A 60,948-nucleotide genomic window follows, 5' to 3' on the forward strand; every position below is an offset into this window, starting at 1 on the left:
AGAAGACCCCCAGCACCAGCGGCCTGAGCTCCGTGGAGAAGACCCCCAGCACCAGCGGCCTGAGCTCTGTGGAGAAGACCCCCAGCACCAGCGGCCTGAGCTCCGTGGAGAAGACCCCCAGCACCAGCGGCCTCCGTGGGATCTCTTCAGGTCCCTGCCCGGCCAAGAAGAAACTGCTATCATCCAGCGACACGGGAGAGTCGTGTTCCGAGGACGAGGGCCCCTCCACCTCTAAGAGGAGCCGTCTGGCCCTGCTGGCCCCGGGGTTAGGGCTGGCCTCCTGCAGGGGCACCGATGCCAAGGCTGCCCCCTTCTGGAACCACCTGCTGCCCAATGCACGGGACCCAAACCACACCAAGGTGAGGAGCACAGACTAGCAAAAGCAGGCACATACAAACACCAGAGGAGGCTGGTGGGAGGAGCTATAGGGGCACAGGCTCATTGTAATGGCTGTTATGGAATAAATGGAACGGTATCAAACACATCAAACCACATGCCTGACTCTGTTCCATTTATTCTATCCAGCCATTACAATGAGTTAGTTTTCCTATAGCTCCTCCCACCAGCCTCCTCTAACACAGGCACGTATATACACACACCCAAAGGCACACACACTAGAGTTGAATGGTTGGAACCCGGTTACCGAGAATTACTGAGATTTACTGCCCAAAACCTCTCCCGTTTCCCGGGATAAATAACTGAGAGAAAAAATAAAAGAAGTAAATTATAATAAATGAATTATATGAACAGCATGGCTTAACATTGAACTGTTAAATTATATAAATTATATATGTGTAAATCTGGCTTCTCTACGGCCTCTGCATGATGAATCATCGCTCAGGGTGGGGACAGACCATTTTTATTTATTTCTTTATTTCACCTTCATTTAACCAGGTAGGCCAGTTGAGAACACCTTTATTTAACCAGGTAGGCCAGTTGAGAACACCTTTATTTAACCAGGTAGGCCAGTTGAGAATAAGTTCTCATTTACAACTGAGACCTGGCCAAGATAAAGCAAAGCAGTGCGACAAAAACAACACAGAGTTACACATAAACAAACGTACAGTCAATAAACACAATAGAAAAAGATATGTACAGTGTGTGCAAATATAGAAGAGTAGGGAGGTAAGGCAATAAATAGGCCATAGAGGTGAAATAATTACAATTTAGTATTAACACTGGAGTGATAGATGTGCAGATGATGATGTGCAAGTAGAGATACTGGGGAGCAAAAGAGCAAGAGGGTAAGTAATAATATGGGGATGAGGTAGTCGGGTGGGCTATTTACGGATTGGCTGTGTATAGGTACAGTGATCAGTAAGCTGCTCTGACAGCTGATGCTTAAAGTTAGAGAGGGAGATATAAGACTCCAGCTTCAGAGATATTTGCAATTTGTTCCAGTCATTGGCAGCAGAGAACTGGAAGGAAAGGTGGCCAAATGAAGTGTTGGCTTTGGGGATGACCAGTGAAATATACCTGCTGGAGCGTGTTGCAATTTTTTTTATTTTACCTTTATTTAACTTGGCAAGTCAGTTAAGAACAAATTCTTATTTTCAAACAATGACGGCCTAGGAGCAGTGGGTTACTGTCTTGTTCAGAGGCAGAATGACAGATTTTTACCTTGTCAGTTCAGGGATTCAATCTTGCAACCTTTCGGTTACTAGTCCAACGCTCTAACCACTAGGCTACCTGCCACTATGGTGACCAGTGAGCTGAGATAAGGCGGGGCTTTACCTAGCTAAGACTTATAGATGACCTGGAGCCAGTAGGTTTGGCGACGGATATGTAGTGAGGGCCAGCCAACGAGAGCATACAGGTCACAGTGGTGGGTAGTATATGGGGCTTTGGTGATAAAACGGATGGCACTGTGATAGACTGCATCCAGTTTGCTGAGTAGAGCGTTGGAGGCTATTTTGTAAATGACATCGCCGAAGTCAAGGATCGGTAGGATAGTCAGTTTTACGAGGGTATGTTTAGCAGCATGAGTGAAGGAGGCTTTGTTACGAAATAGGAAGCCGATTCTAGATTTAATTTTAGATTGAAGATGCTTAACTTCTTGACGCACCCATCCCGTTAGCGGTATCATTTTCATCAACACCCGCTGAATTGCAGCGTGCCAAATTCAAATTAAATTACTAAACATATTTAATTTTCATGAAATCACAAGTGCAATATAGCAAAACACAGCTTAGCTTGTTGTTAATCCACCTGGAGTGTCAGATTTCAATACAGCTTTTCGGCAAAAGCATAACAAGCGTTTATGTAAGAACATCTCTCTCAGTAGACAAAATATTACAAACACTAGCAACCAAGTAGATTGGTCACGAAAGTCAGAAAAGCAATAGATTAAATCACTTACCTTTGATGATCTTCAGATGTTTGCACTCACTAGACTCCCAGTTACACAATAAATGTTCCTTTTGTTCCATAAAGATCATTTTTATATCCAAAATACCTCCATTTGTTTGGCGCGTTAATCTCAGAAATCCACAGGCTCGAGCCGTCACGACATCGCAGACCAAAATTCCAAATAGTTTCCATAATGTCCACAGAAACATGTCAAACGTTTTTTATAATCAATCCTCGGGTTGTTTTTAAAATATATAATCGATAATATATCAACCGGGACTGTCGCTTTTTCAATAGGAGAGGGAGAGACAATGGCTGCCCCACTCTGTTGCACAAGCAAAACTCTGCGAACACCCAGCTATCCATTGACGTGATGTTATCTTTCTCACTCATTTTTCAAATTAAAAGCCTGAAACTATGTCTAAAGACTGTTAACACCTTGAGGAAGCAATAGGAAAAGGAATCTGGTTGATATCCCTTTAAATGGAGGCAAGGCATCCAATGGAACAGAGAGATTTCAGGAAAAACAGCACTTCCTGGTTTGATTTTCCTCAGGTTTTCGCCTGCAATATCAGTTCTGTTATACTCACAGACAATATTTTGACAGTTTAGGAAACTTTAGAGTGTTTTCTATCCTAATCTGACAATTATATGCATATTTTAGTTTCTGGGCCTGAGAAATAGGCGGTTTGAAATGCGCAATTTTTTTTGCCAAAAACTAAAATCCTGCCCCCTACACTCAAGAAGTTTTAATGTGAGTCTGTAAGGAGAGTTTGCAGTCTAACCAGAAGCCTAGGTATTTGTAGTTGTCCACATATTCTAGGTCAGAACTGTGCAGAGTAGTGATGCTAGTCAGGCAGGCGGGTATGGGGAGCAATTGGTTGAAGAGCATGCACTTAGTTATACAAGCATTTAAAAGCAGTTGGAGGCCATGGAAGGAGTGTTGTATGGCGTTGAAGCTTGTTTGGAGATTTGTTAGCACAGTGTCCAAAGAAGGGCCAGATGTATACAGAATGGTGTTGTCTGCGTAGAGGTGGATCAGAGAATCACCATCAGCAAGAGCGACAGCGTTGATATATACAGAGAAAAGAGACCGAGAATTGAACCCTGTGGCACCCCCATAGAGACTGCCAGAGGTCCGGACAACAGGCCCTCCGATTAGACACACTGAACTCTATCTGAGAAGTAGTTGGTGAACCAGGTAACGCAGTCATTTGAGAAGTCAAGGCTATTGAGTCTGCCGATAAGAATGCGGTGATTGACAGAGTTGAAAGCCTTGGCCAGGTTGATGAAAACAGCTGCACAGTACTGTCTTTTGTTGATGGCGGTTATGATATCGTTTAGGACCTTGAGTGTGGATGAGGTGCACCCATGACCAGCTCGGAAACCAGATTGCATAGTGGAGAACGGTGGGATTCGAAATGGTCGGTAATCTGTTTATTAACTTGGCTTTCGAAGGTTTTAGAAAGGCAGGGCAGGAGGTGCATAGGTCCATAACATTTTGGGTCTAGAGTGTCTCCCCCTTTGAAGAGGGGGATGACCATGGCAGCATTCCAATCTTTGGGGATCTCAGGCGATACGACAGAGAGGTTGAATAGGCTAATAATAGGGGTTGCAACAATTTTGGCGGATCATTTTAGAAAGAGAGGGTCCAGATTGTCTAGCCCAGCTGATTTGTAGGAATCTTGCAGCTCTTCCAGATTTTGCATTTCTTTCAGAACATCAGCTGTCTGGATTTGGGTGAAGGAGAGGCGGGGGGGTTTGGGCGAGTTGCTGCAGGGAACGCAGGTGTCACGCCCTGACCTTAGAGAGACGGTTTATTTCTCTATTTGGTTAGGTCAGGGTGTGATGTGGGGTGGGCATTCTATGTTTTATTTTCTATGTTTCTTTATTTCTATGTTTTGGCCGGGTATGGTTCTCAATCAGGGACAGCTGTCTATCGTTGTCTCTGATTGGGAATCATACTTAGGTAGCCCTTTTCCCTCCTTTCAGTGCAGGAAGTTAACTTAGTTAGAGGCATCATAGTCCTGTTAAGATTCGCGGTCGTTTTGTATTGTTTATTGTTTTGTTGGCGACATTCTAATAAAGAGGAATATGTACGCTCACTACGCTGCACCTTGGTCCGATTCGTACGATGTCTGTGATAGAACTTCCCACCGCAAAAGGACCAAGCAGCGTGGTAAAAAGGAGGACTGGACATGGGATGACATCCTGGACATGGGAGGAGATCCTGGCCGAAAGGGATGGCCTTCCATGGTAACAGGGCTAGAGTGGGCATCCAGTCAGGTCAGAGGGTGCAGGCTCAGCGCATCTGGCCGCCAGTACGTCTCTACGGCCCAGGATATCCTGCATCGGCTCTGCGCACTGTGTCTCCGGTGCGTCTGCACAGCCCAGTGCGTCCGGTGCCTGCACTCCGCACGTGCCGGGCCAAAGTAACCATCCAGCCAGGACGGGCTGTGCAGGCTCTACGCTCGAGACCTCCAGTGCGCCTCCACGGCCCAGTGTATCCAGTGCCTCCGCCAAGAACCAAGACTCCTGTATGTCTTCCCAGCCTAGTGAGTCCTGTGCCTGTGCCCAGAACCAGGCCTCCTGTGTGTCTCTCCAGTCCAGTGATGGTCCATGGCACGAAGCCTCCAGTGATGATCCATGGCACGAAGCCTCCAGTGATGATCCATGGCATGAAGCCTCCAGTGATGATCCATGGCACGAAGCCTCCAGTGATGCTCCATGGCAAGAAGCCTCCAGTGATGATCCATGGCAAGAAGCCTCCAGTGATGATCCATGGCACGAAGCCTCCAGTGATGATCCATGGCACGAAGCCTCCAGTGATGATCCATGGCACGAAGCCTCCAGTGATGCTCCATGGCAAGAAGCCTCCAGTGATGATCCATGGCACGAAGCCTCCAGTGATGATCCATGGCACGAAGCCTCCAGTGATGATCCATGGCACAAAGCCTCCAGTGATGATCCATGGCACGAAGCCTCCAGTGAGGAGTCATGGCACGAAGCCGGCGACGGCCTCCAGTCCGGAGCCTCCGGCGAGGGTGCCAAGTCCGGGGCCCGCAGCGAGGGTGCCAAGTCCGGGGTCCGCAGCGAGGGTGCCAAGTCCGGGGCCTGCAGCGAGGGTGTCCATTCCGGGGCCCGCAGCGAGGGTGCCCAGTCCGGGGCCCGCAACGAGGAGGCCTGACAGCAGGGCTGTTGACCGAGGTAGCGGCAGCCAGGTGGAAAGCATGGCCAGCCGTAGAGAAATGCTTCTTGAAATTATCGATTATCGCGGATTTATCGGTGGTGACAGTGTTGACTAGCCTCAGTGCAATGAGCAGCTGGGAGGTGTTTTTATTCTCCATGGACTTTAGTGTCCCAAAACATTTTGGAATTAGTGCTACAGGAAGCAAATTTCTGTTAGGAAAGCTAAGGCTAGCTTTTTCAAACTGACTGATTATATTGGTTTCTGACTTCCCTGAAAAGTTGCATATCGCGGGGGCTATTCAATGCTATTGCAGAACGCCACAGGATGTTTTTGTGCTGGTCAAGGGCAGTCAAGTCTGGGGTGAACCAAGGGCTATATCTGTTCTTAGTTCTACGTTTTTTTAATAGGGCATGCTTATTTAAGATGGAGAGGAAAGCACTTTTGAAGAGCAACCAGGCATCCTCCACAGATGGGATGAGGTCAATATCCTTCCAGGATACCCAGGCCAGGTCGATTTAGAAAGGCCTGCTCACTGAAGTGTTTTAGGGAGCGTTTGACAGTGATGAGGGGTAGTCGTTTGACAGCGGACCCATTACGCACGCAGGCAATGAGGCAGTGATCGCTGAGATCCTGGTTGAAGACAGCAGAGGTGTATTTGGAGGGCAAGTTGGTCAGGATAATATCTATTAGGGTGCCCATGGTTACGGATTTAGGATTGTACCTGGTAGGTTTCCATGATCATTTGTGTGAGATTGAGGGCATCTACCTTAGATTGTAGAACGGTTGGGGTGTTAAGCATATCCCAGTTTAGGTCACCTAGCAGTACGAACTCTGAAGATAGATGGGGGCGATCAATTCACATACGGTGTCCAGGGCACAGCTGGGGGCTGAGGGGGGTTTAAGCGGCAACGGTGAGAGACTTGTTTCTGGAAAGGTGGATTTTTAAAAGTAGAAGCTTGAATTGTTTGGGCACAGACCTGGATAGTATGACAAATCTCTGCAGGCTATCTCTGCAGTAGATTGCAACTCCACCCCCTTTAGCAGTTCTATCTTGTCGGAAAATGTTATAGTTAGCCAGAAGAGGACTGGCCACCCCACATAGCCTGGTTCCTCTCTAGGTTTCTTCCTAGGTTTTGGCCTTTCTAGGGAGTTTTTCCTAGCCACCGTGCTTCTACACCTGCATTGCTTGCTGTTTGGGGTTTTAGGCTGGGTTTCTGTACAGCACTTTGAGATATCAGCTGATGTACGAAGGGCTATATAAATAAATTTGATTTGATTTGATGAACATTTCTGGATTTTTGGTGACCTTCCTACGCCAGGATTCAGTTTTTTCAGTAATATAAAGACCGAATGCATGTCTAATTTACCCATTTCCATCTTGCTTTCGGGGGTCACCTTGTTTTATTATTATTGTTTTAATTGCAGCTGCAGAGTTTTAAAACTGTCTATCTCTCAAATATTGTTGCTTTGAATTAGTGCACGCGCTAGTACTCTCTGTCTTTCTCTCCATGAACTCCATTCAAATTGAATCCAAAATAGATAACTCTGTTCTAGACCTATATATAGCCCTCTAAATAGATATCCTAGCCTACCTCTTTCAGGTAATACATTCAATGTAGTATTAGCCTTTCATTTAGCTAATTAATGATGAGTTATACATAATAAGCTTCTAACTTATTGCCTCTGTCTCTTGCGCAATATGTACTCACCTGTGCTTTTTGTTGTTGTTGCATTTAACAGTTATTTATTCAGACCCATAACCATTTAATCTTTGTGATATTAAATGAAAGCCTTGTGCATCTAGTCTTATATTATTCAAGGATGTCATTAGACTAATGAAGACAAGGACAACGAAACTCATTTAATTTAACTGTTGAAAGCGAGGAAGGAATGAAGCAACAACAAAGAGAGAGAGGGGAGGTAGGCTAATAACATGTTGGGGGATTATTATGAAAGGCATCAGCCTACTAATTATACAAATAGGCCCTATTACATGTCAAAATGTAAATTTGCCAGCCTATACCTGTAACTTTGTAGGCTGCTCCAGCCCATATAATAAACTATACTAGTTATAATACAGTTCACACTCAAAAAGATCAGCCTACTGGAGCTAGTTTCATTTATTTACCCAAGAGAACATATAGCTAGCTACATCTATGGGCTTTTATGTTTTTCTGTCGTGTGTAATGTGCAGTAGCCTTTATCATATACAGTATGGGCGGCAGGGTAGCCTTAGTGGTTAGAGTGTTGGACTAGTAACCGAAAGGTTGCAAGTTCGAATCCCCGATCTGACAAGGTACAAATCTGTCATTTTGCCCCTGAACAGGCAGTTAACCCACTGTTCCTAGGCCGTCATTGAAAATAAGAATTTGTTCTTAACTGACTTGCCTAGTAAAATTAAATTGAAATTTAAAAATTAAAATGTATTAGATAATGGCCCAATCATTTGGGCTTTTTGGGGGGTTTAGGTTCATTAGCTAGCCCACCCGACTAGTATCACTACTCTGGACAGTTCTGACATAGAATATGTGGACAACTACAAATACCTAGGTGTCTGGTTAGACTGTAAACTCTCCTTCCAGACTCACATTAAGCATCTCCAATCCAAAATTAAATCTAGAATCGGCTTCCTATTTCGCAACAAAGCATCCTTTCACTCATGCTGCCAAACATACCCTCATAAAACTGACCGTCCTACCGATCCTCGACTTCGGCGATGTCAATTACAAAATAGCCTCCAACACTCTACTCAGAAAATTAGATGTAGTCTATCACAGTGCCATCCGTTTTATCACCAAAGCCCCATATTACCCACCATTGCGACCTGTACTCTCTCGTTGTTTGGCCCTCGCTTCATACTCATCGCCAAACCCGCTGTCTCCAGGTCATCTATAAGTCTTTGCCAGGTTAAGACCTGCCTTATCTCAGCTCACTGGTCACCATAGCAACACCCACCCGTAGCACGCTCCCCAGCAGGTATATCTCACTGGTCATCCCCAAAGCCAACTCCTCCTTTGTCCGCCTTTCCTTCCAGTTCTCTGCTGCCAATGACTGGCACGAACTGCAAAAATCACTGAAGCTGGAGTCTTATATCTCCCTCACTAACTTTAAGCATCAGCTGTCAGAGCAGCTTACTGATCACTGCACCTGTACATAGCCAATCTGTAAATAGCACACCAAACTACCTCATCCCCATATTGTTATTTATTTTTGCTCTTTTGTACCCCAGTATCTCTACTTTCACATTATCATCGCAACATCTATTACTCCAGTATTAATGCTAAATTGTCATTATTTCGCCACTATGGCCTATTTATTACCTTACCTCCCTAATCTTACTACATTTGCACACACTGTACATAGATTTTTCTATTGTGTTTATTGACTATACGTTTGTTTATGTGGAACTCTGCGTTGTTGTATGTGTCGCACTGCTTTGCTTTATCTTGGCCAGGTCCCAGTTGTTAATGAGAACTTGTTCTCAACTGGCCTACCTGGTTAAATAAAGGTGAAATAAAATAAAAATTAAATGTCATTAATATAGGGCTCGACTCATCAGGCTAGATCAAAGCTCTGATCAAATCCAGACATATTAATATGCTTTATAATGCATTATAATGCTTTTGAATGTCACTTCCGGTTTTGGAGGGAAATACCAGGTTACCCGGGAGAAAAGTGATTTATTCTCGGGATGGAACATTTGTAAAATACCAGGAAAATCTTCAACCCTAACGTGCGCGTGTGCGCACACACACACACACACACACACACACACACACCACACCACACACACAGCTTTCAGGCTTGTCATTGTCTGACATTTAATAAGAGGATGAACAGCCAGTGGGTTAGAGGGGGGAGAGCTGTTCCAGTAAAACAGACAGGGGTGAGAATGAAAGACTGAGTTAGATGGTCCAAGAGAATGAAACATGATGAGAGTGAAAGAGGAAAGGGAGAGAAGAAGAGAGAGGAAGAGAGAGGAAGAGAGAGGAAGAGAGCGATGGATTCCCAGGCTGGTCATTATGAACACACCACGTATGGTGCTGGAACCAGCCGAGTGGCTCCAGAATCAAGTCTATTGAGGTGGCCTCCATTGTTCTTGCTACACTACATGTTCCGCCTGCCTGTGTCGCTGTCGCCCCAATACAACCCCACCTCCCTACAAAAGCACACAGGTCTTTCTGGCTCACCCATTTAGATACCGAACCACTGGCTTCCAGAAACACTTTTCCTATTTAGTGCACTACTTTTGAATAGGGCACTTTTGACCGTGGTGCTCTGGTCAAAGTTTGTGCACTACATAGAGAATAGGGTGTCCCATCTGGGGACACAGGGTAGGTCGAGGATGGGGGGGGAGGGGGTGTTGCCCTGGTGAGTGACAAAGAGGGAGAGATACAGGGAGGAAAAAAGGGAAGTGAAAAGTGAAGGAAAGGGGTAGGTAGGGAGTATAACATGGAGACACAGAGAGAGACACAGAGAGAGAGAGAGACATGTCCACAGTGTGTGTGAGGATAGATAGAGGTAGGTAGGTAGGTAGGTAGGTAGGTAGTGAGTATAACATGTCCACAGAGAGTGTGAGGATAGACCAGGCTGACATAGCCCCAGTGGAGGGGACAGCTACAGTAGAGAGGACCTGGCTAAAGAGGGGATAGATAGAGCGGACCTGGCTAGAGAGGGGATAGCTAGAGTGGACCTGATTAGAGAGGGAATAGCTAGAGAGGGGCTAGCTAGTCAATTGTTAGCTAGTGAGATGCTAGCTACAGAGGCGTTAGCCTTGGAAGGGTTAGCGCCAGAGGAGGTGGGTAGCCAGGACTGGGTAACCCTTAGTACGAGCGGTAGTTTGGACATGGGGAATGTGTTTGTGTCTGAAGCAGCATCCTGGACTCTCTGCCCGGTAAGTAGTGACTACGTACTGACATTCACACACACAGCGTACACACATATTGATACACAGGCAGGTATGTACCTTCATTACTCAACTGCATTTGTTATTGTGTTTATTGCGTGTGTAATGCACTATGAACTATGTATGTATTTGTGTGGAAATGGAAATATATATTCCTCTTCTGGCTGTGCCGGGTGGAGATTATAAGAGTACATGGCCATTTAAGGCCAGGTTGTTCTTCAAGATGTTCCAATGTTCATAGATGACCAGCAGAGTTAAATAATAACCACAGTGGTTGTAGAGGGTGCAACAGATCAGTACCTCAGGAGTAAATGTCAGTTGGCTTTTCATAGCTGAGCATTCAGAGGTCGAGACAACAGGTCAAATGTCTTTTTACTGTTGTTTTATTTCTTTACTTACACACACACACACATACCTTCTTCTTTTTTTCACACCTTTGGTTAGAGCCTGTAAGTAAGCATTTCACTGTAAGGTCTACACCTGTTGTATTCGGCGCACGTGACAAATAAACTTTGATTTGATTTGCGGTAGAGAAAGAGAGAGTCAAAAACAGCAGGTCTGGGACAAGGTCGCACGTCTGCTGAACAGGTCAGGGTGCCTTAGCCGCAGGCAGCTCAGGTCCTCCAGGAGGGGAGGGAGAGAGAATTAGAGGGAGCACACTTAAACTCACACAGCACACCAGATAAGACAGGAGAATTACACCAGATATAACAAACTGACCCTAGCCCCCTGGCACATAGACTATTGCAGCATAGATACTGGAGGCTGAGACAGAGGGGGTCAGGAGACACTGTGGCCCCTTCTGAAGATACCCCCGGACAGGGCCAACCAGGCAGGATATAACCCCACCCACTTTGCCAAGGCACAGCCCCCACACCACTAAAGGGATATCAACAGACCACCAACTTACTAACCTGAGACAAGGCTGAGGCTATAGCCCACGAAGATCTCCTCCACCGCACGTGCCCGAGGGGGAGCAAAACCGGACAGGAAGATCATGTCAGTGACTCAACCCACTCAAGTGACGCACCCCTCCTAGGGACGGCATGGAAGAGCACCAGTAAGCCAGTGACTAAGCCCCTGTAATGGGGTTAGAGGCAGAGAATCCCAGTAGAGAAAGGGGAACCAGCCAGGCAGAGACAGCAAGGGCGCTTCGTCGCTCCAGTGCCTTGCCCTTCACCTTGGCACCATTGGGCCAGACTACACTCAATCATATGACCCACTGAAGAGATGAGTCTTCAGTAAAGACTTAAAGGTTGAGACCGAGTTTGCATCTCTCACATGGGTAGGCAGACCATTCCATAAAAATGGAGCTTTGTGGGAGAAAGCCCTGCCTCCAGCTGTTTGCTTAGAAATTCTAGAGACAATAAGGAGGCCTGCGTCTTGTGACCGTAGCGTACGTGTAGGTATGTATGGCAGGGCCAAATCAGAGAGATAGGTAGGAGCAAGCCCATGTAATGCTTTGTAGGTTAGCAGTAAAACCTTGAAATCAGCCCTTGCCTTAACAGGAAGCCAGTGTAGAGAGGCTAGCACTGGAGTAATATGATCAAATTTTTTGTGTTCCAGTCAAGATTCTAGCAGCTGTATTTAGCACCAACTGAAGTTTATTTAGTGCTTTATCCGGGTAGCCGGAAAGGAGAGCATTGCAGTAGTCTAATCTAGAAATAACTAAAGCATGGATTAGCTTTTCTGCATCATTTTTGGACAAAAACTTACTGATTTACAATGTTACGAAGATGGGGGAACAAAGCTGTCCTTGAAATATTCTTGATATGTTCGTCAAAAGAGAGATCAGGATCCAAAGTAACGCCGAGGTCCTTCAGGATTTCCAATCTCTCCAAAAGAGTGTGGTGATCGATGGGATCAAAAGCAGCACTAAGGTCTAGGAGCACGAGGACAGAATGCAGAGCCTCGGTCTGACGCCATTAAAAGGTCATTTACCACCTTCACAAGTGCCGTCTCAGTGCTATGATGGGGTCTAAAACCAGACTGAAGCATTTTGTACACATTGTTTGTCTTCAGGAAGGCAGTGAGTTGCTGCGCAACAGCTTTTTCTAAAATGTTTGATGGGAACGGGAGATCCGATATAGGCCGATCGTTTTTTTATATTTTCTGGGTCAAGGTTCGGCTTTTTCAAGAGAGGATTTATTACTGCCACTTTTAGTGAGTTTGGTACACATCTGTTTGATAGATCATGATTATCATGACAGTTTGAGCATGACAGTAATATCAATGTTTTTCATCAGAGCTGGATTGCGCTAATCCATGTATTCTCCTTCCTGTTTTCTTAATTTTTCTCTCGCTCTTCCTTTCTCTCTCTCATTCTGTCTTTCTGTCTCTTGTTCTGTCCTTCTGTCTCTTGTTCTGTCCTTCTGTCTCTTGTTCTGTCCTTCTGTCTCTTGTTCTGTCCATCTGTCTCTTGTTCTGTCCATCTGTCTCTTGTTCTGTCCATCTGTCTCTTGTTCTGTCCTTCTGTCTCTTGTTCTGTCCATCTGTCTCTTGTTCTGTCCTTCTGTCTCTTGTTCTGTCCTTCTGTCTCTTGTTCTGTCCTTCTGTCTCTTGTTCTGTCCTTCTGTCTCTTGTTCTGTCCATCTGTCTCTTGTTCTGTCCATCTGTCTCTTGTTCTGTCCTTCTGTCTCTTGTTCTGTCCTTCTGTCTCTTGTTCTGTCCTTCTGTCTCTTGTTCTGTCCTTCTGTCTCTTGTTCTGTCCTTCTGTCTCTTGTTCTGTCCTTCTCTCTTGTTCTGTCCTTCTGTCTCTTGTTCTGTCCATCTGTCTCTTGTTCTGTCCATCTGTCTCTTGTTCTGTCCATCTGTCTCTTGTTCTGTCCATCTGTCTCTTGTTCTGTCCATCTGTCTCTTGTTCTGTCCTTCTGTCTCTTGTTCTGTCCTTCTGTCTCTTGTTCTGTCCATCTGTCTCTTGTTCTGTCCATCTGTCTCTTGTTCTGTCCATCTGTCTCTTGTTCTGTCCATCTGTCTCTTGTTCTGTCCTTCTGTCTCTTGTTCTGTCCATCTGTCTCTTGTTCTGTCCTTCTGTCTCTTGTTCTGTCCATCTGTCTCTTGTTCTGTCCTTCTGTCTCTTGTTCTGTCCATCTGTCTCTTGTTCTGTCCATCTGTCTCTTGTTCTGTCCATCTGTCTCTTGTTCTGTCCTTCTGTCTCTTGTTCTGTCCTTCTGTCTCTTGTTCTCGTCCTCCTTCAGAGTTTATCAGAATGCAGAGGAGCCAGCAGGAGGCTGAAAAGTGGGATGCGCCTGAAAAGGTATGTTCACTTTCTACCTTCTTTAGTTGATCCATGTGTAGTCATCATTTCAAAAACATCCTCTTTAATTATGTGACTTAACCACGGCTAACTTATGTTCTTAAAAAATAATAAATATGTGTGTGTGCAGTCGACAGCTATGTAGTGGGCGGCGTACAGACACCTTGGGTCGCACTGCTCGGTCCGGCTGGCCCTCTTCTTCCATCAGCCGTTCACTACTGGGTAACTTTGAGGTATGATACACACACACACACATACACACACACACACACACACAAAATGAAGTGTGACGTACCATTAATGTGTAACTGAATTTACTTCAGTATGATGGTATTTTGTCAGAACTTGAGTTTCTACCAAATATCTAGAGAGATTTACAACATTCCTCGTGGCCATAGAAGTAGCTGTGCTTTGAAGTGGGTCTTCCTCACTCTTCCTTGTTGTTGTTTCTTCTCCAGGAGTCGATCCTGAAGGGTCGTTTCTCTCCGTCGGGTCGTATCGAGGGCTTCACAGCAGAGATCGGTGCCAGCGGATCCTACTGCCCTCAACACGCCACTCTGCCTGTACACGTCACCTACTACGACATCTCAGAGCACAGCGCACCCTCACCCTTCCTGGTTAGTGTCTGTCTGTCTGTCTGTCTGTCTGTCTGTCTGTCTGTCTGTCTGTCTGTCTGTCTGTCTGTCTGTCTGTCTGTCTGTCTGTCTGTCTGTCTGTCAAATGATGTTAACCTCCTAATGTCAATGGCCACGCCACTGTGGAAATATAGAGACATCTGTTGTTTTGCTTCTCAATCCGCAAATGTAAGTCTTCTTAGTCTGCAGTGAAAGGTGACAGAGTTAGGGCAGTGTTTGTTAGACCATAAGACATCCTGAAAATCAGCCTTCTCACAAAATTGTCTGTAGTGTCCGAACGGTTTGGCCTATAAACTCTATGGAAAGATGAGACTCTCCGTTTTCCTCTACGATCCCCACAAGCGTCTTGGGACTCATCTGAAGTCGGTACAGTCGATCTGCCAACTTCTGTCTGTGGCATCAGAACAGTTTGGTTTACACACTAATTATTATACAGTTTGGTTTACACACTAATTATTATACAGTTTGGTTTACACACTAATTATTATACAGTTTGGTTTACACACTAATTATTATACAGTTTGGTTTACACACTAATTATTATACAGTTTGGTTTACACACTAATTATTATACAGTTTGGTTTACACACTAATTATTATACAGTTTGGTTTACACACTAATTATTATACAGTTTGGTTTACACACTAATTATTATACAGTTTGGTTTACACACTAATTATTATACAGTTTGGTTTACACACTAATTATTATACAGTTTGGTTTACACACTAATTATTATACAGTTTGGTTTACACACTAATTATTATACAGTTTGGTTTACACACTAATTATTATACAGTTTGGTTTACACACTAATTATTATACAGTTTGGTTTACACACTAATTATTATACAGTTTGGTTTACACACTAATTATTATACAGTTTGGTTTACACACTAATTATTATACAGTTTGGTTTACACACTAATTATTATACAGTTTGGTTTACACACTAATTATTATACAGTTTGGTTTACACACTAATTATTATACAGTTTGGTTTACACACTAATTATTATACAGTTTGGTTTACACACTAATTATTATACAGTTTGGTTTACACACTAATTATTATACAGTTTGGTTTACACACGAATTATTATACAGTTTGGTTTACACACGAATTATTATACAGTTTGGTTTACACACGAATTATTATACAGTTTGGTTTACACACGAATTATTATACAGTTTGGTTTACACACGAATTATTATACAGTTTGGTTTACACACGAATTATTATACAGTTTGGTTTACACACGAATTATTATACAGTTTGGTTTACACACGAATTATTATACAGTTTGGTTTACACACAAATTATTATACAGTTTGGTTTACACACAAATTATTATACAGTTTGGTTTACACACAAATTATTATACAGTTTGGTTTACACACAAATTATTATACAGTTTGGTTTACACACGAATTATTATACAGTTTGGTTTACACACGAATTATTATACAGTTTGGTTTACACACGAATTATTATACAGTTTGGTTTACACACGAATTATTATACAGTTTGGTTTACACACGAATTATTATACAGTTTGGTTTACACACTAATTATTATACAGTTTGGTTTACACACGAATTATTATACAGTTTGGTTTACACACGAATTATTATACAGTTTGGTTTACACACTAATTATTATACAGTTTGGTTTACACACTAATTATTATACAGTTTGGTTTACACACTAATTATTATACAGTTTGGTTTACACACTAATTATTATACAGTTTGGTTTACACACTAATTATTATACAGTTTGGTTTACACACTAATTATTATACAGTTTGGTTTACACACTAATTATTATACAGTTTGGTTTACACACTAATTATTATACAGTTTGGTTTACACACTAATTATTATACAGTTTGGTTTACACACTAATTATTATACAGTTTGGTTTACACACGAATTATTATACAGTTTGGTTTACACGCGAATTATTATACAGTTTGGTTTACACGCGAATTATTATACAGTTTGGTTTACACGCGAATTATTATACAGTTTGGTTTACACGCGAATTATTATACAGTTTGGTTTACACACTAATTATTATACAGTTTGGTTTACACACTAATTATTATACAGTTTGGTTTACACACAAATTATTATACAGTTTGGTTTACACACAAATTATTATACAGTTTGGTTTACACACGAATTATTATACAGTTTGGTTTACACACTAATTATTATACAGTTTGGTTTACACACTAATTATTATACAGTTTGGTTTACACACTAATTATTATACAGTTTGGTTTACACACTAATTATTATACAGTTTGGTTTACACACGAATCATTATACAGTTTGGTTTACACACGAATCATTATACAGTTTGGTTTACACACGAATCATTATACAGTTTGGTTTACACACTAATTATTATACAGTTTGGTTTACACACTAATTATTATACAGTTTGGTTTACACACTAATTATTATACAGTTTGGTTTACACACTAATTATTATACAGTTTGGTTTACACACTAATTATTATACAGTTTGGTTTACACACTAATTATTATACAGTTTGGTTTACACACTAATTATTATACAGTTTGGTTTACACACTAATTATTATACAGTTTGGTTTACACACTAATTATTATACAGTTTGGTTTACACACTAATTATTATACAGTTTGGTTTACACACTAATTATTATACAGTTTGGTTTACACACTAATTATTATACAGTTTGGTTTACACACTAATTATTATACAGTTTGGTTTACACACTAATCATTATACAGTTTGGTTTACACACTAATTATTATACAGTTTGGTTTACACACTAATCATTATACAGTTTGGTTTACACACTAATTATTATACAGTTTGGTTTACACACTAATTATTATACAGTTTGGTTTACACACTAATTATTATACAGTTTGGTTTACACACTAATTATTATACAGTTTGGTTTACACACTAATTATTATACAGTTTGGTTTACACACTAATTATTATACAGTTTGGTTTACACACTAATTATTATACAGTTTGGTTTACACACTAATTATTATACAGTTTGGTTTACACACTAATTATTATACAGTTTGGTTTACACACTAATCATTATACAGTTTGGTTTACACACTAATCATTATACAGTTTGGTTTACACACTAATCATTATACAGTTTGGTTTACACACTAATCATTATACAGTTTGGTTTACACACTAATTATTATACAGTTTGGTTTACACACTAATTATTATACAGTTTGGTTTACACACTAATTATTATACAGTTTGGTTTACACACTAATTATTATACAGTTTGGTTTACACACTAATTATTATACAGTTTGGTTTACACACTAATTATTATACAGTTTGGTTTACACACTAATTATTATACAGTTTGGTTTACACACTGTTTAGTTCCAAAAATAAAGGATTTAATACATATAACAAAATATAAGACAGACACTTCAAAACAAACTTCCTGTAGATTTTTGGGGGGACAATCTGTTTCCATGTAGTGAATATTTGATTCGATGCGTTTCTATGGGTTAATAGCGGTAATGCCGAATGGAACAGAAACAAATAATACTTATTTTCAGAGTGAAGTGATTAAAGAAGAAGAAGAATTTACAACCCCTAGTTGCTGCATCCATTTTTAGGCATATAAATAAATTATATACATTGATTCTTGAAGACTATAACCTGTATATGCCTCATGGGCTTCAGTTTAGTCGTCGTACCCCATCAGAACCCAAGATATCGTCGTACCCCATCAGAACCCAAGATATTGTCGTACCCCATCAGAACCCAAGATATCGTCGTACCCCATCAGAACCCAAGATATTGTCGTACCCCATCAGAACCCAAGATATTGTCGTACCCCATCAGAACCCAAGATATTGTCGTACCCCATCAGAACCCAAGATATTGTCGAACCCCATCAGAACCCAAGATATTGTCGTACCCCATCAGAACCCAAGATATCGTCGTACCCCATCAGAACCCAAGATATTGTCGTACCCCATCAGAACCCAAGATATTGTCGTACCCCATCAGAACCCAAGATATTGTCGTACCCCATCAGAACCCAAGATATCGTCGTACCCCATCAGAACCCAAGATATCGTCGTACCCCATCAGAACCCAAGATATTGTCGTACCCCATCAGAACCCAAGATATCGTCGTACCCCATCAGAACCCAAGATATTGTCGTACCCCATCAGAACCCAAGATATTGTCGTACCCCATCAGAACCCAAGATATTGTCGTACCCCATCAGAACCCAAGATATTGTCGAACCCCATCAGAACCCAAGATATTGTCGTACCCCATCAGAACCCAAGATATTGTCGTACCCCATCAGAACCCAAGATATTGTCGTACCCCATCAGAACCCAAGATATTGTCGTACCCCATCAGAACCCAAGATATCGTCGTACCCCATCAGAACCCAAGATATCGTCGTACCCCATCAGAACCCAAGATATTGTCGTACCCCATCAGAACCCAAGATATTGTCGTACCCCATCAGAACCCAAGATATCGTCGTACCCCATCAGAACCCAAGATATTGTCGTACCCCATCAGAACCCAAGATATTGTCGTACCCCATCAGAACCCAAGATATTGTCGTACCCCATCAGAACCCAAGATATGACCTTGTTTAACTCCAATGAATGTAAACAATGTACCTGTGAATGTGTGTAGCTTCAAAACATGGTTAAAACTATAATGTGTATATCATGTATGGTCAGTCCTGGCATCCATAGCTCTGTCTATTAATTGGAGTGATGACATTTCTCCAGCTTTTTAGCAAAAACAGGGGCGGGGTCTCGCTTTGTTATTGTTTCAATTAAAGATTCTAGCTTGAAATAATTTCAAAAGTAAAGTCACGCAAGAAGAATAGACACCTGCACACTGTTGAATGCTCTCGCAGTTTAGTGAGTGCAACTTCTCCCTGTGAAGACAGCTCATCTCTCTGTTGTAGGGGGTGATCTCCTTGGAGCCTTTAGGAAAGAAGGGATACAGTGTACCCAAAGCAGGGACCACCCAAGTGGTGAGTATCATGGTCCTCTCTTTCTCTCTCTCTCTCTATGTGTCTCTCCCCATGTCTCTCCATCTCTCTCTCTTTTTCTGTCTCTCTCTCTCCATCTCTCTTTCTCTCTCTCTCTCTCTCTCTCTCTCTCTCTCCATCTCTCTGTCTCTCTCCATGTCTCTCTATCTCTCTTTCTCTCTCTCTCCATGTCTCTTTCTCTCTCCATCTCTCTCTCTCCATCTCTCTGTCTCTCTCCATGTCTCTTTCTCTCTCCATCTCTTTTTCTGTCTCTCTCTCCATCTCTCTGTCTCTCTCTGTGTCTATCTCCATGTCTCTCCATCTCTCTTTCTCTCTCCATCTCTCGCCATGTCTCTTTCTCTCTCTCCATCTCTCTGTCTCTCTCCATCTCTCTTTCTGTCTCTCTCTCACCATGTCTCTATCTCTCTCTCTGTCCGTCTCTGTCTCTCTCTCTCTGTTACTCTCACTCCTTTTTCTTTCTCTTCTCTATACTTTGTAATCTCTTGTTGAGTCTCTTTGTTTTAAAACGTAATTGGCCCTAGTATGCACGGGCTTGCATGGATCTAGCACAATGGGCACAGCAATGGCTAACATCTCCATGTTCCCTTCTCAGACCTTATTCAAATGCTTGACCTTGTTTAGAGTGTTTTTCATGAATGAGTCCACAGATCTTATTCAATCTCAATTGAACAAGTCTTATAAACAGGTATCATATTCAATATCTCCATATTCTCTCCATCAGACCTTATTCAACCCCAATAAAACTGTGGTGAAGATGTTCCTCGTGACCTATAACTTTGGGGACATGCCCGTCAATCACATGACCTTCCTTCGTCACCGCATCTTCCTGGTTCCCGTTGAGGAGGCGGGGCCAGAGGCGAAGGGGGGTGGGCCTCCAGAGCCCAGGGCCACGCCCACAGAGAGGAGGAAGATTCTCTGCTACCTGATACACCTCAGGTACATCTGTCTGGTCATTGGTTGGTTGATTTTAAAGTGGAGTGATGCACTTATTGTTTGGAATGTCTATCCATCCATCCATCATCCATCCATCCATCCATCCATGCATACACCTGTTTATTTATTTATTTGTTTCTTTGTTGAAAACAAAGACGGACTGTATAGCGTTTCAGAACCATGCTGAATGTTTAGAAATGTAATCAAAGGAATTGACTTTGTCTTTCAGGTTGTTTTGCTGATCAGTCATTGTGCCAGAGACGCCTCGTTTGATGGAGCTTAGCTTAGTAGCTTTACACACAAATGTATTAACGGTGATGGTACTGCTTTGTTTTCAATCTCCTAGATTCCAGAGCTCTAAATCTGGGAAGATCTACTTGCACAACGATATCCGGCTGCTATTCTCCCGCAAGTCCATCGAGGTGGACACGGGGATCCCTTACGAGCTCAAATCTTTCACCGAGGTGCCAAGAAACCCCAAATACTCCCCCCGCGTGTGAGCTTATGATGAACCCACGACCCCAACACCAACGCAGCCCATTCCTGGAACTGGGCACAGAGAGATAAACAGACAGACATGGACAAGAAAACTTGAAAATATTATTAATTCAAACACACGCATATATACTGAGTATACAAAACATTAAGGACACCTTCCCTAATATTGAGTTGCACTCCCTCTATTGCCCTCAGAACAGCCTCGGTTCATCAGGTTATGGACTCTACAAGGTGTTGAAAGCGTTCCACAGGGATGCTGGACCGTGTTGACTCCAATGCTTCCTACAGTTGTGTCAAGTTGGCTGCATGTCTTTTGGGTGGTGGACCAATGTTGATACACACAGGAAACTGTTGAGCGTGAAAAACCCAGCAGCGTTGCAGTCCTTGACACAAACCGGTGCACCTGGCACCTACTACCATACCCTGTTCAAAGGCACTTAAATATTTTGTCTTGCTCATTCACCCTCTGAATGGCACACATACACAATCCATGTCTCAATTGTCTCAAGGCTTAAAAATCCTTCTGTCTCTTCCCCTTAATCTACACTGATTTGAAGTGGATGTAACAAGTGACATCAATTTGGGACCAAAGCTTTCATCTAGATTCACCTGGTCATGGAAAGAGCAGGTGTACTTAATGTTTTGTACAGTCAGTGTATATACATACACAGAAACACACATTTCCCACACAAGCATCGATCAATACATGCACCACAGGCAAAGCAGCCTCACGTGTATACACAACTCACAGTACACATGAACACTCGGTGGTGAAACTCATCTAGAGTTGAGTGTTAACATGCCTTGTGACTAACCTAAAAACCAGTTTTCCTCTCGAGCCGTTCGTTTCACACACAAACAGTCGTTTACTCTGCCTGCACCCGCCCCACCCTCCCCAATGGTGGACCAATGACAACTCTGCATCCGCCCCCCCCTCCCCAATGGTGGACCAATGACAACTCTGCACCCTCCCCCCCTCCCCAATGGTGGACCAATGACAACTCTGCACCCGCCCCCCCCTCCCCAATGGTGGACCAATGACAACTCTGCCACCGCAACCAGCCAGTCAATAGAACGCCAGGGAGCCGCTAATGACGCACACTTTGTAAGAAGAGGACTGGAGAGCCTTAAACAAGCACATCCCAGTAAGGGGGAGGGGCACAAAACAAATGTTATTTAACCATTCAACTGGAGAAGAGATGAGAGAAGAAGAGAGACAGAGGAACACTAGTGAAACAACAACTGAATTCAATCAATTGAAGAATAAAGATTGGACGTCAGATGTTTTGACACATCCTGCAAACGCCAAAACAATTGGCTACACTCAGGACTTGTACTGTACTGTTTTGATTGAAGCCTACAGATGATCCAGTGAGCCCTCCCCCATTTCAAGCATCATGGTACGGACCACTGTGTAGGTAGGATGCAAGGGTAAGGGGAACATACCATGGTGTAGGTGGGCCCCTTTTTTATTTAGACTGGCGGAGGGACACTGTGTTTTAGTTTATTTTCTGTTCAAAACAGTCCGAAATGGGAGCAGAAAAGAAAAAACTGTAGTATTTAATTTGTTTTTTCAAATGTCTTAAATAGCAATATGCTGCATAAATAGAGTGTGTTTTCATTCAGACTACTGTTTGCATCCCAAAAGGCCCCCTATTCCCTATATAGTACACTACTTGTGACCAGAGGTCTATGGGTCCTCTATATAGAGCCCTATGGGTCCCGGTCACAAGTAGTGCACTACATATGGAATAGGGGGGCCTTTTGGGACACAGACTTTCTCTGTGGAGATGGCATAGGAGTGAGGGGAGGGGGGTAGTGATGGGAGGGGGGGGGAGAAAAAGGGGTGGGATGAGAGGGTGGGGTATTTAATATGGAAAATATTTCAAATTAAACTCAGCGACTGGCGAGTATAACCTGTCTTGATTTTTTTATGCTGTCATGCTATGTTGTGTATCGATATTGTATCTTAATACCTTTATCTCTGTTTGACCAAGTTTTCACCTGACGACAATTTCACAATTGTCAAAGAATTAGAATTGTCAAAGAAGTCTGAGACTCAGACTCATGGGTTCAGATACTGTTGTGTTCAGTCCACTGTCCATCCAGAGTCACACATAATGCCCTCTGTAGTGGTGGGAGGAAACACACTGTAATTCACCTCAATACTGCCCCGAGGGCCCCTCTAAAACACACTGTAATACACCTCAATACTGCCCTGAGGGTCCCTCTAAAACACACTGTAATACACCTCAATACTGCCCTGAGGGTCCCTCTAAAACACACTGTAATACACCTCAATACTGCCCTGAGGGTCCCTCTAAAACACACTGTAATACACCTCAATACTGCCCTGAGGGTCCCTCTAAAACATACTGTAATACACCTCAATACTGCCCTGAGGGCCCCTCTGAAACACACTGTAATACACCTCAATACTGCCCTGAGGGCCCCTCTGAAACACACTGTAATACACCTCAATACTGCCCTGAGGGTCCCTCTAAAACACACTGTAATACACCTCAATACTGCCCTGAGGGTCCCTCTAAAACACACTGTAATACACCTCAATACTGCCCTGAGGGTCCCTCTAAAACACACTGTAATACACCTCAATACTGCCCTGAGGGTCCCTCTAAAACACACTGTAATACACCTCAATACTGCCCCGAGGGCCCCTCTAAAACACACTGTAATACACCTCAATACTGCCCTGAGGGTCCCACACTCTCATGTATTATAGAGGGGATCTGAACTGGAGTTTAAGGCAAGGATTCAATCCGATCACGCTTTGTCAGCTATGCACCATTTGAAGGTAATGTCTGATTGATGCTACATTTGCAGCTTTTACTGTGAATGCGGTGTCCGCGAACACGGGAACATTGACATTAAGGAATGGGAGGGGGGAAGAGAGGCAGGAGGTAGGGAGAGAAGAGGTAGCGAGACAGAGGGAGATGGAAGGGAGGGAGAGAGACAGAGGGAGATGGGAGGGAGAGGCAGAGGGAGACGGAAGGGAGGGAGGGAGGGAGAGGCAGAGGGAGACGGAAGGGAGGGAGGGAGAGGCAGAGGGAGACGGAAGGGAGGGACAGAGACTGAGGGAGACGGAAGGGAGGGAGAGAGACTGACGGAGATGGAAGGGAGGGAGAGAGACAGAGGGAGACGGAAGGGAGGAGGGAGAGAGACAGAAGGAGATGGGAGGGAGGGAGGGAGGGAGAGAGACAGAGGGAGACGGAAGGGAGGAGGGAGAGAGACAGAAGGAGATGGGAGGGAGGGAGGGAGGGAGAGGCAGAGGGAGACGGAAGGGAGGAGGGAGAGAGACAGAAGGAGATGGAAGGGAGGGAGAGGCAGAGGGAGACGGAAGGGAGGGAGGGAGAGGCAGAGGGAGACGGAAGGGAGGAGGGAGAGAGACAGAAGGAGATGGAAGGGAGGGAGAGAGACAGAGGGAGATGGAAGGGAGGGAGAGAGACAGAGGGAGATGGAAGGGAGGGAGAGAGACAGAGGGAGATGGAAGGGAGGGAGAGAGACAGAGGGAGATGGAAGGGAGGGAGAGAGACAGAGGGAGATGGAAGGGAGGGAGAGAGACAGAGGGAGATGGAAGGGAGGGAGAGAGACAGAGGGAGATGGAAGGGAGGAGGGAGAAAGACGAAGGGAGGAGGGAGAGAGACGAAGGGAGGAGGGAGATGGAAGGGAGGGAGAGAGACAGAGGGAGATGGAAGGGAGGGAGAGAGACAGAGGGAGATGGAAGGGAGGGAGAGAGACAGAGGGAGATGGAAGGGAGGGAGAGAGACAGAGGGAGATGGAAGGGAGGGAGAGAGACAGAGGGAGATGGAAGGGAGGAGGGAGAAAGACGAAGGGAGGAGGGAGAGAGACGAAGGGAGGAGGGAGAGAGACGAAGGGAGGAGGGAGATGGTGGTCCTTGTGTTGGTTTACATGAGAAAAGGAAGGAAGGAGGGAGGGGTAGGAGAGGAGTGGTGGAGGAGGAGAGAAAAAGAGAGGAGGGAGGGAGGAGAGGAATGGAGAAGGAGGGAAGGAGAGGAGTGGAGTGGAGGGGGAGAGAGGAGGGAGGAGAGGAATGGGGAAGGAGGGAAGGAGAGGAGTGGAGGGAAGGGAAGGAGGGAAGGAGAGGAGTGGAGGGAGTGGAGTGGAGGAGGAGAGAGGGAGAGAGGAGGGAGGGAGGAGAGGAATGGGGAAGGAGGGAAGGAGAGGAGTGGAGGGAGTGGAGTGGAGGAGGAGAGAGGGAGAGAGGAGGGAGGGAGGAGAGGAATGGGGAAGGAGGGGGAGAGGAGGATACTGTGTATTGAAAGTGACAAGTTCTAGAGTTCTGTCCAGCTGTATTGAGATACAGCCAGAGTTGCCTTCTCCCTCATTCAAATAAACACATCATATATCAGATAACTGCTTCAAATATGTAAATATTTAAAATAAGACTCTCGAAAAGAGAGGACACTCTATCTTGGCAATAAGAAAAATGTCTCTCTCCTTTGCTGAATGGTTTCAAAAGAAAGAACCAAGTGATTTTAAAGTGAATTTGGTCTGAATAGATTAGCCCAGGGGTTTGAATAATGTGTTGTTACAAAAAAAGTTGTAGTTTTACCTGCCTCAAAAGACCTGGACAAACAGACACACTGCCATGAATTTGTTCACTCAAACACACACAGAGCGCAGAAGAAATAAGATATCAATGTGACAATGAATGTAATGATGAAATGAAGTTGAACCTTGCTGAGAAAAAAATATTCATTTATTTTTTTTAAACAGCAGAGGATCTCCTACTTCTTTGGTGCTCAGCCCCTCCCCCTTCACACTCAGCCCCTCCCTTCTTCACACTCAGCCCCTCCCCCTTCACACTCAGCCCCTCCCCCCTCTTCACACTCAGCCCCTCCCCCCTCTTCAGACTCAGCTCCTCCCCCCTCTTCACACTCAGCCCCTCCCCCCTCTTCACACTCAGCTCCTCCCCTTCTTCACACTCAGCCCCTCCCCCTCTTCACACTCAGCTCCTCCCCTTCTTCACACTCAGCCCCTCCCCCTCTTCACACTCAGCCCCTCCCCCCTTCACACTCAGCCCCTCCCCCCTCTTCACACTCAGCCCCTCCCCCCTCTTCACACTCAGCCCCTCCCCCCTCTTCACACTCAGCCCCTCCCTCCTCTTCACACTAAACAGTTTGATTTGTATGACCAAACTCTCTTTCTCTCTCACATGCACTCTCTTTCTCTCTGTCTCCCTCCTCCCTGTCTTTCTCTCTTTCTCTCCCACTCTCTCTCAGATGTCTTGGGTTAGTGTTTAAACCTATAGATGGGTCCCTAGTGTGTTTCGGTCTGTGTACGTTCAGATGTTGTGTTGAAGTGGTTAATAAGGCCTGGGGCTGGTGGTGTTGAGGTGGTCCAGGCCTGGGGCTGGTGTTGGTTATGGTGTTGAGGTGCTCCAGGCCTGGGGCTGGTGTTGGTTATGGTGTGGTGTTGAGGTGGTTCAGGCCTGGGGCTGGTGTTGGTTATGGTGTGGTGTTGAGGTGGTCCAGGCCTGAGGCTGGTGTTGGTTATGGTGTTGAGGTGGTCCAGGCCTGGGGCTGGTGTTGGTTATGGTGTGGTGCGGTGTTGAGGTGGTCCAGGCCTGGGGCTGGTGTTGGTTATGGTGTGGTGTTGAGGTGGTCCAGGCCTGGGGCTGGTGTTGTGGTGTGGTTGTCTATCCAGCTCCCTCTGGTGGTCAGGATGTAAAGCTACTTTGCAGCTCTGATCAGAACTCCATCCCGTTCCTGGTCCAAGTCCTCATCACCAGCAGCCAACATATCTGTGAGTATGATTCAGAATCAAATAAAGAGTTTTACAAGTGGACTAGGAATACCACTCTATGATGGAAATATGTTGTGATGTTTACAGCGATTTTGTTGATGTTCTGGTAACCTAGCAGCAGGTTCAATAATCCATCACCATTCATAGTACACAAAATAATTCTCAGGTCTAAACCAGATGCTGAATGAAAGAACCCAAACCAGTCAGTCACTAGAGGACTTACCCAGTTCTGAACCTGTACCTCACCTGGGATCTCCACAGCAGAGCTCTGTGAGGGCTTGTTGTTGTCGCTGTGTTTGTCTGTTGTCACACAGCCGGCTGGTACTACTTCCCTGTAGCAGCATCGACACCCTCTCCCTTCCTTCAGACTGTCTAGACTCAGTGTGCTGTGCTTGAAACGGCCTGGGCTGGCTGGGTCTACCGCCACCTTGTGATGTTTACAAGTATTACAACAGGGGACTGAGCTGCAGCTGTATAAACACTGGTCCTCCTGATGGAGAAGGGTTAGACTGCTCCAGTCCCCCTCAGTGTCTCCTCTTCTGCTGGGCTTCACAGCCCCCAGAAACCTGGACAACAACAGCGACAACAGGTTATCACTATCGGTGCAGGATTCACCCCCAGATACCTGGACAACAACAGGTTATCACTATCGGTGCAGGATTCACCCCCAGATACCTGGACAACAACAGGTTATCACTATCGGTGCAGGATTCACGCCCAGAAACCTGGACAACAACAGCAACAACAGGTTATCACTATCGGTGCAGGATTCACCCCCAGATACCTGGACAACAACAGGTTATCACTATCGGTGCAGGATTCACGCCCAGAAACCTGGACAACAACAGCAACAACAGGTTATCACTATCGGTGCAGGATTCACCCCCAGAAACCTGGTGATGTAGTGATGTACCTGTTTGTATTAGTGATGTACCTGTTTGTATTAGTGATGTACCTGTTTGTATTAGTGATGTACCTGTTTGTATTAGTGATGTACCTGTTTGTATTAGTGATGTACCTGTTTGTATTAGTGATGTAGTGTACCTGGGTCCAGTCCGGGAACAGAGGATACCGGTCCAGTTCTTCCAGCAGCCCTGATCAAACGGGTTCTTATCATCAGGCTCAAAGTAGGGCTCCTACAGAGGAGAGAGAAAGAGAGGGAGAGATGGGGTACCAGATTATAATACATCCTCAGTCAACAGAATGATGCTCCAATTAGTGTGTGTGTGCGTGTGCGCGACGGGGAGAGAGTGTAGTGACTTACTATAGTAGAGGATGGCTCTCCATTGGAGATCAGCTTGATGTTGCTGAAGAGTATAACCAAGACCAAGAGCACACAGGCCAGGCTGGTAACCATGACGACCACACTGGTCAGTTAATGTTAAGGTTTAAAGAGAATAGTATGCGTACACTTTGGGACTGTGACCCAGGTGTGTGTGTGTGTGTGTGTGTGTGTGTGTGTGTGTGTGTGTGTGTGTGTGTGTGTGTGTGTGTGTGGATACGTGGTTGCGTGAGGCAGGCTGAAGGGCTGGTGCAGGGTGAGGAGGGTGAGGAAGAGGTAGAACAGAGAGGAGGAGAGGACCAGGAGCAGGTATGACGTCAGCAGAAGGAGGAAGAGCAGGAACACACGGTAGTTACGTCTCCCCACGCAGTTATTCAGCCACTCACAGTGGTGGTCGAACCGCTGTGTAACACACACACACACAGAGATACACACAACCAGACAGACAACATACACACACAGAGAGAGAAAAGACACACATAACATGTGCAAACAGAGCTGATGATAGCACATAAAGCCTGAGACTACATGAGATAAAGATAATATACTGGGGGAGGTAGATAATGATAATGAACAGGAGGCATTAGATAATTATAATGAACAGGGGGAGGTAGATAATATACAGGGGGAGGTAGATAATGATAATGAACAGGGGGAGGTAGATAATGATAATGAACAGGGGGAGGTAGATAATGACAATGAACAGGGGGAGGTAGATAATATACTGGGGGATGTAGATAATGATAATACACAGGGGGAGGTAGATAATGATAATGAACAGGGGGAGGTAGATAATGATAATGAACAGGGGGAGGTAGATAATATACTGGGGGAGGTAGATAATGATAATATACTGGGGGAGGTAGATAATACACAGGGGGAGGTAGATAATGATAATGAGCAGGGGGAGGTAGATAATGATAATGAACAGGGGGAGGTAGATAATGATAATGAACAGGGGGAGGTAGATAATATACTGGGGGAGGTAGATAATGATAATATACTGGCGGAGGTAGATAATACACAGGGGGAGGTAGATAATGATAATGAACAGGGGGAGGTAGATCATGATAATGAACAGGGGGAGGTAGATCATGATAATGAACAGGGGGAGGTAGATAATATACTGGGGGAGGTAGATAATGATAATATACTGGGGGAGGTATGTAATGATAATGAACAGGGGGAGGTAGATAATATACTGGGGGAGGTAGATAATGATAATGAACAGGGGGAGGTAGATAATATACAGGGGGAGGTAGATAATGATAATGAACAGGGGGAGTTAGATAATGATAATGAACAGGAGGAGTTAGATAATGATAATGAACAGGGGGGAGTTAGATAATGATAATGAACAGGGGGAGTTAGATAATGATAATGAACAGGGGGAGTTAGATGATGATAATGAACAGGGGGAGGTAGATAATGATAATGAACAGGGGGAGGTAGATAATATACAAGGGGAGGTAGATAATATACGGGGGTAGGTAGATAATGATAATGAACAGGGGGAGGTAGATAATATACAAGGGGAGGTAGATAATGATAATGAACAGGAGGAGATAGATAATGATAATGAACAGGGGGAGGTAGATAATATTACAGGGGGAGGTAGATAATGATAATGAACAGGGGGAGTTAGATAATGACAATGGACCAGGGGGAGGTAGATAATACACAGGGGGAGGTAGATAATGATAATGAACAGGGGGAGGTAGATAATACACAGGGGGAGGTAGATAATGATGATGAACAGGAGGAGGTAGATAATATACAGGGGGAGGTAGATAATGATAATGAACAGGGGAGTTAGATAATGATAATGAACAGGGAGAGGTAGATAACATACAAGGGGAGGTAGAAAATTATAATGAACAGGAAGAGTTAGATCATGATAATGAACAGGGGGAGATAGATAATATACTGGGGGAGGTAGATAATGATAATGAACAGGGGGAGATAGATAATGATAATGAACAGGGGGAGGTAGATAATGATAAAGAACGGGGGGGTAGATAATGATAAAGAACGGGGGGGTAGATAATGATAAAGAACGGGGGGTAGATAATGAACATGGGTAGGTAGATAATGATAATGAACGGGGGGGGGGGGGGGGGGAGATAATGAGCAGGGTTAGGTAGATAGTGATAATGAACAGGGGGAGTAGATAATGAACAGGGTTAGGTAGATAGTGATAATGAACAGGGGGAGTAGATAATGAACAGGGGTAGGTAGATAATGATAATGAACTGTGGGAGGTAGATAATGAGCAGGGGTAGGTAGATAATGATAATGAACAGGGGGAGGTAGATAATGAGCAGGGGTAGGTAGATAATGATAATGAACAGGGGGAGGTAGATCATGAGCAGGGGTAGGTAGATAATGATAAAGAACAGGGGGGGTAGATAATGAACAGAGGGAGAGCGTTAGATAGTAAACAGGGTGAGGTAGGTAAGGAAAATGAAGAGGGGGGAAGGTAACGATATTGAAGGTAGGTAGATTAAGATAAAGCCATTTTGATGACACTTTCCTGAATTGTGGTTCCAGTCTGATATGTTTGCTACACTCATTTCAATACAACTCACGTCCACACATGCATTGCAGCGACGGCAGTGCCATGCAGCAGGGGGAAGGTAGATCTCACACCTACTGCACCAGTCCATATCATACCTCTGACCATTCACTATCACATAGGCCACCTCTGCTGTGCCTGGCCATGGGGGGCCTGAGAGAGAGGAAAGAGAGGTAGAAGAAGAAGAAGAAGAAGAAGAAGAAGAGAGAGAGAGAGAGAGGCTTTATAAACATTGCTCCTTCATGGTAATTTCTGGATAACAATGTAGCGACTTTAAAGGAGAATCTGGAGCAGGACTTGACTCAACAACTCTGCAGCTCAGATACAGATGTAGGATCTTAATTTGACTGCTGTGAGTTTCTCCATTATCTACCTCCCCCATTATCTACCTCCCCCAGTATATTATCTACCTCCCCCTGTTCATTATCATTATCTACCTCCCCCTGTTCATTATCATTATCTACCTCCCCCTGCTGTAGAAAATAATCCTACAGCAATAGGAAATGATTGTGTGAATTGTAATTAATGGACATTCATGTATGGGTTGATCATTCTTTTGTTAGGGTGTAACCGGTGTGAAATGGCTGGCTAGTTAGCGATGCATGCTAGTGGCATTTCAATCGCTGACGTCACTCGCCCCGAGACCTTGAAGTAGTTGTTTCCCTTGCTCTGCATCGCTGCAGCTTTTATGGAGTGACAGGTAATGATGCCGTGAGGGTGACTGTTGTTGATGTGTTCCAAGGGTCCCTGGTTCAAGCCCAGGTTGGGGAGAAGGAGAGGGACAGAAGCTGCGTTGTTACAAAGGGCAAATCGAGTCTGACATTCTAAAGTGGGAATTTCAAACTTTAGAAGCCTTTTTAAAACTTGAATGCATTAAACGTTTGCATTTCAGCTGCACGGGAAAATGATCTGCAACAACAGAGTGATCAAATGAAGAGAGCACATCTGTACCACCTGTGCCATAATGATACAGACCTCTTGGTATAGGAAGTAGCCTAGTTGCTTACTTATTAATAACTCTTGAAAGGAATATCAAAGCTCCCTAATATCAAAGCTATATTTAATAATACTATTGTAATGCTGTTGTTAACATGATAATATTACCTTGGTGGAGAATGCCAGGATCCATGAAACTTGACACCAGGAAAGTTATCAAGGTCCCAGTTAGTAACATCGCAGAGGCCACAGGATAGGCCACTGAAACATGAGTAGCCAACCAAGCGCACCTGGCAAGGACAGGGAATAAAGTCAACTGTCAAGTCCTTGCAGAAAACTACAGGTGGAATGGGTTTTGATTGAATGTGACATTTGGGGACAACCTAATATAAGGAGAAGATTAGCTTGTAAACTTACGGGAAAGTGATGTACAGCACGCTTATTACGAAACCCAAGCAGGCAGTAAAACTCGGCCCGAGGCCTCTCACAACCCAGTGCGGCCGTCTCTTCTTCTTGCGCGGCTTCTCGTTGTCCGAGTCCATATGCCTTCTAAACTTCCAATTTAGGTTCGTTTCTAGCTAACATTGAAAACACTTTTCGGAAGAAAAAAATATGTCTTCTTTACTCTTTAAATCTAAAAAATGCTTTATTTCCTTTGAGCTACAATGACTGTAGTTCTGTCCAGCTTTCCACTTCCTCACGACAGATGATGCTGTCATGGAAACCATGAGAGAACGCGCTCAAGCCCCTGACCGCTCGTGATAGAAAATACTTGGTAGTCTATTTAAAATAACATAGACTATATAGCCGAGATTTAAAAAATAAAATAACGCACACACTATTAAGCCATATAAGCCTATGATTGTTATTTAATTGTTTATTAAATAGTAAATATATATGTAAACAGAGCTTTTTTTAATAAGTTAGGCTATTATTTGATATTATTTGATCTGCAATCTGCTCAGACATTTGGATAGACATTTGACATATCAGCTAACCACATCATTATGTTACAGTAATCTGGTGCTGACCCCAGAGATCCTATAAAATTACTGGAGGTGGAGTATATGTGATAAACCCTCAAGGTTCCAGAATGGAGTAAAAATGGCAGCCATATTCGTCAGGGAGAAATACAAACCCGTCTTATTGGAACGAATGGCTGTCTAAGTATAATTCTGATTTTACTTATGCATGAAAATAAAAGTAAGGCATTTGACCAGAAATTGTGTAATATAATTGTCAACCTAAAATATTGTTATATAATTAAAAATACAGTTTATATGGGTTTTATACACATTTTGTCAATAGATAGCATCTAAAATAAATGTAACCAGACCATAAATGTCACATTTTTCGTTTTCTTGGAAAGCTGTGAGTGCTATTATATGATACAATATCAGTACTTGTTGCATTTACAACTTGTCTAAGTCCTATCATGATGTCAGCCAGTGTCTGGCTGTGGATTGGCTACATTGTTTGAATGGAATGTTGGAATATTGGCAGTTAATTTGAACAATTAATGGAATCATTCCTCTAAAACTGTCTGACTAGCTAGCTAACAAACATACAGGGAAGATAAATTCTTCAAGTTCATTATTTTACACAGCACTGCTAAACCATGGTTGACCAAATCCCTGACCAAAATGGCTGACCTTACCATCATAAGAAAGTTATTTTCCATTCCATCTAATTCAACTGCACATAGGATGACATTCCATGAGACAGTCTCTTCACAGAAATATAATTAAAACTTTATTATTATATATGTAAACTGAATAACATAACATATATCCTGTATCTCTATGTTCTCGCTAAATGGCGTCTCCCAGTGTGTATGGCCTGGACCAGGATGGACAGCTGACGGTGTGCTTCTTTCCAGTCGCTGTCCAGTCCAGTCGAAGCAGCTCTGGTATACGCATCAGCCAGTCCTGGGAAGGTAGCCTGTCCAGCCTTACTGGAGGCCCAGATCACATGTCTGGAAGAGCGAGAGAGAGACGGATAGAAAGAAAGTGCTCAGCCCCTCCCCCTTCTTCACACTCAGCCCCTCCCTTCTTCACACTCAGCCCCTCCCCCTTCACACTCAGCCCCTCCCCCCTCTTCACACTCAGCCCCTCCCCCCTCTTCAGACTCAGCTCCTCCCCCCTCATCACACTCAGCCCCTCCCCCCTCTTCACACTCAGCTCCTCCCCTTCTTCACACTCAGCCCCTCCCCCTTCTTCACACTCAGCCCCTCCCCCCTTCACACTCAGCCTCTCCCCCTTCTTCACACTCAGCCCCTCCCCCCTTCACACTCAGCCCCTCCCCCCTTTTCACACTCAGTCCCTCCCCCCTCTTCACAATCAGCCCCTCCCCCTCTTCACACTCAGCCCCTCCCCCCTTCACACTCAGCCCCTCCCCCCTCTTCACACTCAGCCCCTCCCCCCTCTTCACACTCAGCCCCTCCCTCCTCTTCACACTAAACAGTTTGATTTGTATGACCAAACTTTCTCTCTCTCTCTCTCTCTCTCTCTCTCTCTCTCACATGCACTCTCTTTCTCTCTGTCTCCCTCCTCCCTGTCTTTCTCTCTTTCTCTCCCACTCTCTCTCAGATGTCTTGGGTTAGTGTTTAAACCTATAGATGGGTCCCTAGTGTGTTTCGGTCTGTGTACGTTCAGATGTTGTGTTGAAGTGGTTAATAAGGCCTGGGGCTGGTGGTGTTGAGGTGGTCCAGGCCTGGGGCTGGTGTTGGTTATGGTGTTGAGGTGCTCCAGGCCTGGGGCTGGTGTTGGTTATGGTGTGGTGTTGAGGTGGTTCAGGCCTGGGGCTGGTGTTGGTTATGGTGTGGTGTTGAGGTGGTCCAGGCCTGAGGCTGGTGTTGGTTATGGTGTTGAGGTGGTCCAGGCCTGGGGCTGGTGTTGGTTATGGTGTGGTGCGGTGTTGAGGTGGTCCAGGCCTGGGGCTGGTGTTGGTTATGGTGTGGTGTTGAGGTGGTCCAGGCCTGGGGCTGGTGTTGTGGTGTGGTTGTCTATCCAGCTCCCTCTGGTGGTCAGGATGTAAAGCTACTTTGCAGCTCTGATCAGAACTCCATCCCGTTCCTGGTCCAAGTCCTCATCACCAGCAGCCAACATATCTGTGAGTATGATTCAGAATCAAATAAAGAGTTTTACAAGTGGACTAGGAATACCACTCTATGATGGAAATATGTTGTGATGTTTACAGCGATTTTGTTGATGTTCTGGTAACCTAGCAGCAGGTTCAATAATCCATCACCATTCATAGTACACAAAATAATTCTCAGGTCTAAACCAGATGCTGAATGAAAGAACCCAAACCAGTCAGTCACTAGAGGACTTACCCAGTTCTGAACCTGTACCTCACCTGGGATCTCCACAGCAGAGCTCTGTGAGGGCTTGTTGTTGTCGCTGTGTTTGTCTGTTGTCACACAGCCGGCTGGTACTACTTCCCTGTAGCAGCATCGACACCCTCTCCCTTCCTTCAGACTGTCTAGACTCCGTGTGCTGTGCTTGAAACGGCCTGGGCTGGCTGGGTCTACCGCCACCTTGTGATGTTTACAAGTATTACAACAGGGGACTGAGCTGCAGCTGTATAAACACTGGTCCTCCTGATGGAGAAGGGTTAGACTGCTCCAGTCCCCCTCAGTGTCTCCTCTTCTGCTGGGCTTCACAGCCCCCAGAAACCTGGACAACAACAGCGACAACAGGTTATCACTATCGGTGCAGGATTCACCCCCAGATACCTGGACAACAACAGGTTATCACTATCGGTGCAGGATTCACCCCCAGATACCTGGACAACAACAGGTTATCACTATCGGTGCAGGATTCACGCCCAGAAACCTGGACAACAACAGCAACAACAGGTTATCACTATCGGTGCAGGATTCACCCCCAGAAACCTGGTGATGTAGTGATGTACCTGTTTGTATTAGTGATGTACCTGTTTGTATTAGTGATGTAGTGTACCTGGGTCCAGTCCGGGAACAGAGGATACCGGTCCAGTTCTTCCAGCAGCCCTGATCAAACGGGTTCTTATCATCAGGCTCAAAGTAGGGCTCCTACAGAGGAGAGAGAAAGAGAGGGAGAGATGGGGTACCAGATTATAATACATCCTCAGTCAACAGAATGATGCTCCAATTAGTGTGTGTGTGCGTGTGTGTGCGTGTGCGCGACGGGGAGAGAGTGTAGTGACTTACTATAGTAGAGGATGGCTCTCCATTGGAGATCAGCTTGATGTTGCTGAAGAGTATAACCAAGACCAAGAGCACACAGGCCAGGCTGGTAACCATGACGACCACACTGGTCAGTTAATGTTAAGGTTTAAAGAGAATAGTATGCGTACACTTTGGGACTGTGACCCAGGTGTGTGTGTGTGTGTGTGTGTGTGTGTGTGTGTGTGTGTGTGTGTGTGGATACGTGGTTGCGTGGGGCAGGCTGAAGGGCTGGTGCAGGGTGAGGAGGGTGAGGAAGAGGTAGAACAGAGAGGAGGAGAGGACCAGGAGCAGGTATGACGTCAGCAGAAGGAGGAAGAGCAGGAACACACGGTAGTTACGTCTCCCCACGCAGTTATTCAGCCACTCACAGTGGTGGTCGAACCGCTGTGTAACACACACACACACAGAGATACACACAACCAGACAGACAACATACACACACACAGAGAGAAAAGACACACATAACATGTGCAAACAGAGCTGATGATAGCACATAAAGCCTGAGACTACATGAGATAAAGATAATATACTGGGGGAGGTAGATAATGATAATGAACAGGAGGCATTAGATAATTATAATGAACAGGGGGAGGTAGATAATATACAGGGGGAGGTAGATAATGATAATGAACAGGGGGAGGTAGATAATGATAATGAACAGGGGGAGGTAGATAATATACTGGGGGATGTAGATAATGATAATACACAGGGGGAGGTAGATAATGATAATGAACAGGGGGAGGTAGATAATGATAATGAACAGGGGGAGGTAGATAATGATAATGAACAGGGGGAGGTAGATAATATACTGGGGGAGGTAGATAATGATAATATACTGGGGGAGGTAGATAATACACAGGGGGAGGTAGATAATGATAATGAGCAGGGGGAGGTAGATAATGATAATGAACAGGGGGAGGTAGATAATGATAATGAACAGGGGGAGGTAGATAATATACTGGGGGAGGTAGATAATGATAATATACTGGCGGAGGTAGATAATACACAGGGGGAGGTAGATAATGATAATGAACAGGGGGAGGTAGATCATGATAATGAACAGGGGGAGGTAGATCATGATAATGAACAGGGGGAGGTAGATAATATACTGGGGGAGGTAGATAATGATAATATACTGGGGGAGGTATGTAATGATAATGAACAGGGGGAGGTAGATAATATACTGGGGGAGGTAGATAATGATAATGAACAGGGGGAGGTAGATAATATACATGGGGAGGTAGATAATGATAATGAACAGGGGGAGTTAGATAATGATAATGAACAGGAGGAGTTAGATAATGATAATGAACAGGGGGAGTTAGATGATGATAATGAACAGGGGGAGGTAGATAATGATAATGAACAGGGGGAGGTAGATAATATACAAGGGGAGGTAGATAATATACGGGGGTAGGTAGATAATGATAATGAACAGGGGGAGGTAGATAATATACAAGGGGAGGTAGATAATGATAATGAACAGGAGGAGATCGATAATGATAATGAACAGGGGGAGGTAGATAATATTACAGGGGGAGGTAGATAATGATAATGAACAGGGGGAGTTAGATAATGACAATGGACCAGGGGGAGGTAGATAATACACAGGGGGAGGTAGATAATGATAATGAACAGGGGGAGGTAGATAATACACAGGGGGAGGTAGATAATGATGATGAACAGGAGGAGGTAGATAATATACAGGGGGAGGTAGATAATGATAATGAACAGGGGAGTTAGATAATGATAATGAACAGGGAGAGGTAGATAACATACAAGGGGAGGTAGAAAATTATAATGAACAGGAAGAGTTAGATCATGATAATGAACAGGGGGAGATAGATAATATACTGGGGGAGGTAGATAATGATAATGAACAGGGGGAGATAGATAATGATAATGAACAGGGGGAGGTAGATAATGATAAAGAACGGGGGGGTAGATAATGATAAAGAACGGGGGGTAGATAATGAACATGGGTAGGTAGATAATGATAATGAACGGGGGGGGGGGGGGGGAAGAGATAATGAGCAGGGTTAGGTAGATAGTGATAATGAACAGGGGGAGTAGATAATGAACAGGGTTAGGTAGATAGTGATAATGAACAGGGGGAGTAGATAATGAACAGGGGTAGGTAGATAATGATAATGAACTGTGGGAGGTAGATAATGAGCAGGGGTAGGTAGATAATGATAATGAACAGGGGGAGGTAGATAATGAGCAGGGGTAGGTAGATAATGATAATGAACAGGGGGAGGCAGATCATGAGCAGGGGTAGGTAGATAATGATAAAGAACAGGGGGGGTAGATAATGAACAGAGGGAGAGCGTTAGATAGTAAACAGGGTGAGGTAGGTAAGGAAAATGAAGAGGGGGGAAGGTAACGATATTGAAGGTAGGTAGATTAAGATAAAGCCATTTTGATGACACTTTCCTGAATTGTGGTTCCAGTCTGATATGTTTGCTACACTCATTTCAATACAACTCACGTCCACACATGCATTGCAGCGACGGCAGTGCCATGCAGCAGGGGGAAGGTAGATCTCACACCTACTGCACCAGTCCATATCATACCTCTGACCATTCACTATCACATAGGCCACCTCTGCTGTGCCTGGCCATGGGGGGCCTGAGAGAGAGGAAAGAGAGGTAGAAGAAGAAGAAGAAGAAGAAGAAGAGAGAGAGAGAGAGAGAGAGAGAGAGAGGCTTTATAAACATTGCTCCTTCATGGTAATTTCTGGATAACAATGTAGCGACTTTAAAGGAGAATCTGGAGCAGGACTTGACTCAACAACTCTGCAGCTCAGATACAGATGTAGGATCTTAATTTGACTGCTGTGAGTTTCTCCATTATCTACCTCCCCCATTATCTACCTCCCCCAGTATATTATCTACCTCCCCCTGTTCATTATCATTATCTACCTCCCCCTGTTCATTATCATTATCTACCTCCCCCTGCTGTAGAAAATAATCCTACAGCAATAGGAAATGATTGTGTGAATTGTAATTAATGGACATTCATGTATGGGTTGATCATTCTTTTGTTAGGGTGTAACCGGTGTGAAATGGCTGGCTAGTTAGCGATGCATGCTAGTGGCATTTCAATCGCTGACGTCACTCGCCCCGAGACCTTGAAGTAGTTGTTTCCCTTGCTCTGCATCGCTGCAGCTTTTATGGAGTGACAAGTAATGATGCCGTGAGGGTGACTGTTGTTGATGTGTTCCAAGGGTCCCTGGTTCAAGCCCAGGTTGGGGAGAAGGAGAGGGACAGAAGCTGCGTTGTTACAAAGGGCAAATCGAGTCTGACATTCTAAAGTGGGAATTTCAAACTTTAGAAGCCTTTTTAAAACTTGAATGCATTAAACGTTTGCATTTCAGCTGCACGGGAAAATGATCTGCAACAACAGAGTGATCAAATGAAGAGAGCACATCTGTACCACCTGTGCCATAATGATACAGACCTCTTGGTATAGGAAGTAGCCTAGTTGCTTACTTATTAATAACTCTTGAAAGGAATATCAAAGCTCCCTAATATCAAAGCTATATTTAATAATACTATTGTAATGCTGTTGTTAACATGATAATATTACCTTGGTGGAGAATGCCAGGATCCATGAAACTTGACACCAGGAAAGTTATCAAGGTCCCAGTTAGTAACATCGCAGAGGCCACAGGATAGGCCACTGAAACATGAGTAGCCAACCAAGCGCACCTGGCAAGGACAGGGAATAAAGTCAACTGTCAAGTCCTTGCAGAAAACTACAGGTGGAATGGGTTTTGATTGAATGTGACATTTGGGGACAACCTAATATAAGGAGAAGATTAGCTTGTAAACTTACGGGAAAGTGATGTACAGCACGCTTATTACGAAACCCAAGCAGGCAGTAAAACTCGGCCCGAGGCCTCTCACAACCCAGTGCGGCCGTCTCTTCTTCTTGCGCGGCTTCTCGTTGTCCGAGTCCATATGCCTTCTAAACTTCCAATTTAGGTTCGTTTCTAGCTAACATTGAAAACACTTTTCGGAAGAAAAAAATATGTCTTCTTTACTCTTTAAATCTAAAAAATGCTTTATTTCCTTTGAGCTACAATGACTGTAGTTCTGTCCAGCTTTCCACTTCCTCACGACAGATGATGCTGTCATGGAAACCATGAGAGAACGCGCTCAAGCCCCTGACCGCTCGTGATAGAAAATACTTGGTAGTCTATTTAAAATAACATAGACTATATAGCCGAGATTTAAAAAATAAAATAACGCACACACTATTAAGCCATATAAGCCTATGATTGTTATTTAATTGTTTATTAAATAGTAAATATATATGTAAACAGAGCTTTTTTTAATAAGTTAGGCTATTATTTGATATTATTTGATCTGCAATCTGCTCAGACATTTGGATAGACATTTGACATATCAGCTAACCACATCATTATGTTACAGTAATCTGGTGCTGACCCCAGAGATCCTATAAAATTACTGGAGGTGGAGTATATGTGATAAACCCTCAAGGTTCCAGAATGGAGTAAAAATGGCAGCCATATTCGTCAGGGAGAAATACAAACCCGTCTTATTGGAACGAATGGCTGTCTAAGTATAATTCTGATTTTACTTATGCATGAAAATAAAAGTAAGGCATTTGACCAGAAATTGTGTAATATAATTGTCAACCTAAAATATTGTTATATAATTAAAAATACAGTTTATATGGGTTTTATACACATTTTGTCAATAGATAGCATCTAAAATAAATGTAACCAGACCATAAATGTCACATTTTTCGTTTTCTTGGAAAGCTGTGAGTGCTATTATATGATACAATATCAGTACTTGTTGCATTTACAACTTGTCTAAGTCCTATCATGATGTCAGCCAGTGTCTGGCTGTGGATTGGCTACATTGTTTGAATGGAATGTTGGAATATTGGCAGTTAATTTGAACAATTAATGGAATCATTCCTCTAAAACTGTCTGACTAGCTAGCTAACAAACATACAGGGAAGATAAATTCTTCAAGTTCATTATTTTACACAGCACTGCTAAACCATGGTTGACCAAATCCCTGACCAAAATGGCTGACCTTACCATCATAAGAAAGTTATTTTCCATTCCATCTAATTCAACTGCACATAGGATGACATTCCATGAGACAGTCTCTTCACAGAAATATAATTAAAACTTTATTATTATATATGTAAACTGAATATCATAACATATATCCTGTATCTCTATGTTCTCGCTAAATGGCGTCTCCCAGTGTGTGAGCGGCTCCCTGTATGGCCTGGACCAGGATGGACAGCTGACGGTGTGCTTCTTTCCAGTCGCTGTCCAGTCCAGTCGAAGCAGCTCTGGTATACGCATCAGCCAGTCCTGGGAAGGTAGCCTGTCCAGCCTTACTGGAGGCCCAGATCACATGTCTGGAAGAGCGAGAGAGAGACGGATAGAAAGAAAGTATGGTGAGTCATGTTAGACGGTCAGAGGAGGGAAGAGAGGGGGAGTGGCCTAAGCATACAATGAAGTATTTAACGAAAGGTGCACAAAGCATCAAATATGCTAGATGGTAAACAGTGGATGCTCATTTAGGGGATAGGACATAGTTTCCCAACCTGAATCCATATCGATCAGGGAACGCCACAGGGTCCAGGAAAGCCCTATCCAGGAGCATCAGTTGGTCATTGATCCTACGCACCTTCAGGGGCCTTAATATGGACAAAGCACTGGTTTAGAATGGTTTAGAGAGAGAGAGTGTGAGTGAGTGAGTGAGTGAGTGAGTGAGTGAGTGAGTGAGTGAGTGCGTGAGTGAGTGAGTGAGTGAGTGCGTGAGTGCGTGCAAAGAGCTACCACTCACGTCTCGTTGGCCAAGTCTGAATCTCTGATCAGCTGGTCCAGTCTGGCGGCTGCAGAACGGAAATTCCGCACAGCAGTCTGTAATGGCTCTGAAATAGGAGCAGGGACAGGATATTCTAGAACAGTGTTTCTCAACCTTAGAATATTGCTGACTGGTCCCTGAGATTGTGTGTCTGTTTTGTCTAAACAACTTAAACCAGAGGTTCCCAAACTTTTTTGGTCCACGACCTCATCTTGATATATAAGAAATAATTGTGACTCCAACATTTAAAAAAAAAATGTAATCTAATCAACGGACAATATTTACTTTTTTAATTGAGGCCATGACAGTCTATTACAAATCAGTCTGACAGTACTTCAACCTGAAGGAAGTATGGGTTGAAGTGACTGATATGTGTCAGAAAGAAACATCGTCATTATCACTGATGATCTTTTCCCCCAATCTGATTGGCTGCCTGGTCTTGTCCACTCTGTTCTAATGAGGCTTGTGGGCATTATAGAAGGAAACAGATGACACATACACTACGCGTTCCTGAGTCTTATCTTTCAGTAACGGGGTCATAGTATTTTGTCAGCTAGAGGCTACCGGGGGTTACTGACGTGGGAAATGCTGTTTAGACACAAACATAGCATCCTGTCTCCATGTATCCATCCACCCCTCTACCCTTCAATCACCTCTCTATCCCTCCATCCACCTTTTCACCCCTACCCCTTTCGCTGTCCCCCCATCCCTCTTTGTGTGTGTGTGTGTGTGTGTGTGTGTGTGTGTGTGTGTGTCTGTGTGTGTCTGTGTGTGTGTGTGTGTGTGTGTGTGTGTGTGTGTGTGTGTGTGTGTGTGTGTGTGTGTGTGTGTGTGTGTGTATGCTAGTGACTGTGACCCACCTATAGAGATCATATGTGATGCCAGTCCATCAGTGTACAGCTCCATGGCCTTACTGAGGTATCCTTCCAGAGTCTCTGCATAGTCACTGCAGTTGAACGGCAACAGAAGACTATCAGCCAATCGCATCAGGACGTTCCCTGCCGTCCTGGCAACCGTCTGGTGACTGGTGAACCCTTTGGAGGAGAAGGAGAGAGAGAGAGAGAGAGAGAGAGAGAATGAAATATTCAGTAAAGAGAGGTGATATCAGGGTAAAGATATTGACAGGAAAGGGATAGAGAGACCAAGGAGAAAGACAATGGAGAGACATACAGTATATACATAAAGAGAGAGATATTGAACTCATAAGGCCAACAGCAGTGTGTTTGTCTTTATGTTCCCCCTGTAGCCACCTGGCCCATATCTCCCTGCTCACCTGGGTCGATGAACTTGGAGGCATAGTCGAAGGTGTCGTATGCCGTGTGATACGCTGGGTAGATTCTGGCTCTGGTTTTAGTCTGCATGAAAACAGCATGGATTATGGGATGTGACTTAAAGGACTAACTGATCATTTGTTAAGACAGTGAAATGACTCTCATCGTGTGTGTGTGTCATGTCTTACTCTGTCGTAGGTGTAGGAGATATCCATGGAGGTGATACCTAGGAAGTGGATGAAGGCAGCGTAATCACTTCCTGCCCCAGTCAGAAAACCCACACTATAATCAAAAACAACAACAAAAAAACAAATCATCAACCAATCAAATCTCTGCTATGACTGCCAATTAACTGAAGAGACAATTAAAATCCCTAAAATCACTTCACTGACATCGTAATAATTTCTTAAATAGTCCTCTAGGTCTCGTCACATGACTCTACTGTTTCATGAAAAGAGAAAGTAGGCTATTCACTTGGGGATGACTCCGTAGGCGGGGCTAGTGCGGTTGAAGTAGCGAATCCAGTTGTCGTAGACGGATGTCGAGTCTGATCCAGGTGTCTTCACCTGTAGAAAAGCAATCAAACACCATTATAGTGATGGCTTCTTTTTTGGAAAAAATGAAGAAAGATAGATTGATAAATGGTCAAATGTTTTGGCACCACTGTAAGAGTCAAATATGTAATCATCCATTGTTGGTTTGACAAACGATAAAAGGAGTAGAAATACCCACACACTGTTGTACGCTCATACCCACACACTGTTGTACGCTCATACCCACACACTGTTGTACGCTCATACCCACACACTGTTGTACGCTCATACCCACACACTGTTGTACGCTCATACCCACACACTGTTGTACGCTCATACCCACACACTGTTGTACGCTCATACCCACACACTGTTGTACGCTCATACCCACACACTGTTGTACGCTCATACCCACACACTGTTGTACGCTCATACCCACACACTGTTGTACGCTCATACCCACACACTGTTGTACGCTCATAACCACACACTGTTGTACGCTCATAACCACACACTGTTGTACGCTCATAACCACACACTGTTGTACGCTCATACCCACACACTGTTGTACGCTCATACCCACACACTGTTGTACGCTCATACCCACACACTGTTGTACGCTCATAACCACACACTGTTGTACGCTCATAACCACACACTGTTGTACGCTCATACCCACACACTGTTTTGCGCTCATACCCACACACTGTTGTACGCTCATAACCACACACTGTTGTACGCTCATACCCACACACTGTTGTACGCTCATAACCACACACTGTTGTACTCTCATACCCACACACTGTTGTACGCTCATACCCACACACTGTTGTACGCTCATACCCACACACTGTTGTACGCTCATACCCACACACTGTTGTACGCTCATAACCACACACTGTTGTACGCTCATAACCACACACTGTTGTACGCTCATACCCACACACTGTTGTACGCTCATAACCACACACTGTTGTACTCTCATACCCACACACTGTTGTACGCTCATACCCACACACTGTTGTACGCTCATACCCACACACTGTTGTACGCTCATAACCACACACTGTTGTACGCTCATAACCACACACTGTTGTACGCTCATAACCACACACTGTTGTACGCTCATACCCACACACTGTTGTACGCTCATACCCACACACTGTTGTACGCTCATACCCACACACTGTTGTACGCTCATACCCACACACTGTTGTACGCTCATACCCACACACTGTTGTACGCTCATAACCACACACTGTTGTACGCTCATACCCACACACTGTTGTACGCTCATAACCACACACTGTTGTACGCTCATAACCACACACTGTTGTACGCTCATACCCACACACTGTTGTACGCTCATAACCACACACTGTTGTACGCTCATACCCACACACTGTTGTACGCTCATAACCACACACTGTTGTACGCTCATAACCACACACTGTTGTACGCTCATAACCACACACTGTGTACGCTCACAACCACACACTGTTGTACGCTCACACCCACACACTGTTGTACGCTCACAACCACACACTGTTGTACGCTCATAACCACACACTGTTGTACGCTCATAACCACACACTGTTGTACGCTCATACCCACACACTGTTGTACGCTCATAACCACACACTGTTGTACGCTCATAACCACACACTGTTGTACGCTCATAACCACACACTGTTGTACGCTCATACCCACACACTGTTGTACGCTCATACCCACACACTGTTGTACGCTCATACCCACACACTGTTGTACGCTCATACCCACACACTGTTGTACGCTCATACCCACACACTGTTGTACGCTCATACCCACACACTGTTGTACGCTCATAACCACACACTGTTGTACGCTCATAACCACACACTGTTGTACGCTCATACCCACACACTGTTTTACGCTCATACCCACACACTGTTGTACGCTCATAACCACACACTGTTGTACGCTCATACCCACACACTGTTGTACGCTCATACCCACACACTGTTGTACGCTCATAACCACACACTGTTGTACGCTCATACCCACACACTGTTGTACGCTCATACCCACACACTGTTGTACGCTCATAACCACACACTGTTGTACGCTCATAACCACACACTGTTGTACGCTCATAACCACACACTGTTGTACGCTCATACCCACACACTGTTGTACGCTCATAACCACACACTGTTGTACGCTCATACCCACACACTGTTGTACGCTCATACCACACACTGTTGTACTCTCATACCCACACACTGTTGTACGCTCATACCCACACACCGTTGTACGCTCATACCCACACACTGTTGTACGCTCATACCCACACACTGTTGTACGCTCATACCCACACACTGTTGTACGCTCATACCCACACACTGTTGTACGCTCATACCCACACACTGTTGTACGCTCATACCCACACACTGTTGTACGCTCATACCCACACACTGTTGTACTCTCATACCCACACACTGTTGTACGCTCATACCCACACACTGTTGTACGCTCATACCCACACACTGTTGTACGCTCATAACCACACACTGTTGTACGCTCATACCCACACACTGTTGTACGCTCATAACCACACACTGTTGTACGCTCATACCCACACACTGTTGTACGCTCATAACCACACACTGTTGTACTCTCATTCCCACACACTGTTGTACGCTCATAACCACACACTGTTGTACGCTCATACCCACACACTGTTGTACGCTCATAACCACACACTGTTGTACGCTCATAACCACACACTGTTGTACGCTTATACTCTTTTTGTATTAAGTTTATTTGAGCATACAACAATGGGAGGTTTTTTTTAAACCATTTTTTTACTGCAGACGGCATTGAGAAGAGAATTAGAGGCCTCACCTGTTTGGAGGCCTTGAGGATAACACTCTGAGCAGAGGGGGACGACGATGCCCTTAGAGTAGCGTTAGCTGGAGCAGGGGGATGACAAGGGATACTGGAGGTCAGGTTCAAACACAATGCTTCCACTACACACAGAGAATGTTTCCTAGATACAGATTCTCCATTTAAAAGTGCTTTATAAAGTCCGTGACTTGGCTTGTGTCCAAGAAACCAGTACTTATTTAACTGATAAATATGTGTACTGTAAACAGTTGCCCTGGGCCTGTATCCACAAAGCATCTCAGAATAGGATCAGCTTTACCTTTTACATCATAATGAATAATATTGCAGATCCTAGATCAGCACTCCTCCCCTGAGATGCTTGTGTGGATACGGTCCTTGATTGTTGGAGTAAAAACACCATCAGTTTAACACGCTACCTCTGTCATAACTGGGGCGGCAGAAAGCCTAGTGGTTAGAGCGTTAGACTAGTAACCGAAAGGTTGCAAGACTGAATCCCCGAGCCGACGAGGTAAAAATGTGTTGTTCTTTCCCCTGAACAAGACAGTTAACCCACTGTTCATAGGCTGTCATTGTAAATAAGAATTTGTTCTTAACTGACTTGCCTAGTTAATTAAAGGTGTAAAATAAATCACTCTTACCGAATACAGCTATGTCCACGTTGATATAGGCGACAGAACGTTCACTCAGCTTGCTGTAATACTCCTGGGGAGGAGAACGTCGCGTTAACTTATCTCTATCAGAAACACCATAATGTGGATCTCTTCCTTCAAGGGAATCCTTTCCTTGACCCTGTGTTGCTGTCGGGTTACTGTGAAACACCTTGTGACAACAGGTGATGTAAACAGGGATTTTATAAATATCATTTGATTGATTTAGATTGTTCACCTCAGTGTACTCTGTGGATCCAATCAGACCGAACTCCTCGGCTCCCCAGCTCCCAAAGATGATGGACCTCCGTGGCCTCCATTTCCCTGACAGACAGGCGGTAATGTTGTTCACTGTTTACTGCTCCCAACAACAATGACTGGGTATCATTTTGTTATCCTACTGTAGTTCTTCTTTTTTGTTCAGCTCCTTTATCTAACTGAGCCAAGTTAAATAAAACCACCTCACAGGTCTAACTCCCTAACTCAAGTCTAACTCCCTAACCCAGGTCTAACTCCCTAACCCAGGTCTAACTCCCTAACCCAGGTCTAACTCCCTAACCCAGGTCTAACTCCCTAACCCAGGTCTAACTCCCTAACTCAAGTCTAACTCCCTAACCCAAGTCTAACTCCCTATCCCAGGTCTAACTCCTTAACCCGGGTCTAAATCCCTAACCCAGGTCTAACTCCCTAACCCAGGTCTAACCCAGGTCTAACCCCCTAACCCAGGTCTAACTCCCTAACCCAGGTCTAATCCAGGTCTAACCCCCTAACCCAGGTCTAACTCCCTAACCCAGGTCTGACTCCCTAACCCAGATCTAACCCCCTAACCCAGGTCTAGCCCAGGTCTAACCCCCTAACCCAGATCTAACCCCCTAACCCAGGTCTAACCCCCTAACCCAGGTCTAACCCAGGTCTAACCCCCTAACCCAGGTCTAACCCCCTAACCCAGGTCTAACCCAGGTCTAACCCCATAACCCAGGTCTAACTCCCTAACCCAGGTCTAACCCCCTAACCCAGGTCTAACTCCCTAACCCAGGTCTAACTCCCTAACCCAGATCTAACCCCCTAACCCAGGTCTAACCCAGGTCTAACCCCCTAACCCAGATCTAACCCCCTAACCCAGGTCTAACCCAGGTCTAACCCAGGTCTAACCCCCTAACCCAGGTCTAACCCCCTAACCCAGGTCTAACCCCCTAACCCAGGTCTAACCCAGGTCTAACCCCATAACCCAGGTCTAACTCCCTAACCCAGGTCTAACCCCCTAACCCAGGTCTAACTCCCTAACCCAGGTCTAACTCCCTAACCCAGGTCTAACTCCCTAACCCAGGTCTAACCCCCTAACCCAGGTCTAACCCCCTAACCCAGGTCTAACTCTCTAACCCCCTAACCCAGGTCTAACCCAGGTCTAACCCAGGTCTAACCCCTAACCCAGGTCTAACTCCCTAACCCAGGTCTAACCCCCTAACCCAGGTCTAACCCCCTAACCCAGGTCTAACTCTCTAACCCAGGTCTAACTCCCTAACCCAGGTCTAAGCCCCTAACCCAGGTCTAACCCAGGTCTAACCCAGGTCTAACCCCCTAACCCAGGTCTAACTCCCTAACCCAGGTCTAACACAGGTCTAACCCAGGTCTAACCCAGGTCTAACCCGGGTCTAACCCCCTAACCCAGGTCTAAGCCCCTAACCCAGGTCTAACCCCCTAACCCAGGTCTAACCCCCTAACCCAGGTCTAACTCCCTAACCCAGGTCTAACCCAGGTCTAACCCCCTAACCCAGGTCTAACCCCCTAACCCAGCTCTAACCCCATAACCCAGGTCTAACTGTGATGCTCACCCTGCTTGACCATCCGTCCCAGCACCCGGGTCACCTCCAGCATCACGGAGGTTCCACTGCTGGGGTCGATGGCCCCGTGGACCCAGCTGTCTCTGTGGTTACCGTAGATCACATACCTGTCTATGGGACAAAGACTTGAATTAGATTAGAGAGAAACTTTGGTTTGACGCTGGTCTGCTTTAAAATGTGTGTGTATGATTCTTCACCGTCTGTGTTTTTGTATATGAACTGTTTTGCCTGTCTGATGCACAAATGCATATGTCGTCATAATGCTTGACCCAATTGGCTTGACTCTTGAGGTAACTTCTTCCCCATGGCCTAAGTGTGGTTTGGTAGCTAGAGCTGAATCCTTCTCACCTGGCTCAACACTGCCGCGAATCACCCCCATCACATTGGCAGAATTCTTCAGCTCCTCACGGTTATAGATGTCCAGTTTTACATCGCTGGAACAGAGACACACATGTTTGTTTTTTTAGCAAACATTCAGCTAAACTTGATATTGTCGTACTTTTATATAGATTTACCAAATCCCACCTGTTGTTGAAGTTGGATGTTGGTTTGAATCCTGGTCCCCCAAAATTATACGTGCAGTTGAATGCTCCCTGCCATTCGGATGGGGCGGGCTCTCCTCCCAGCTCACTGCAGAGATGACCAATCAAATACGGCCAACAGGATTCAGAACCAATCACATTGGGCGGACCCTTCTTGTACACCAAATACTCCATGATACCCCATGAGCCATTGGTCAACCATGCAGCTCTCCACAAAAGTTAATGACGTCACAATGGACCAATGGTAAACCCCACTCACCAGATCAAGGCGTAGGCATCCTCAAACCCGATTGGTTGAGTCGGGATTGGCGGGATCCCGGTGATATTCTTTTCTGGTATTCTGTATGTGTCATCTACAGATGGAAATGTCAGAAGTGGGAACTGTGAAAACGCCTTGGAAAGTCTGAGTGACGAAGATGATCAATGTACTTATGACGGCGATCACATACATGTGAATACGGTCAAAGATGGCCGATTTTTGTAGCCTCTACAGCAGCCTCTTAACTATATAGTTAAGTGTTTATTACCATTTGATTCCAACTGTCACTACAATGTCAAAGGTCAAAAGGTAATTTAACAGGAAGTTTAGCTGATAGAGTATCTCTTGAAATAGACTGAAATGTGTGGTAACTGATTTAAAATGCTGTTACTTAGTCAAGATCATTTTGAGATGATATCTCATTTTGAGGGTCATAGGTCCTACCTTCTTATAGCAAGTCAATTATTTACCACCACATCATAATGCATCGTGGGTACCTTTAGCGGCCAGGTAGGGTGTCAGCATGTCTCCATAGTGGGTGTTGAAGGAGCCCCTCTCCACCCCTGAGGGGGGCATGTACCAGGAAAAGGGGTACGTCTCGTTGTTGTCGGACATCTTGCCATCGTTGATGTCCCACGGGTCGGTGTAAACCAGCACCCCGATCACACCGTACGGAGCTGCATTGATGGCCTGGAGAAGAAGCACGACATGACAGTCAAAGTGGTCATGTTAGTCATGGGCTGTATCTGAAATGGTACCCTTTTCCCAATATAGTGCACTAGTTTTAGTGCACTACCACCCAGCAAACCAGGAACATTCCCAGAACATTAACAAAAATTCCTATTATGTTCTAGTTAGAGTATTATCTAACCTTAGGATGATAACAGCCCCAAAACATTCATATAATGTTTTTGCTTAAAAAATCGATGTATTCATCAAAAATGTTTTAGATTAAATATCCTTGGAACATTTCACTCAAATGTTGTGCACAACACCTGTAACAACCACTACAGAACATGTTTGTATAAAACATTTGCCTGATGTTGCAGTAATGTTCCTATAACACATTTAATCTGTTCATTAAAAGGTTCCCAGAATGCTTCATTAGTTTGTGGGAACGGTGGGAACATCACAAAATATATGTTCCCCCCCAAAAAATAACTGTTGAGTTGTGAGGATGATTCTACAATGTTTATTTTGGGGTGCAAAAAACACTCACCTGATGTTCAGGTGAACACATTTAGTCTGTTTAGTTTTAATGGTTAATCCAAACCTTCCATAATCATCACCACGATTGGACAGTTTTTGTGTTTTAAGGACATTTGCCACGACCAGATACATTTTCTGGGAACCTTCACAGATCCAGTTTTATTTTGGTGAGCGTTTTGGACGCATGCCTAGTTCCAATACTTTGAAAATTCTTCCTCACATCCCTTGACTTTTTCCACATGTTGTTGTGTTACAAAGTGAGATTAAAATGGTTTAAATTGTCTTCTTTTTTTTTGTCAACGATCTAAACAAAATACTCTGTAATGTCAAAGTGGAAGAAAAATTCTAACATTTGTAAAAAAAAAAATAATAATAAAATGAAAATAAAACGCTAATAATATAATATCTTGATTAACAAATTATTCAAACACCTGAGTCAATACATGTTAGAATCACCTTTGGCAGCGATTACAGCTGTGAGTGTTTTTGGGTAAGTCTCTAAAAGTGTTCCACACCTGGATTGTACAATATTTGTACATTATTATTTTCAAAATTCTTCAAGCTTTGTCAAGTTGGTTGTTGATCATTGCTAGACAGCCATTTTCAATTCTTGCCATAGGTTTTCAAGACGATTTAAGTCAAAACTGTAGCTAGGCTACTTAGGAACATTCAATGTCATCTTGGTAAGCAACTCCAGTGTATATATGGCCTTGTGTTTCGGGTTATTGTCCTGCTGAAAGGTGAATTCGTCTTCCAGTGTCTGTTGGAAAGCAGACTGACCCATGTTTTCCTCTAGATTTTGCCTGTGCTTGGCTCTACTTGACCATTTTTATCCTAAAAATCTCTCTAGTCCTTGCCGATGACAAGCATACCCATAACAGCCACCACCATGCTTGAAAATATGAAGAGTGGTACTCAGTGATATATTTCTTTGGCACATTTTTTGTAGTTTTACTTTAGGGCCTTATTGCAAATAGGATGCATGTTTTGTAATATTTGTATTCTATACAAGCTCACTTATTTTCACTGTGTCAATTCGGTTTGTATTCTGTAGTAACTACAATGTTGTTGATCCATCCTCAGTTTTATCCTTTCACAGCCATTAAACTCTGTAATTGTTTTAAAGTCACCATTGGCCTCATGGTGAAATCCCTGAGCAGTTTCCTTCCTCGCCGGCAACTGAGTTAGGAAGGACGCCTGTATCTTTGTAGTGACTGGGGGTATTGATACACCATCCAAAGTGTAGTTAATAACTTCACCATGCTCAAAGGAATATTCAATGTCTGCTTTTTACCAATAGGTGCCCTTCTTTGCGAGGCATTGGAAAAACCTCCCTTTGTGGTTGAATCTGTGTTTGAAATTCACTGCTCGAATTAGGGACCTTACAGATGATTGTATGTTTGGGGTACAGAATAATGTTAAACACACCTGAGTGAATCCATGTAACTTATTCTGTGACTTATTAAGCAAATTTTTACTCCTGAACTTATTTAGGCTTGTCATAACGAAGAGGTTGATGTCATGTTCTGACCTTTACTTCCTTTGTTTTGTCTTTGTTTATATGGTCAGGGCGTGAGTTGGTGTGGGGAGTCTATGTTTGTTTTTCTGTTTGGTGTCTGTGTTCGGCCTAGTATGGTTCTCAATCAGAGGCAGGTGTCGTTAGTTGTCTCTGATTGAGAATCATACTTAGGTAGCCTGGGTTTCAGTTTTGGGTTGTGGGTGTTTGTCTTCCGTGTCAGTGTTTGTCGCCACACGGGACTGTTTCGTTCATTTCACGTTTCTTGTTTTGTATTTCGTAGTGTTCAGTTAATTAAAAATAAATAAACGTTATGGACACTTACCACGCTGCGTTTTGGTCCTCCGATCCTTCTCGCTTCTCCTCCTCAGAAGAGGAGGACGAGATCCCTTACAGTTGAATACTTATTGACTCAAGACATTTCAGCTTTTCCTTTTGAATTAATTTGTAACAAATAATATATATATATATATTTCCATTTTGACTTGATGGGGTATTGTGTGTAGGCCAGTGACAGAAAATCCCAATTGAATCCATTTTAAATTCAGGCTGTAACAACATGTGGATTAGGTTAAAGGGTATGAATACTTACTGAATGCCCTGTATGTGAACCATTTCTTACAGGATTTTTTGACATTTTTTTAAGTGATGTAAAGTACCATAGTTACAATAGAAGTCTGAATATTTACCCTCGGAGTCTGAATATTTACCCTAGGAGTCTGAATATTTACCCTAGGAGTCTGAATATTTACCCTCGGAGTCTGAATATTTACCCTCGGAGTCTGAATATTTACCCTCGGAGTCAGAATATTTACCCTAGGAGTCAGAATATTTACCCTCGGAGTCTGAATATTTACCCTAGGAGTCTGAATATTTACCCTAGGAGTCTGAATATTTACCCTCGGAGTCTGAATATTTACCCTCGGAGTCTGAATATTTACCCTAGGAGTCTGAATATTTACCCTAGGAGTCTGAATATTTACCCTAGGAGTCTGAATATTTGCCCTCGGAGTCTGAATATTTACCCTCGGAGTCTGAATATTTACCCTAGGAGTCTGAATATTTACCCTAGGAGTCTGAATATTTACCCTCGGAGTCTGAATATTTACCCTCGGAGTCAGAATATTTACCCTTGGAGTCAGAATATTTACCCTCGGAGTCTGAATATTTACCCTAGGAGTCTGAATATTTACCCTAGGAGTCTGAATATTTACCCTCGGAGTCTGAATATTTACCCTCGGAGTCTGAATATTTACCCTCGGAGTCTGAATATTTACCCTAGGAGTCTGAATATTTACCCTAGGAGTCTGAATATTTGCCCTCGGAGTCTGAATATTTACCCTCGGAGTCTGAATATTTACCCTAGGAGTCTGAATATTTACCCTAGGAGTCTGAATATTTACCCTAGGAGTCTGAATATTTACCCTCTGAGTCTGAATATTTACCCTCGGAGTCTGAATATTTACCCTCGGAGTCTGAATATTTACCCTAGGAGTCTGAATATTTACCCTAGGAGTATGAATATTTACCCTAGGAGTCTGAATATTTACCCTCGGAGTCTGAATATTTACCCTCGGAGTCTGAATATTTACCCTAGGAGTCTGAATATTTACGCTCTGAGTCTGAATATTTACCCTCGGAGTCTGAATATTTGCATGGAATTCTGACCAACCAAATGTCATCCCCCCAACAACAAAAAAATTATGTAATGGCATTTGCAGCCAATGAATTGGACTCACTTTCCCTGCTCTCCCCTCTCCTCCATATCTGGTGATAGCGACGGTCCCTGTCAGGTTCAGGGTCTGGTTGAGCAGGAAGTAGTCACTGGGCTTCCCTTGATTGGCGTAGACCAGTCTCCCCTGACAACACACACACACACACACTCATTGAACCACAATCTACCTCAATCTAAAACTAAGACTGATATCGATTGACTGTAGGAGATTTTAAACTGATATCCGAGTGATCAGTAGATTGTGGTAGATATCAGTCTGGTATCAGTAGACAATACCAGGAGATAGACACCACAAGCGTAACACATAGCCTGTCATTGCTTTATTATTTTCCATGTCATCGTTACAGTTTTATCACTTTGGATTTCACAAGTACTGTATGTGGTGAATACTCCAAACTGGTAGGACTTGTAACGGTCAAAACCTTTCATTGTGCATTCATTTGGTTTGGAGACATCTTTCACTACACAACCATTGGTCCAAAAATAGAAGTCACTGTGAAATATAATAACAACTAGTTAATTCAATAGCAAAAGACTTGAGATACATGTTTTAAAAAATGCCCTGTGAATGTACAGTGCAGTATTGTAGATTACAGTGTATCACACTGTTTTCACATTAGGCAATATACTTGCACGATCTATTAAAAATATAATATATATAATTACAACATAGATGTGCTGTAATCAAATGAAATGAAATGAAAGAAACATAACGGGGCGGCATGGTAGCCTAGTGGTTAGAGTGTAGAGGCGGCAGGGTAGCCTAGTGGTTAGAGTGTAGAGGCGGCAGGGTAGCCTAGTGGTTAGAGTGTAGAGGCGGCAGGGTAGCCTAGTGGTTAGAGTGTAGAGGCGGCAGGGTAGCCTAGTGGTTAGAGTGTAGAGGCGGCAGGGTAGCCTAGTGGTTAGAGTGTAGAGGCGGCAGGGTAGCCTAGTGGTTAGAGTGTAGAGGCGGCAGGGTAGCCTAGTGGTTAGAGTGTAGAGGCGGCAGGGTAGCCTAGTGGTTAGAGTGTAGAGGCGGCAGGGTAGCCTAGTGGTTAGAGTGTAGAGGCGGCAGGGTAGCCTAGTGGTTAGAGTGTAGAGGCGGCAGGGTAGCCTAGTGGTTAGAGTGTAGAGGCGGCAGGGTAGCCTAGTGGTTAGAGTGTAGAGGCGGCAGGGTAGCCTAGTGGTTAGAGTGTAGAGGCGGCAGGGTAGCCTAGTGGTTAGAGTGTAGAGGCGGCAGGGTAGCCTAGTGGTTAGAGTGTAGAGGCGGCAGGGTAGCCTAGTGGTTAGAGTGTAGAGGCGGCAGGGTAGCCTAGTGGTTAGAGTGTAGAGGCGGCAGGGTAGCCTAGTGGTTAGAGTGTAGAGGCGGCAGGGTAGCCTAGTGGTTAGAGTGTAGAGGCGGCAGGGTAGCCTAGTGGTTAGAGTGTAGAGGCGGCAGGGTAGCCTAGTGGTTAGAGTGTAGAGGCGGCAGGGTAGCCTAGTGGTTAGAGTGTAGAGGTGGCATGGTAGCCTAGTGGTTAGAGTGTAGAGGCGGCAGGGTAGCCTAGTGGTTAGAGTGTAGAGGCGGCAGGGTAGCCTAGTGGTTAGAGTGTAGAGGCGGCAGGGTAGCCTAGTGGTTAGAGTGTAGAGGCGGCAGGGTAGCCTAGTGGTTAGAGTGTAGAGGCGGCAGGGTAGCCTAGTGGTTAGAGTGTAGAGGCGGCAGGGTAGCCTAGTGGTTAGAGTGTAGAGGCAGCAGGGTAGCCTAGTGGTTAGAGTGTAGAGGTGGCAGGGTAGCCTAGTGGTTAGAGTGTAGAGGCGGCAGGGTAGCCTAGTGGTTAGAACGTTGGACTAGTAACCAAAAGGTTGCAAGTTCAAATCCCCGAGCTGACAAGGTACAAATCTGTCGTTCTGCCCCTGAACAGGCAGTTAAACCCACTGTTCCTAGGCCGTCATTGAAAATAAGAATTTGTTCTTAACTGACTTGCCTTGTTAAATAAAGGTAAAAAAATAAAAAATAAAAAATGTTTAGCAGGCACTAGTTTCCTCCTTGATGGGAAACTAGTGCCTGCTAAACATTTTTTATTTTTTATTTTTTTACCTTTATTTAACGAGCCACCGTCCATATTGGCACTCCCCAGAAGGGGATGTCCTCCATTGGAATGAATTCTCCCCTTCTGGGGAGTGCCAATATGGACGGTGGCTTCAAAGCGTCTCCACGGCCATTATATAGCGTCGGCAATCCAGGGTTTATATGGATCATTGTTTCAATCGCTTTGGTGCTATTTACTCAAGTGCAGCTTGATGGGAAACTAGTGCCTCTACAATACTGCACTGATACTGGGGAGTGCCAATTTTGCACGTACAATTTTTCAGTTTTTGATTTGTTAAAAAAGTTTGAAATATCCAATAAATGTCGTTCCACTTCATGATTGTGTCCCACTTGTTGTTGATTCTTCACAAAAAAATACAGTTTTATATCTTTATGTTTGAAGCCTGAAATGTGGCAAAAGGTTGCAAAGTTCGAGGGGGCCGAATACTTTCGCAAGGCACTGTATTTCTAGATGAAACAATTAAGTTTGGTGAAAAAAGTGACTGTATGATTTTGTGTTGTACTTAGTCAATTGAAAATGTGCTTAAAGTTTTGAAACAACTGCCTTTTTGATCATCTAGTTAAGAGTTTTGACTAAGAGATGTGGCAATTTACCACAACGCAATAAAGAAAATGGAATGTTATCTGATGAGACACATCATAAAACATCTTCCCCTTTGACCTCGGATTATCTCAAATCTTAATAAGAATTTAACAACATCAAAGGTCGTGCCTTGACGTGCCCCAGTGGGGGGCACAGAGAGGTGACATTTATGACATCAACTAAATAAAACTGGTTAACCAATAACCTCGGGGACAAAGAGAGATCATGAAAGTCACCTTTTCTTTCCATCTGTCCTGTCCGTCCACATATTGTCTATACACAGACACGGTATCATTCTAAATAACTAGCCTAGTTTGACCCAGAACAGGTCATTTAATTGATAAACTGTGGAGAAGATAACATAAAGAACATGATCGTCCTTGGATCTGCTTAAGAAATTGACATTTTGGGTGTCTGCTGCATAGGCCCAGGATCCTCCTGGTCTGCCTGTCTGTGTGTTGGTGGGTAAAGACCTACCTTTGGGTGTCCGGCGGGGGCGTAGGCTGCATAGGGCTGTACCACCTCAGGATCCTCCTGGTCTGAACTATATGCCTTCTCCTTCTCTCTGGCAGTGTACAGGACAGCATCAGAAGGGTTCACTGCAACACACGAACACACACACAGTAGTAGAAAAATGTAGATTTTGATGCAGAATCATATCCATAGAAATAATAACAACCAAAGACATTTCACAAGGAGTATAAAACATACACAGAGTAACATGGAGAACTTCAGCTCCTAATACCACACAACACCAAGCATGGTTTACCTCCTAATACCACACAGCACCACGCCTGGTTGACCTCCTAATGCCACACAACACCAAGCATGGTTTACCTCCTAATACCACACAGCACCACGCCTGGTTGACCTCCTAATGCCACACAACACCACGCCTGGTTTACCTCCTAATGCCACACAACACCAAGCCTGGTTTACCTCCTAATACCACACAGCACCACGCCTGGTTGACCTCCTAATACCACACAACACCACGCCTGGTTTACCTCCTAATACCACACAACACCACGCCTGGTTTACCTCCTAATGCCACACAGCACCACGCCTGGTTGATCTCCTAATGCCACACAGCACCACGTCTGGTTTACCTCCTAATGCCACACAACACCAAGTCTGGTTTACCTCCTAATACCACACAGCACCACGCCTGGTTTACCTCCTAATACCACACAACACCAAGTCTGGTTTACCTCCTAATACCACACAGCACCACGCCTGGTTTACCTCCTAATACCACACAGCACCACGCCTGGTTTACCTCCTAATACCACACAGCACCACGCCTGGTTTACCTCCTAATGCCACAAAACACCAAGTCTGGTTTTTCCTCCTAATGCCACACAACACCAAGTCTGGTTGACCTCCTAATACCACACAACACCAAGTCTGGTTTACCTCCTAATGTCACACAACACCAAGTCTGGTTTACCTCCTAATGTCACACAACACCACGCCTGGTTTACCTCCTAATGCCACACAACACCAAGTCTGGTTTACCTCCTAATGTCACACAACACCACGCCTGGTTGAATTCCTAATGCCACACAACACCACGCCTGGTTGACCTCCTAATGCCACACAACACCAAGCCTGGTTGACCTCCTAATGCCACACAACACCACGCCTGGTTGACCTCCTAATGCCACACAACACCACGCCTGGTTTACCTCCTAATGCCACACAACACCACGCCTGGTTTACCTCCTAATGTCACACAACACCAAGCCTAGTTTACCTCCTAATACCACACAACACCACGCCTGGTTTACCTCCTAATGCCACACAACACCACGCCTGGTTTACCTCCTAATACCACACAACACCACGCCTGGTTTACCTCCTAATGCCACACAACACCAAGTCTGGTTTACCTCCTAATGCCACACAACACCAAGCCTGGTTTACCTCCTAATACCACACAGCACCACGCCTGGTTGACCTCCTAATGCCACACAACACCACGCCTGGTTTACCTCCTAATGCCACACAACACCAAGCCTGGTTTACCTCCTAATACCACACAGCACCACGCCTGGTTGACCTCCTAATACCACACAACACCACGCCTGGTTTACCTCCTAATACCACACAACACCACGCCTGGTTTACCTCCTAATGCCACACAGCACCACGCCTGGTTGACCTCCTAATGCCACACAGCACCACGTCTGGTTTACCTCCTAATGCCACACAACACCAAGTCTGGTTTACCTCCTAATACCACACAGCACCACGCCTGGTTTACCTCCTAATACCACACAGCACCACGCCTGGTTTACCTCCTAATGCCACACAACACCAAGTCTGGTTTACCTCCTAATGCCACACAACACCAAGTCTGGTTGACCTCCTAATGCCACACAACACCAAGTCTGGTTGACCTCCTAATACCACACAACACCAAGTCTTGTTTACCTCCTAATGTCACACAACACCAAGCCTGGTTTACCTCTTAATGTCACACAACACCAAGTCTGGTTTACCTCCTAATGTCACACAGCACCACGCCTGGTTTACCTCCTAATACCACACAACACAAGCCTGGTTGACCTCCTAATACCACACAACACCACGCCTGGTTGACCTCCTAATACCACACAACACCACGCCTGGTTGACATCTTAATACCACACAACACCACGCCTGGTTTATCTCCTAATGCCACAGAAGAGCAAGCCTAGTTTACCTCCTAATGCCACACAACACCAAGTCTGGTTTACCTCCTAATGCCACACAACACCAAGCCTGGTTTACCTCCTAATGCCACACAACACCAAGTCTGGTTTACCTCCTAATGCCACACAACACCAAGTCTGGTTTACCTCCTAATGCCACACAACACCAAGTCTGGTTTACCTCCTAATGCCACACAACACCACGCCTGGTTTACCTCCTAATACCACACAACACCACGCCTGGTTTACCTCCTAATGACACACAACACCAAGCAGAAGAACAACTACTACTAGTATTAGTAAGTATAACATGTGACTTTTACATGGGGGCCTCGCTGGGTCTAAAAGCAGTGCACTATATGATATGGGCCAGGGACCAGGGTTATAGTTAGGACGCACCCTAAACCCATGACTCACCCACGGTGACCTTGTTGGGGGTGTTGGGGTCTGGGAAGGACAGGTAGACCTTGTACTCCTCCCTCCAGGCCTGGTCCAGACCTGTGTCTGGGTCCTGCCACCTCTTTAACATGTACTGAACTGTCTGCTCGTCCCCTGGCGAGGTCGCCATGTGGGGCACTTTAGTCAGCTCCCTGGAGAGACACATGGGGATGAGGGAACGATCATGAGAGAGATGCTCTCTGAGGACGTTTGACGTGTGTGTGTGTGTGTGTGTGTGTGTGTGTGTGTGTGTGTGTGTGTGTGTGTGTGTGTGTGTGTGTGTGTGTGTGTGTGTGTGTGTGTGTGTGTGTGTGTGTGTAATCTAGCCCATATTGTTCCTGACCTGCTTCAACAGATTAAAAAAAGATGTGGAAGATTAGAGATGAAAACAGGGATATCTAAAAACACTGGTACAGTATCCAACAGCATGTGCTCTGATTGGGCAATAGATTGATTGATATCCAGCATCTGACCTGAGGTTCTCCTGTATCGCAATGTTGTCCACCTCTGCGATAAACTTCTGGATGAGAGCCTCGTCTACATCCTGTGTCACGTCCATTACCCAGTCAGGGGCGGTGGAGCCCCTCTGGATGCCGAAGTGCCCCAACAGGATGCCTGCAGTCAGCACCAGAGCTGCTCCCAGACTACCCAGCAGCACCTTCTTCAGCATGGTCCTCCTGGTCCTCTTCCTGGAGATCTACTCTGGAACAGTAGAACCAGGTCTCTAACACTCTAGAACCAGGTCTCTAACACCCTAGAACAAGGTCTCTAACACTCTAGAACCAGGTCTCTAACACTCTAGAACCAAGTCTCTGAGTAACGGTTGTTGACATACAGAAGTTTCCCCTAAACACAGAAACACAGATGAAGTCTATTTCAGAGTTCCGGAGGGTGAAAGACAATGGTGTGTGCAAATAGGATGTTCAGCAGGATCTGTGGTTTACTGTCTGCATAATGAGCCCTTAAAAGCCCTCCCCAATTCCCACTGTAAAGTTTAATGATTACTTTTTTTCAGAGGTGATGGACTTTGAAACACACACACACTTGTTCACTGTTGCACATTGTCCAACCTCTGGAGAATCTTCCCAAAAAGTGGACGAGTGGTTTGATTGTAAATCATGATTAATTTACCAGGCAGTTACCATAAACCATTGTTGTGATTTCCTTTCTCTCACTGTACTTTTCTTTCTCGGTTCAATTTTATTTAAATGTTTTAT

The 60,948-nt window shown here is 44.5% G+C and overlaps 4 protein-coding genes across 7 annotated transcripts in view; 1 reads left to right on the top strand and 3 right to left on the bottom strand.

Annotated features, from left to right (window-relative positions):
• Positions 1-22,652, top strand: part of LOC109878312 (protein FAM214B) — a 56,041-nt gene extending 33,389 nt beyond the window's left edge. For all 4 annotated transcript variants that reach the window (XM_031829625.1, XM_031829626.1, XM_031829624.1 and 1 more), the window contains 7 exons: positions 1-359; positions 13,643-13,701; positions 13,832-13,934; positions 14,160-14,318; positions 19,333-19,401; positions 20,141-20,355; positions 20,699-22,652. The exon at positions 1-359 is cut by the window's left edge and continues 1,287 nt beyond it. In XM_031829625.1, coding sequence (XP_031685485.1) covers positions 1-359; positions 13,643-13,701; positions 13,832-13,934; positions 14,160-14,318; positions 19,333-19,401; positions 20,141-20,355; positions 20,699-20,852 — 1,118 coding nt within the window. In that variant the 3' untranslated portion in view covers positions 20,853-22,652. The remainder of the gene's footprint in view (positions 360-13,642; positions 13,702-13,831; positions 13,935-14,159; positions 14,319-19,332; positions 19,402-20,140; positions 20,356-20,698) is intronic.
• Positions 22,653-25,949: 3,297 nt separating this feature from the next.
• Positions 25,950-33,468, bottom strand: LOC116374800 (palmitoyltransferase ZDHHC19-like). The gene is made up of 8 exons (XM_031829628.1): positions 31,848-33,468; positions 31,599-31,720; positions 30,508-30,647; positions 28,140-28,321; positions 27,902-28,004; positions 27,682-27,773; positions 26,884-27,203; positions 25,950-26,635 (listed from the first exon to the last, which is right to left on the bottom strand). The coding sequence occupies exons 1-8, from the start codon at positions 31,970-31,972 to the stop codon at positions 26,565-26,567; spliced, it is 1,155 nt and encodes a 384-aa protein (XP_031685488.1). The 5' UTR covers positions 31,973-33,468; the 3' UTR covers positions 25,950-26,564.
• Positions 33,469-33,853: 385 nt separating this feature from the next.
• LOC109878309 (palmitoyltransferase ZDHHC19) lies at positions 33,854-40,673 on the bottom strand. The gene is made up of 8 exons (XM_020470564.2): positions 39,481-40,673; positions 39,232-39,353; positions 38,132-38,271; positions 35,843-36,024; positions 35,623-35,725; positions 35,393-35,484; positions 34,788-35,107; positions 33,854-34,539 (listed from the first exon to the last, which is right to left on the bottom strand). Exons 1-8 carry the CDS (start codon positions 39,603-39,605, stop codon positions 34,469-34,471), a joined length of 1,155 nt encoding a protein of 384 aa, XP_020326153.2. The 5' UTR covers positions 39,606-40,673; the 3' UTR covers positions 33,854-34,468.
• A 119-nt stretch (positions 40,674-40,792) lies between these two features.
• On the bottom strand, positions 40,793-60,663 carry naaladl1 (N-acetylated alpha-linked acidic dipeptidase like 1). Its single transcript, XM_020470571.2, has 19 exons — positions 60,205-60,663; positions 59,711-59,883; positions 57,075-57,196; positions 53,951-54,070; positions 49,984-50,176; positions 49,487-49,580; positions 49,211-49,315; positions 49,034-49,119; positions 48,677-48,796; positions 47,083-47,168; positions 46,836-46,899; positions 46,195-46,262; positions 43,250-43,341; positions 42,964-43,057; positions 42,778-42,859; positions 42,365-42,538; positions 41,484-41,571; positions 41,242-41,334; positions 40,793-41,052 (listed from the first exon to the last, which is right to left on the bottom strand). The coding sequence occupies exons 1-19, from the start codon at positions 60,399-60,401 to the stop codon at positions 40,875-40,877; spliced, it is 2,229 nt and encodes a 742-aa protein (XP_020326160.1). The 5' UTR covers positions 60,402-60,663; the 3' UTR covers positions 40,793-40,874.
• Between the last annotated feature and the right edge of the window lie 285 nt (positions 60,664-60,948).

The sequence above is a fragment of the Oncorhynchus kisutch genome, linkage group LG8 (assembly GCF_002021735.2).
Source record: "Oncorhynchus kisutch isolate 150728-3 linkage group LG8, Okis_V2, whole genome shotgun sequence".
Taxonomy (NCBI): domain Eukaryota; kingdom Metazoa; phylum Chordata; class Actinopteri; order Salmoniformes; family Salmonidae; genus Oncorhynchus; species Oncorhynchus kisutch.

What these genes read in the sequence shown, in the direction of transcription:
- LOC116374800 (XM_031829628.1), bottom strand. Translation starts at nt 31,972, where the DNA reads ATGGACTCGGACAACGAGAAGCCGCGCAAGAAGAAGAGACGGCCGCAC. An exon ending in GTGCTGTACATCACTTTCCC is followed by an intron (nt 31,721 to 31,847) that starts GTAAGTTTACAA and finishes TGTCCTTGCCAG; the next exon opens with GTGCGCTTGGTTGGCTACTC. An exon ending in TCCTGGCATTCTCCACCAAG is followed by an intron (nt 30,648 to 31,598) that starts GTAATATTATCA and finishes CCTCTCTCTCAG; the next exon opens with GCCCCCCATGGCCAGGCACA.
- LOC109878309 (XM_020470564.2), bottom strand. Translation starts at nt 39,605, where the DNA reads ATGGACTCGGACAACGAGAAGCCGCGCAAGAAGAAGAGACGGCCGCAC. An exon ending in GTGCTGTACATCACTTTCCC is followed by an intron (nt 39,354 to 39,480) that starts GTAAGTTTACAA and finishes TGTCCTTGCCAG; the next exon opens with GTGCGCTTGGTTGGCTACTC. An exon ending in TCCTGGCATTCTCCACCAAG is followed by an intron (nt 38,272 to 39,231) that starts GTAATATTATCA and finishes CCTCTCTCTCAG; the next exon opens with GCCCCCCATGGCCAGGCACA.
- naaladl1 (XM_020470571.2), bottom strand. Translation starts at nt 60,401, where the DNA reads ATGCTGAAGAAGGTGCTGCTGGGTAGTCTGGGAGCAGCTCTGGTGCTG. An exon ending in ACATCCAACTTCAACAACAG is followed by an intron (nt 49,120 to 49,210) that starts GTGGGATTTGGT and finishes TCTCTGTTCCAG; the next exon opens with CGATGTAAAACTGGACATCT. An exon ending in GGGACGGATGGTCAAGCAGG is followed by an intron (nt 47,169 to 48,676) that starts GTGAGCATCACA and finishes CCTGTCTGTCAG; the next exon opens with GGAAATGGAGGCCACGGAGG.